General features: G+C 46.4%; 2 protein-coding genes and 1 long non-coding RNA gene across 3 annotated transcripts; 2 read left to right on the top strand and 1 right to left on the bottom strand.

Moving 5' to 3' along the window:
* The first annotated feature begins 29,519 nt into the window (after positions 1-29,519).
* LOC135385571 (guanosine-3',5'-bis(diphosphate) 3'-pyrophosphohydrolase MESH1-like) lies at positions 29,520-35,034 on the top strand. The gene is made up of 3 exons (XM_064614964.1): positions 29,520-29,788; positions 30,598-30,653; positions 32,200-35,034. Exons 1-3 carry the CDS (start codon positions 29,674-29,676, stop codon positions 32,584-32,586), a joined length of 558 nt encoding a protein of 185 aa, XP_064471034.1. The 5' UTR covers positions 29,520-29,673; the 3' UTR covers positions 32,587-35,034.
* Positions 34,748-54,209, bottom strand: LOC135385570 (phosphoserine aminotransferase-like). Its single transcript, XM_064614963.1, has 10 exons — positions 53,969-54,209; positions 53,781-53,841; positions 52,776-52,845; positions 51,085-51,290; positions 50,903-50,980; positions 50,730-50,824; positions 49,763-49,932; positions 44,181-44,309; positions 43,499-43,636; positions 34,748-35,132 (listed from the first exon to the last, which is right to left on the bottom strand). The coding sequence occupies exons 1-10, from the start codon at positions 54,023-54,025 to the stop codon at positions 35,027-35,029; spliced, it is 1,110 nt and encodes a 369-aa protein (XP_064471033.1). The 5' UTR covers positions 54,026-54,209; the 3' UTR covers positions 34,748-35,026.
* A 12,091-nt stretch (positions 54,210-66,300) lies between these two features.
* Positions 66,301-67,294, top strand: LOC135383716 (uncharacterized). The gene is made up of 2 exons (XR_010420025.1): positions 66,301-66,805; positions 67,227-67,294. It is a non-coding gene; the product is annotated as an uncharacterized LOC135383716 (long non-coding RNA).
* Positions 67,295-72,089: the final 4,795 nt, after the last annotated feature.

The raw sequence follows: 72,089 nt of genomic DNA, 5'->3' as shown, positions 1-72,089 counted from the left end.
AAGTGTAGTCACCGTCGTAGGCCTGAAAGGAAGAACAAGAAACGGACAATAACGGACAATGATGATTACGTAAGAGGTTCTATAACTAAGAACATAACACACCATGAAGTTTTGCCATAGAACAGTGTTATACAGTACAACATCAATGGCGAGGTGACCAGTACTTACAGGCGGCCTGGAAGACACATTTGCATTGGCCTACGAGTACCTTCAAGCATGCCACATGAAAAAAAAAATGGTTCTCGTTCTGCGAAGCTCAGCTGTCTGATAAATATTTACAAAATACAAGAAGCAGATCTGGAGCTTTCAGCGTCTATCAACGGCGCCATATATGCTCAAAGGAAAAACCCGTGTGACACATATATCCGTGACACGGTTTCCATCATATACTAATTGACGCAGTCGTTGAATGCACAAAAGCGTAACGCAAAGAGAAGAAGAAAATAAAACAGAGTAACACATTGGAGTTGCTAGAGGCAGCAGAGGTAGTCTGTTCACTCAAACCCACTTCAACAAATTCCGTCAAGGAAACGACATGTTCGGCACTCTTGAATAAAAAAGTGCAAGCTGTTACTCACCATCAAATGCTTGCGCATTAATTCCTCTTCTGGTATACTTAGTGCCACAGCTGCAGGACCAATTGCGTTTTCGACGGTAGCGATGCTGTCGCCGGATACTACCGCCTTCCGTCCGCCGTAACATACCAACAACTTCATTGCAAGCTCCGTGGCATACACGACTGCACGAAATCAACGTTCGTCTAGACCGAAACGGCTTACTCCCTGCTTCACAGGCACTCTTTCAAACACAAGACTGATCGACCACCAGTTGCACGTGTGCTGATAAAAGGGCAAGGACGCAGGCGAGCGGGTGTGTGGGTCTGCCTGGTTGAGCATCCAATAAACGTTATATCATGTCCTGAGAGAGTCATCACTGGCATTCTTATGCCCCCATTTATTGCCCCCATATTATATTTCCATCGCGTTACCTGAAGTCTTATTTTTTCTTATTTCTTTTTACCTTGAGTTCAGGCAAAGAAAAAGCAGTCCATTTTTGTGACTTATCTTTGCCTCTAGTTATTTTTGTAGGATATGGTATGCTTCCAGCAGAATGCGCTGTCAAAGCTTTTCCGTATACTGCAGGTCGGATTTCAACATTGAAAATGCGAGTAACTGGGAGACTGGGTCTTTCAACGCTGCAATGAGATGAGCAGTTAACGCGTGTTCGGCGAAGCTTTCTGTTCTCGTTCGAGATCACATTGTGGTTCACAGTGCAGAAATTTGTTAGGGTCCACACAGAACAAATGCGTCATTTCGAAAGTGGGTCATGCTGCAAAATTTACAGCACTGTTTACGCTCAAGTGTTGAACGACAGCTGAGTATGCTGCATCGTCACAAGACACACAATACCAATAAAGGTAGAAAAATTGAAAAATATTCATAATAATATACCTTAATAATATGCCTTCAATACCTGCATTTTTGCGTCATGGTGAATCGCGCATATCAACTGGCTACTACATGCACATGCATCATGGTCGCTGCGTAATATTAATTTGTGAGCTCCTTTTATAGTCCGGCTCTCCAGGGTAAACAGCGCGTGCACAAGACGCGTCTGATGCTCGGAAGACTGGTGAACATGGTGTAGAATATTTCCGGCGTAAGCAACTAACAAAATACGTGATTTGCCCTCTATTTTCAGGAGCATACGAAGGCGGAAAAATGGTAAAGTCCCGTTACCGGCAAATGGCTGTGGGCTCATCCAGCACTGGTTGTGGATGGAAAGAAACGATTTGCCGTCAATTTTCGCCTTCGTGTACGCCTGAAAATCGACGAAAAATCGTTTCTTTTTTTTTTTTTTTTTTTTTCATCCACAGCCAGTGGTGGATGAGCCCTCGTGCATTCGCCGGTAACGGGACTTTACCATATTTCCGCCTTCGTATACTCCTGAAAATCCACGGTAAATCGTTTGTTTCCATCCACAGCGACTGCTGGATGAGCCCTCGGCCATTCGCCGGTAACGGGACTTTGCCCATTCGTTTTCTCGCGCCCAGAGGCAGCGCTAGGTGCACGCCGCTCCACCTCCTCAGTGCCTGACGGCAAATCGTTTTTCTGCATCCATCTAGTGTGCTGTCAATCAGCATGAGCTACGCTGGTACGGCGGGCTCTGCCGGCTCGAGAGGCCCCCTTATACAGGAAAATAAGGTGATTAGAGCTGCATAAGCACTCGAGCCGCTCGATTAGGAGATATTTTTGGCGAGTCGAGCGTCATCGTACGGGATTTTACCGTAAAATCGCTCTTGTACCCAGAACTCGCTCTCGATGAGCCCTCGGCTATTCGTCGGTAACGGGTCTTTGCCATTTTTCCGCCTTCGTATACTCCTGAAAATCGACGGCAAATCGTTTCGTTCCATCCACAGCCAGTGCTGGATGAGCCCTCGGCCATTCGCCGATAACATGACTTTGCAATTTTTCCGCATTCCGCTTTTTTTCCGCATTTTTCCGCTCCTGAAAATCAACAGCAAATCGTTTCTTTTCATCCACAGCTAGTGCCACTCTAGGATGAGCCCTCGGGCCAGCGCTAGATGCTCCGCTACTCCGCCTCCTCAGGGCCAGACGGCAACTCGTTTTTCTGCATCCAGCCAAGGTGCTGTCAGTCAACATGAGCTACGCTGGTACGGCGGGCTCTGCGGTGTCGAGAGGTCCCCTTATATATAGTAAAATAGGATGATTAGAGCTGTATAAGCAGTCGAGCGTCATCGTACGGGATTTTACCGTAGAATCGCTCTTGTACCCAGAACTCACGCTGGATGAGCTCTCAGCCATTTGACGGTAACGAGTCTTTGCCATTATTTTCTGCCTCCGTATACTCCTGAAAATCTAAGGCTCATCGTTTCTTCCCATCCACAGTCAGTGCTGGATGAGCTGTCGGCCAATCACCGTAACGGGACTTTGCCAATTAGTTTTCCCCTACCCAAAATGAGAGCTGGATGTCCTGCATTCTCAGGGGGGGGCGATGTAGGGGGAAGCCAGAGCGAGCGCTAGATGCTCCGCTACTCCGCCTCATCAGGGCCCGACGGCAAATTGTTTTTCTGCATCCAGCGAGGATGCTGTCAGTCAGCATGAACAACACTCTCAGAAACAAACTTCACCGCATAGCCAGCTCCAAGCCAACCATCATCTCGAATGGTATCGCTATCTGCCCTGATTTGTTGAAAACGGGAGTCGTACGCCTTTTTTGTGACACTTATGCTGGTCATAATTGTCACAAAAAAGGCGTACGCCCCCCGTTCTTGGTTGGGAAACGGGGATCCAGGACAATTGCTCACCGGACAGTTGCTCACTGGACAATTGCTCTCCGGACAGTTGCTCACCACAGAACCGCCGAAGCCGGACGATTGCACACCCTCTCTTTCACCGCACTTATATGTAATTTGATTTGGCGTTTTTATGTGATTTTTATTTTATTTTTCACTTATGTTGCTCATGTACTCGAGTTTATATTAGCTGAACTTGGGTGTACCTCGAAATAAAGTAATCGAACAACAACAACAACATATATATTGTGATGATGAAGTGGGGAGGTTTTCCACTCTAGGAGTGGAACGCTACCCCATAGCTCGGGGTCTAATATGAGTGGTGACAATGATCAGTGATGACGATGAGAGATGACGGGAATGATCGAAGTGGCGATGACGATGCTTGACGTGATCGTGGTGGTGGGAGTGTCCGAGGGCGCTGCTGGGGTCATAGTGAGTCCTTTAGGCCTGTCGCCTCAAAGAAGTCAACCACGTGACGTAAGGCCGTCCTGGAGTCGGCCGCGGTGTCCCAAGGGCCGAGGATGGTCGACAAGTTGAAGGGGCGGCAGCCAAGGGTGGCAAGCTGCGACTGCAGTGCACGCCTCTCGTTGAGATAGGTCCGGCAGCTGAGGAGTATGTGCTCAACGTTGGCAAGTACGCCACACTCGTTGCACATAGGGCTATCCTCACAGCCTAGCTGGTATCGATAGGACGGAGTGAAGGCCACATTCAGACGTAGCCTGTGGATGAGTGACTTCAGAGGACGAGGAAGCTTTGCAGGCAGTCGGTATGACAGCGTTGGGTCTACATTCCCCAAAGAGGACATAGTTGGAATGTCGTGTTGCCACTGTAGGGTAGACCAGGAATCAGACAAATGCCTGAGGAGGGATCTTCTGTCTCCTCTCGAGAGTATAATGGGCATAGAAGGTCGTTGTTGGTGTGCAGCGGCAGCGGCAGCGTCGGCCTCGTGGTTCCCAGTTATTCCGCAATGCCCTGGAACCCACTGAAAGGCAACGTAGTGGGAGCGATCTTGTAGGGACTTCAGGGCGCACAGGATGTCTATCACCACTGAGGCAAGGGAACCGCGGATGCCCATGTTCTTAATGCACAGGAGAGCTGCTTTGGAGTCTGTGTAAATTACCCAGTGCCGCGGTTCACAGTCTTCCGCATATGTCAAAAATAACAAGATAGCATAAAGTTCAGCGGATGTCGATGAGGTACGGTGAGATAGACGACACCCACGTGTAACAGAGTGTGATGGAATGGCAAAGGCTGAAGATGAAGTGTCCCTGGTCGACGATCCATCCGTGTATACAGCGGTACTGTTGCGGTATTGAGCCTCGACGAAGTCAAGGGTAAGTTGCCTAAGAATAAAATCAGGATAGTTCTTTTTGTTGTTCTTGAGACCGGGGATGGAGACAGTGACAGACGGCGGTGGCAACGTCCATGGAGGCACTTTGGGTGCCGTCTGGTCGACTATGAATTTGGGGATATGAGGTCTGAATGATGTCACAGCAGCATGAACCGTCGCGTTCCGTCTAGCGTGAAGCTTGCGAACCAGAGTGTGACGGTTATGATGGGCACGTAGACGCAGATAGTGGCGTGCAGTTTCCCGAGTACGGAGAACCTCAATGGGGATGTCCCTGGCCTCAGCCACTACTAGACGGGTTTCAGCGCCTCGTGGGACCCCAAGACATACCCGAAGGCTGCGCGCTAGCATGGCTCGAATCCTTTGAATCAATGTCTGAGGAAGTCCGTGTAGGACGGGAAGGCTGTACATCACTGAGCCACGAACCAGGGCATTGTGCAGCATGAGGAGATCCTTCTCGTCTCGCCCCCATCTCATACCTGCGAAGTGACGAATCACGTTAACCCAGCGTTGGACTTTCTGTTCAATGACGTCTATGTGGCGCTTCCACGACAAATTCCATGATAGAGTCACGCCTAGGAACTTGTGATGTGTCACCTGCTCCAGTGGGCTTCCACCAATATATAGGCGATATCTATGCATGTCTTTGCGCGTGAAGGCTAGAACTGCGCTTTTCTCTACGGATATCTCCATTCCTGCCTGGAGTAAGTAGAGGCGAATGGCATCTAACGTGCGCTGAAGACGCTGACGGAGTGCTGGACGGGAAGTGCCTGTAGTCCAAACACAGATGTCATCGGCATACAGGGACAGGTTGACTTTCCGCTGAATGCAGGTTCCAATGCCCGCCATAACAGCATTAAAGAGGAGCGGACTTAGGACGCTTCCTTGTGGTACCCCCTGAGAGATGGGGAATTGCTCTGTGTCGCCTTGTCTTGTCCGGACGAAAATACCTCGTTGACTGAGGAAATCGGCTATCCAAAGCAACGTTGTACGTGAGAGCGCAGCGCTGTATAGAGCATGTAAGATTGATGGATGGCTAACGGTGTCGTATGCTCTCTTAACATCAAGAAATACCGCCGCCGAGACCTTCCTGCCTCGTCGTGCCTCTTCCACCGACGTGACCAAGTCGAGGACAGAGTCTATCGAACTGCGGTGCCGTCGAAACCCAGCTTGCTCTTGAGGGAAGAAGGAACGGCTTTCGAGCCACCACTCAATTCTACGCAAGACCATTCTTTCCATAACTTTCCCCAAGCAGCTGGTCAGAGTTACCGGGCGAAATGATGCCAATTGGGATGGGTGTTTTCCTGGTTTTAGCAACGGTACCACTTGGCCGACTTTCCACTGCCTAGGAACCTGTCCATGCCTCCACGAGTGATTGCAGATGTTCAGCAGGGCCTGAAGGGAAGCAGGGTCAAGGTTTCGGATCACTGTGTATGTAATGGCGTCCGGGCCTGGAGAAGACTTCTTGCATGCAGCTGAAATGGCTGACGAAAGTTCTGCCACGGAGAAGTCCATATCCAAGGCAGGGACAGCTGGTGGGTTGGCATGCTCGAGAATAGATGTCACATGGGCTCTATGGGTTAGGTACTCCTCGGTGCTGGTTACATTGAAAGTAATCGAAATCCCCGTTGCAAGTACTGTAAATAAATGACTCATTTAGTCTCACAGGGGAGCGAGGGAGTCCAATTCTGTTTAACGTGGCCATGGCGGGTCTTCTGGGCTGCATTAGAAAGAATCTGTCAATTTCGATCTACGCGGTGGTGGCGGTGGTGGTGCTGGTCAAACGGCTCGCCGTTGTCGGCCTCACAGAGGTGGGCAACGTCACGACTGACGCCCTGGGGTAATGTGCGTCCTGGGCCAACTTCTAAGGGAATTGTGCCGACATATGTCTGACATGTGCATTTGGACCAGCGGCAAATCCTGTCCGGCCATCCAGCGGCGTCTGCAACACGCTTTGAACACTATTGAGCACTACCTCGCAGCGGCCGGCATGGATATCTCGACTGAAAAGTCAGTGGTATACTCCCGTTTACGAGAAGGAACATGCATCCCTTTCCTCTTTCAGTTGCTGGTGTACAGCTGAGGAGTGCATCTTTTCATCGTTTCCTCGGTGTCACGGTAGACGCCAGGCTGTCTTGGGTGAAGCACATAGCGAGCTCTGAAGCCAAGGTCCACCGGTGGATTGCGGTGATCAGGCACCTGGCAGGCATGAAGTGGGGCAGTGCCACGGCGTTGCTTTTGGCCTTCCACCGAGCTTGGGTTCGCGGGTCACTTGCATACTGCTTGCCTGTGTTTAATGGTCTCCCACCTTCTTCAGTCCATAAGCTTCAGTGCCTCCTGGCGCGCAGTCTCCGGGTGTGCTTGGGAGTCCCTCGGGCGGCAGAGACCCATATGGTCATTGCTGAGGCTAAAGAAGCCCCGCTTGAAGTTCTTCGCTACGGGGAGGCGTGTCGGCAGTAGAGCACTGCACGGGCCCGGGCTTACCCGAAAGCCCGGTCCGTGGGCCGGGCCGGGCATGGCGTTTTTTAGGCGGGCCTGGGCCGGACTCGGGTTTCAGCTACCGGGCCCGGGCCGGGTACGGGCTTGACAACGCCAGCCATGGTCGGGCATGTACGCTAACATATTTCACGAGACTGGACAGCTGAATTTTCACGTTACTTTTTTTCACCATTGGGTATGGGATATCAGGTGTTCTCATCTGAGAACTATCACTTTTTTACATGTGATCATGCACCGGCACGAGGGTCAGTGAGGTTAAGTGTTCTGACATATTTCGTTTTTATGAGAGTCCGGCAAGAGGGTCGGTTAGGTTAGGTGTTCTGACATATATTTCGTTCGCGTGAGAGTTCGAGAAAGGAGAACTAACACCGGAGCTTGTGCAATAAGCGGCCCGGGCCGGGTGCGGGCCGTAGCAGCCGGGCCTGGGCTCAGCCTTCTAGCTCACCATCGCGGCGGCACCCGCTACTTATGAAGCTCCAGAGATCTCTCACATAAAACATCGTTAACATGCGCTGAGCCTTATGCCATTCTTTGCGCCCTGCGGAAAATTACTCACAGCCCCGTTCGCTCCTGGGTCGTTTCTACGGTTTCCAGATCTGCGCTGCAGTGTGTTGCAACAATGGGACTTCGCGGCTTCCTCAGTCCTGTGGTCATTGAAATTCTGCGAGTATACAAGAAAGCAAGCGCACAGGGCCACTCCATCGTCTTCCAGTGGATCCCGGGTCATGTGGGCATCAGCGGAAACGAGGACGCAGCTCGAACAGCCGCAGGCGCGCATCATTATACCCGGCGTGTCCCCATCATCTTTTCTCGGGGGGATCGCCGTTACCTTGTCTCAAGCCTCACTGGCCCCAAGATTCACTCTCAATGGCAACGTGACATCACCACCCACTCTCTGCTTTACTCCGTTGACCCCACATTGTCCCTTCCTCTCTCCCGCCGAATGCCACGTTTCTTTACCGCAGTCTTCCACCGCATGAAACTTAATGTGGCTTTTACACAGGCTTTCAAACACCTCCTCGGTGTCTGCGCGTCCAGCCTCTGTTCCACGTGTGGTGTGCGCGGTGACCTCCATCGCATCCTCCTGGTCTGCGGACAGTACGATCGCGACCGCGCCCTCATGGGAACTGCTCTGCGACGCGTCGATCAACGCCAGTTCGCCTTAGCCAAAATTCTGGGACCATGGTCGGACCCCTCACATCTGATGCAAGGCCTACGAGTTGTTGCTGAGCTCCTCTCCAGCACTGGACTAAAGGACTAACTTAATAGGACACTTTTCCATCATCATCACTTTCTCATCCCTTCCACAAGCGCAACGGGGCTGTGTACCGCCATAACGGCAGAGAATGACCGACCACATCATCATGCCATTTATGTGTGTGTTGTGTGTAAATAAATGTTATCTGACTATATAAAATGCACCGTCGCGCGCCACCCACCGTGCTGCCATCACCGAACTAAGACAAACCTGGACATAGAAACGCAAACACTGAACTTGGACTAACCTAATAATAAACCAATCAATGTGCTGTTCAGTCGTGTCCAGTGATTTCCCCAGAAATTCATTGCTGGGGGGGTGCCGAGCTTTCAAGGGGGGGAGGAGGGGGTATACTTGGTGAAGGTTCCACTTACGGAATATTTCTTAGACACGGAAAGAATCGTGGCACAACTGTGATATATCTGCACAGCTTTCCCGTTTTATTTGTACATGTTATTACGTTAGAACACAGTACATTAGCATATAGATTCATTATGAACGGCATTTTAACATTAAGGTCCATAATCGTACGACTGACAAAGAAAAAAGACTAGCATCTTGTCTCACGAAGCTCAATGAATACCTAGCAACCAAAGGTGAAAACCTTGGACGAAAAAAGCAAATACCTTGCTTGATTGAGTTGGGCGCAAATGGTTCTTGATGATCCACATTGAGTTTGTGTGCCTGCACGCATTTTTGCTAGTATATGTGCGCAATATATGCATTGAACAGTCACTTTCAAACGATATATTAAAATTAATGATATATTCAAATGATTTTGGACAAATGCATGGTACGATCATCTGCATTACTGTGGTCCTACAGCATAAGTTTGACAGTACAGGATGTAATTCGCTGCGCCGGACTCACTACCAGAACGTGTTGGTGGCCGAGCTAGGTGGAGTCACTTGAGAAATTTCAGGGGGGTGTTGCAAAAATGCAGGGAGGGTGTACACCTCCCCTGGGGGGGGGGGGGGGGGGTAGGGAAATCCCTGGTCGTGTCCGCCCTGCTTAGCCTAACGGGCGCTAAAATGTGGCTTTCGTTCCCTAAACAGACTTGGACAGACATCGAAAATTCGTGAATTTTAGTTGCTAAATCATGATGTGTTTTTAAATCTCCCCCGGCTTATGTCTTGGAAGATCCTGGTGACGCAGGCATGGGCGTATTAAGAGAGGCGCAAGGTCACTTGTGAAAATTGTGCACTCTTTATTCGTAGGTCATGATTTTTTCCTCAAATGTCACAAGAGCAGCATTCAGGGACACCCCCTCTGAAACCCGGCTTGACCTGATAGCAGAGGACTACGCAAGGAAGCTAAGTTTGCAGGGTGGTGCGTGAGTACGTGAGGAGGAACAGATCTGGGCAGGGAGAGGAGGACATATCTGAGGCGAACAATTCCCTTTTCGCGCCCCGACCTGATAACAATACCGATAACACGCCCGGGAGCATTCGCGTAAGATCAAGAATAAGACGTGATGTATAACGGTGGGAACGAGCATGGGACTTTCCAGATATCGGGAGATTGCCGGATGAAATTGGCAGGTTGGCGCCTGTGATAGCCTTCTGGACGACAAATTCACTAAATGCGAATTCTAAGAGTGCAGCAAGGACAGCAGCTACGGCCCGCAGACGATACAAGGACTACGTAATTTTATGATGATACCGTCAGTATCAAATTGGTATCAAGAGTTATTACGAGCTAAAATAGAGGAAACTGACAAATTGGTGCCAGTGAGTGCCGCTTGGGCGACGATTTGGCAAAATGTCTGAAGTATATAGATTGGGCTGGTTGGTGTAAATCCACAAGCGACCAAAGAACAAACACGAAACAACGACAGAGCGACTTCTGTCTGATCTTGTCTCCCGTTTGTTCTTTGGTCGCTTGAAAATGAATGATTTGACCAAACGCTGCTTCCCAGGCTCTGGCAAGGGTACCAGGTATGGGCCGCGGACTCATAGCTATTAAGCGTGGATATACAGACTATGTAATTAAGTGATGACATCTTCGATATCACGTTTATATCCAGAGTTATTACTAAATGAAATGGAAGATATGGACGCGTCTGCGAGTGCTGTGGCGATGCGAGTGGCAATAATTTGATCAAACGCGACTTCTTTGGACCAGATATTTTGGAGCAGAACTAAATACCAGATTTGGAGATAACGCTAAACAAGTGCTGCGCGCCCTCGAGTACATTATTTATTTCTCGCTTAAGATGAAGCAATGCTCAGATCAGGGCAATCAGGGCTCTCACACACGCGGGCTGCATGTGCATGGCTTGCAGTCAGCTATTCTGTGTCCCGAGGGCTCTTGACCACTAAGTAGAATAAAGCTGCCCCCCCCCCCCATACACGCGCACACCAATAATGAAGAATTCGGAATGAAACCAGGTTTTCAGGCATTGTTTTTACCCTTGCTCGATGTAGTGCTGCTCCTGTCGACGTTAGGAAGGACATTCACATTCGAGCAGTTCTTATGACTCATGAACCTCAACAAGTAGTTACAGCGATTAGCGATCTGGTCTGAACATGCATTTTGATAAACTACACTGAAAGTAATATGATAATTGAGAAGTAATAGTGCGACAAGTGCAGAGAATGACATCATCTTAATTATTACACTAAGTTTATGGGCTTACAGCATAGCAGCAGCCTCTCCGGATATCATGCGCGAAAAACTGTATACTGAGCACAGAGAGGCACAGAGAAAAAAAAAGAAAAAAAAAGATTGAGTAGTTATGTTCGAGGGTCATTGTGTGAATATTTTTAATTATTTCTCTTTCTCCGATTTTCTTTTTCTTGTTCACGTTGAAAATGCAAGCAAAATCTGCAATACAGTGTGTAAACCGACAATTTCAGTGCTCCTGAACGTTGTGATAATCGTTCGTGAAGAACTATGTACGAAGAACTTGCAACGCCTTTCAAATTTTCAATGTCTCATTTGGAAAAGAAGCTCATTTGTTTCTGTTGGTGTGTCAAGTGAAGTTTTTCATTGACGAATTGTATATGCGATTGTCTAATAACTATACCGCCCAGCTGTTTACGCTAAGGTACTTTGCTATAATTGCGGTCCTTTCCAGGCTCATTACCCCCACCCCCCAGGGAGGTGTACACTCCCCCTGAATTTTTCCAACCACTCCCCTGTAACTCATGAGATTTCCCGATACACCTTGGCCACCAATGCATATACGCATAGATATGTATCCATATAGATATACCACCCTATGGTTCTCTCCACTCGAAATCACGCAGACATCTTATCACGCCGGGTACCGCATCTTGGCTTCTATGCGCATTGGTGATAGTGCCAGCCGCAACAACAATGACACAGAAGAAATTGTCGTTCCTCTTCGCTGCTGATACGAGTTGCGCAACGGACCAAGCTGATACCTTCCGTTTGAATTCAGCATAACAGAGCCGCGACGATATGGCAAGGAAAAAAACTTGCCAAGATACGGGGCACAAAAGTGAACTTGCACAGCAAATCGCCGGCAGTCCGAACATTTACACGCGGCAACAGACACCTACGAGCACTGGTGCTAAAGTCTGAGGAAAAGACATCATAGATGACAATACGTATCGGTTACAACAACAACAACAAATAAATCATAACTATGGCCTGGGGTGGTTCACCGCTTGAGAGCATATCCGTTACGAAGCCGTTTGAATTTCACTGTTCATGGTAATCAACACATTTTTCTCGAAGTGCAGCACGCACAAAGAAGTCCATGATTCGCTTACACGTCGACCTGCAAGAAATGACCCAAAGTATCCTTGTGATACATTGCATCACTTGCCAACTTTTTTGAGAAAAGTAAAGAGTAACCTTTCTGCAACCCCGATGATGGCAGGGGCAACCAAGGAATACACCACAAAGAGTCACTGGTGTATTCTGCATAGCGAAGCCATTATCAACTACTTATACTAGGCCCTGGGATTTTGTACAGGATGTTAACAGTGGTGACCGCAAAATTTGGAAAAGGCGCCGGCAGAGCCCTGTAAAACGGGCAAAACCTTTTGTATCATGGTGCCAAAGGAATATTCGAGACGGCTTATGCTATTGCCCTTCCCACTGGGATTGTAACGGAGGCGACCGCAAAACCCGTAAAAGACCGCAGCAGAGCCCTTTAGAACGGGCGAAACCTCTTTAATCATGGTCCGAATAGATATTATCAACGGCTTATGATGCTCTTCTACAGGGATCGCAACAGAAGCGACCACAAAATTCGGAAATGGCAGCAGCAGAGTCCTTTAAAACGTACGAAATCCCTTGTATCATGGTACCAAAGGCATATTAATGACGGCTTATGCTATGCCTTTATACCGGGATTGCGCAAGAGGAGACCGCATAATTTGGATACGGCGGCAGCAAGGCCTTTTAAAACGGGCGAAACTCCCTGTATCATGGAGCGAAAGAAAGAAAGTTATCAATGACTTGTGCAATGCTATTCTGCTGGAGCTTATAACACAGGCGATCGCCAAATTCGGAAAACGTGGCAGCAGAGCCCTCTTAAACGAGAAAAAACCCCTTGTGTGATGCTGTCAAAGACATATTATCAACAACTTATACTATGTCATTCTACCGAGATCACAACACAGCAAGCTAGGCGACCGCAAACATCGGAAAAGGATGCAGCATAGCCCTTCAGAACGGGCGAGACCCCTTTATCAAGCTGCCGGTGACATGTCATCAATGACTTGTGCAATGCCCTTCTACTGGGATTGTAATAGAGACTACCGGAAAATACGGAAAATGCGGCAGCAGAACCCTTTAAAACGGTCGATACCCCTTATATCATAGTTCAAAAGTCATATAAGTATACGCAACGGACTATGCTATTGCCATTCTACTGGAATTATAACGGATGCGGCCGCAAACTCCATAAAAGGGGGGGGGGGGGGTATATGTTTATTCACACAGGGGAGATGTCAGCCAGGCAAGTGCCGGCTTGCTACTCCTTAAAAAAAAGGAAAGAGAAAGAGGAAAAAACAGGTGCGGGAGAAGCCGCGATGGGAACGATGTGCTGCGGGCGGTGAGGCTTGCCGCCTGTGCTTCAGAGGGCGGTCATCATTTCTGTGGCCTTGAGGTACTCGAAGAGTGCCTTGGTAACATCCCGTTGCCCAGGGCGCGGGACAGGCCCGAGGAGTGTAGCGAGCGAGAGGGGGTGGTGGCCCAAGGCTTGGAGGCGTCGGGCGAGGGCGGCACGGGGCGCCGAGAACGTCGGGCACGTTAGCAGGAGGTGGGCTACGTCAGCGATGGCGCCGCAGGCATCGCAGTTTGCGTTGCCGCGTCTGCCCATCTTGTGCAGGAGTGACGGAGTGTAGGCGACGTTAAGGCGGAGGCGATGAAGGAGGGTTTCCTCGGCCCTGGTAAGGTGTTGGGAGGGGTAAAGTTGCATCGCGGGGTCGATGGCTCGGAGAAATGTGTTGCATCGAATAGCGTCTGCAATGAAGTGGCGGGTTTCAGAGGCAGACCATCGACGGATTTTAAGGTGACAAGCTGATGCCGTGAGCGGTAGGTTTGCGATGGGGCTGTCACAGCTATGTGCGCGCCTTGCAGCAGCGTCGGCACGGGTATTCCCAGGGAGGCCTATGTGGCTGGGAACCCACTGGAGCCAGACGGTATGACCGGAGGCGAGAACGGAGTTGTATGACGAGATAGTCATTGCGTGGAGGTCGTTGATCGTCTGGGATCCGTGTGAGCTGATGACCTCCAACGCTGCCTTACTATCTGTAAAGATGGACCAGTTTCCCTGTGGCGAGATGGAAATGTGCTCAAGCGCCGCGTACACGGCAAAGAGTTCAGCCTCCGTGGATGACGTCTCGTTTGCAAGTTTAAAGGTGCGCTCGATGTCCTCGTGGGGCACATAAAATGCTGCGCTCGCTCTGTCAGGTACGACCGACCCGTCGGTGTAAACTGCTAGCCGCTGGTCATGTAGCGTGGAGAGGTGCTCCAGGGCAAGCTGACGTGCGACAACGGAAGGAGTGTCATTCTTTCGCCCAAGGCCGGGGATAGTGGAGCACACGAAGGGCCGGTCGAGGGCCCACAGAGGAGGGGCAAAGGACACGGTAGAAGAGGGCTGGGGTACAACCACCCGCAGGCGGTCGACAGCGCCACCAAAGGCAGAGTCGGGGCAGTCACTTCCTATGAGTCGGAGATAGTGGAAGGGGTGCTGCATTAGGATCCGCGTGTAGACTCGAAGGGTCTCCCTGTCACGCAGGATGTTTGCAGGTGGTTCACGTGCCTCCGCGAGGACTGAGTATGTTTCGGTCGTCTTAGGCAAGCCCAGACACACTCGAAGGCTGCGGGCCTGGATATTTAGGAGCTCATGCTCGCCAGTCCTACTCAGGCCGTGCAACACCGGGAGGCTGTAGCGCAGCAGGCCTAACACCAGGGAGTGGTGTACTCGGCGCAGGTCGTCACAAGACGGACCCCACGACAGTCCAGAGACCCGTCGCAGGACGTTCGCAAAGTTGGACGTCTTGGCCGAGAGTGCCTTGATGTGGTGGGACCATGACAGGCGTTTGTCAATGATTACGCCGAGATATTTGCAGTGCGGCACGAATTGGAGAGGGGTTCCAGAGACATGAAGAGGGTAGCGGGCGAATGACCGCCCGGTAAACGCCATACCGACTGTCTTGCTCGGGGAGACACGTAGTCCCCTATCGGCAAGGTATAGCACGATGGTGTTGAGGGCGTCTTGTAGGCGATGTTGAATGGCGTCACGTCGCATGGCAGAGGTCCATATGCAAATGTCGTCAGCGTAAATTGTAATGTTGGTACGCTCAGACAAGTGCATCGGGAGTGAAGCCATGATGAGGTTGAATAGGAGCGGACTTAACACACTGCCTTGCGGTACGCCGCGATGGACAGGGAACGGGGCTGTGTCACCGTGCGTGGTGCGCACAAATAGAGACCGATCTGACAGGAAGTCGCGGATCCACGCCGTCATGCGGGCCCCGACACCCGACTCTTGCAGCGTTGCGACAACTGCGCTGTGGAGGACGCTGTCATAGGCTTTCATGACGTCCAGGAAAACAGCGGCTGTGAGTTGGCCTTCAGACTGTGCTTGTTGAACGCTAGACACAACATCAACCACGCTGTCGATGGACGATCTTCCCTGCCGAAAGCCCGCCATGGCTTCGGGGAAGTACCTCGTGGTTTCAAAGTGCCAGCTCAGCCGTGCGTGAATCATGCGCTCCATGGTCTTCGCCACACAGCTAGTGAGGGCTATCGGCCGAAAGGAGTCTACCCCAAGAACACACGCGGTCCTCAGGATGTCCTCAAAGTGTCATCACGTCCTCGTCCGTGATGGGATGGACGGAGGAGGTCCCCAGGCTGTCATCATAGGAGCTTCCAGTGACTGTCATTTGCGTACATCCTGCGGTCGTCAACCGGAGGACGAGCACAGGAGAAGGGAATTACTTTAATACTGCGTTGTGCATTTTAATACCTGCTAGCAGTTATCAAGTTCCCGATTTATTTCTCATTACCCAATAAAATATCAAAGAAGGAGTGCTCATGCATAAATTTAAAAAATACAAACAAAATATAAAATAAAGACAGATATAGGGGTGCAAATACTGAGCGTCGGATTTTAAAGGAATCCGTCCATGTGCTGCGTTTGACGTGCAGTAAAATACAGTTTGCCAGACCTTTCACAGCGGCCTTGTTGCGTGAGTGTCCGCAAAGGGTCCCTGGCAGGAGGTTGCACGGAGCATTTTATTTCCGAAGAGACAAAAAATAATAGCGTTTCACCGCCCAAGATTCACTTACGATGCATACCTCAAACCAAAGCAGTAAGAAACACGGACACTACCTTGATAGCGATTTAATACTCCAACGAATTTCTCACTTCATTGTTGGTTATGTGCAAAATCAAGTTAAACTTAGATACCTCACCCTTTGTTGTGACTGAGATGCGAAGAGGACTCGCGAATCTGCTGAAGTTCGCAAGACAAGCAATAAGTTGTATCTGTTTTGTCTTGGAAAGGAAATGCTGCTGCACCATATGCCTTTCTAAGTGATTTCGGTTGTCTTGTGGCCTACGGGCCTTTTATATATCTCTCTTTTTTTCTTTTTTAGATGGTGACACTCATTGTTTGTGATGAGGAATATGCTGAACAAATACAGATGAGAAACCTCAAATGGTAGCTACTGACCGAGGTTGAAAATATATAAAAAAACACACACACGCTGACTGGGTGCAGCAAATGTGTCCTCACTTCCCAAAATAAATAATTCACTGAGGTACCTGCTTGCTCCCAGAATTGTACTAGCCGTGTCCTTTGGTAGCTCCCATAGGAGGTCCTGAGGATATGACGAGGAGTCTCACTTTGTCACATTTCTAACAAATTGAGGACCTGGTAGGGAAGTCCTGGGGATGTTATCCCTGTCCGCTGATGACTTTCCTCGGACGTACAGAGGAGGTCATTGTGTTCTTGGGGTATGTCGTGAGGTGATTTTCCGGGTTTCAGGATGGGAACAACAACCGCCACCTTCCACTCCTGGGGCACAGCGCCGGCGCACCAAGACTCGTTGAGTATCTGCAAAAGCAGCTGTCGTCCACGCAGCGGGAGGTTGTGGAGAGCCTTGTAGGTGACGAGATCTGCCCCGGGGGATGTGTGCATTGGTGAGCGACGCAAAGCCGATTCCAGTTCCATTAGCGAGAACGGTTGATCCAGAGAGGGCTCAGTTGGTGGTTCCGGGACAACCGGGATGTCACGGGCTGACGCTGAGCCGTCGGGGGGTTGGGACGTAAGTCTGCCGCAGTACTCCTCTGCCAGCTGTAATTCGGAGCGTCCTGTGGCCACGGAGAGTGATCGGAACGGGTCTCTCTGGGTAACAGGTTCGGCTAGTCCTCTGAGTACCATCCATAGTCGGGACAGAGGTGTTCGCGGAGATAGGGAGGAAGCAAAGTTCCTCCAGTGATTTCTGGCCAATTTACAGATGTGTCTATGAACGGCTTTTTGTATCCGTCGCGCTTCCAGCATATGGGCCAAGAGATGCGTGCGACGGGCCCGCCTCTCTGCTCTCCGCCGGATCGCACGTAATCTGGCGTACTCCGCGTCGACCGCTAAGAACTTGGTGGGAAGGTGAAAGACTCTCGTGGCACAGTGTGTGGCGCCGACCACCAAGCGGCAGAAGTCGCCGTGGCTGGCGTTCCCAAGTACGGGGTCTGGGAAAGTGGAATCAACGGCAGCCCTGTAGCGTTGCCAGTCGGTCCTCTTGACTGCGCGCTTGAGCTGTGTCCCAGGTGCTCCGCGAATGTTGATTAATACCGGGGCATGATCACTGCCAAGCATATCAGCGCCAACAGTCCAGGTGAAGTGCCGCGCAACCGAAGCAGACACAACCGTCAGGTCCAGGCACGACGATCGGTGTGGTGACTGTACAAAGGTCGGGGAACCGTCGTTAAGGATGTGGAGGTTCCTCTCTTCGAACAGCGCAGCAAGCCGCTGTCCTCGCGGGTCGGACCGCACGCTGCCCCAGATGGTATGATGGGCGTTAAAGTCTCCACATAAGACATATGGCGTAGGAACACTGTCCAGGATGTTCTCCAGGTCGCTCACATCATATGGGACAGCGGGTGGTATGTAGAGGGAGACAACTGTGAGGTCCCGGGAGCCCACTCGAATCGAGCAGCAGACGTATTCCCCTGCGCCCGTTGCCACAATGTTCCTCTGCACAGCTGGTATGTCCGAGCGGATGAAGATGGCTGCCCGACTTTTTGTTCCGCTTGGTTGTGAGACATATGTGATATAATTCGACAGACGGAAATCCGCTCGGAGCCCGCATTCCGAGATGCACATGAGGGGGAACTTGTGCCGCCACGCAAACTGGCGAAAGTCTGATATTTTTGATTGGAGGCCTCTTGAATTCCACTGGAAGATTGTTGTCGTCTGATACTGCACTATTGTTGGCACCGCCATTTCGCCGTCCAGGGAGCGATGCCGTCACACAGCCGGGGCTTAGCGCCCAACCGGCTCGGTTGGCAGTAAGGGGGCGATTGCGTTTTCAAGTTGAAGGATCGATTGGACTTCAGTGAGCGCCTTACACTCGGGGCACGCAGAGACTATGGCCTTTAGTGCCACGAAAAGCAGCCTGATTATCACTGATTGCATGTCAGCTGGGGTGCAAGACGATGAAGCGGGAGTTGCGCGGCGGGCTACCTGGGAGTGGGTCGCTTCCGTGCAGCTCTTGGATGCAGAGTTCGGTGGTGCTTGCGCACTGTCGTGGGGGGGTAGTGGTGGGAAGTGACTGTCCTTCCAGGCAAGTTGCTTCTCGGCGGCAGGCGTAGGGGCTGGTGGCCGCGACACAGATCTTCGGCGTCTTCGTCTGCGGTTCCTTCGGTGATCCTTCTTTAGGACTTGTTCCTTGGCCGCTCTATAGCTGCTGCTAGAACGCGAGCGCTCTCTGGCGATGCGTCTTTGCAGCTTGAATTTGGGACATTCGCTTGATGTCGCTGGGTGTTTCCCATGACAGTTGACACACAGGGGGTCATTCTGCGGGCAGACAGCACAGTCATGGGACGCTCCGCAGGTTGCGCAAACCTTTCTCCGGCTGCAGCACGCAGCTACGTGGCCGTGCCTCAAACAATTGCGGCATTGTGGGGCGCGCGGTAAGTAGTCCTTGACTCGCATTGTCAGGAGATGGAAGCTGATGTCCTTCGGTCTGTGTGACCCGAGAAAAGTGAGTCTCACAGCTCCTGCGTCTTTCCGTATTCGCCTTGCCGCAAGAACCGGAGGCTCAGACCTGATAGCCTCCTTTATCTGATCGTCAGAGAGCGAGGCATCGATATCCGTGATAACACCGTAGCACGAGTTGAGGGGGCGCGGTTCGTAGGCGCGGACAGGAACACTACAGATCCTATCGAACCTCAAGAGGGGCGCTTTTGCCGGTAGGGAAATGACTTCCACAGCAAGGATGTTCTTTGCATAGTTGGGTCGAATTTCCTTAATCCTTCCTGGCAGCTCAGAGGCAAGAAATTCGGAGAGCTTGAGATGATTCAGGTTTGCGAGTTTGGACGCCGGGTCCAGTGGCGCGAACAGCACTGTGGTTCCCTCAAGTTTGGGAGGCCGTCCATGGCTGGGGTGGGCAGTCTTTCGTGCCCTTTTGGCAACATCTTGGAAGGGGCGTTCATCATCGTCAGCGTCAGAGGAGATAAGCGCGGGACTATCGCTCATCCGCTTCCGAAGGAGGATCGTACTGCCGCTAAGGGACGAATCAGTGTCGCCGGCACTGACCTCCTCCGTTGACGACCCATGATCTTCGTTCACGACCACTTCCATGAGCACGCAGCCCCTTCTGCGTCGCGCAGCAGGGCAAGACCTGCTTATGTCCACCCTCGGAGGGGGAAATTCAGCAGTAGTAGAGGCAGAAACAGGGATTCTGGTAAGAATGACTACGGAGCAGAAAAATCCTACGTCTGCACAGTTTCGTCGTCGTCGTCGTCACTGGTCATAAAAGGCTATACACCAGAGCCCTTTAAAACGGACAAAAACCCCTTTAATCATGGTGGCAGACATTTTACACACATATAAAGACGCGACGGCTTAAGTTATGCCCCTCTCCTGTGATTGCATCGGAAACCACCGCAAAATTTGGAAAAGGCGGCAGCAGGGCCCTTTACAATGACTCAAATGATATGTATCATGGTGCCAAAAATATACTATGAACGGTTTGTACTGAGATTGTAACAGAGGCTACCGCAACGTTCGGCAGCAGATCGAGCCCTTTAAAGCGTGCGAAGCCCCTTTAATCCTGGTGCCAGGCCGTACTTGGAGAGGTCCCGTTTGAAGAAACTGCTTCCGAAATGACACTCCCTAAGCAGAAAGCGTCCTAAGCTGATTTTGTAGTATGTATATGTGAAAGTAAGATCACGGGATTTGAACCCCGAATCTTGCTACCCCTGTTGCACCCTGACAGGGCGCGTTTTAAAAATCGCATCCAAAATGGCATTCGAAATGGCCAAATGGCCTATTTCATCAACTTCGGGACTTAATATCATTTGATATAACAATAATATTAAAGATGTCCTGAGCTAATTTTGTAATATGTAAATGTGAAAGTAAGATCACGGGGTTTGAACCACGTGTCTTGTTCCCCTGTTGCACCCTGAGGGGTCGCGTTTGACAAAATGGCTTCCAAACCGGCACTCCAAATGGCCAAATGGCCAATTTCGTCAACTTCGGGGCTTAATACCATTTGATATAAAAATAATATTAAAGATGTCCCAAGCTAATTTCTTAATATGTATATGTGAAAGTAAGATCACGGGGTTTGAACCCCGTGTCTTGTTCCCCTGTTGCGCCCTGAGAGGTCGGGTTTGACAAAATCGCTTTCAAAAAGGCCAAATGGGGAATTTCATCGAGTTCGGGGCTTAATATCATTGGATATAACGATGATAATAAAGATATCTTAAGCTGATTATGTAATGTAATGTATATGTGTATGTATATGTGAAAGTAAGATCACGGGGTTTGAACCCCATACCTTGTTCTCCTGTTGCACCCTGAAAGGTCGCGTTTCACAAGATCACTTCCAAAACGGCACTCGAAATGGACAGTTTTATCAAGTTGTATATTTTAATATAAAAGCGATATAAAATACAAAACGGTATCATTTGTATATTACTCACTCAAAATAAAGTGTCTGTTCTGTCAGCCACTTCGAGTTCTGGAAAAAATGACCGTTCTCGTTTCGAACTCCTGCAGACGGGCCGTACAGTCTCAGCGCATGCGTATTACGGTAATACTGGGACTTAGTCCGTCGAGCGCCTAGGAGGGGAACCCTGTCTGAGTCGCAACTTTGAAGGCCCTGGGTGCATCAGGATTAACACTCACACATCGTGCCGTGGTTGGTATGTGGCCTGGAGGACGTACTGAACGAAAATAGGCGATGACATTTCCAGAATTTGACTGCCTTTGTCAAAAAATTGTAGTCTAAACATGGGCGATGTGCAAAAATCGACGGAATCCCCATAGGCGCAATGCATTCAAATTCATTTGGCCAGGGTGCACTAGGCTTATATTCTGCTGCCGCCTTTCATGTCTCCAGGGGTTCTTTACATGGTGTTCTTCTCTATTAGACGATGACATCTTAAAAAATTTTATTCGGTTTTGCTGTTAATTGGCATAAACGCTGTCTCCCATTGAATTCACATCCTGTAAGGCCACTTCCCGCATAGCGGCTGAGTATAGTGACGGAGTGCGACGGCGGGGGGGTGACCGCGAATTTTGGGAATGTAATAATATGAACGTGTGAACACCCGCACAGTTCGCAGCGTCCGTCCCCAGGGAAGGAGATGAGAAGGTTGCACGCTTTGCCTCCCTGAAAGCACTTTGCTCTCCCCCCTTGAAAAAAAAAAGAACCTATAGGAGGAACGCACCATGGATGCAGGTCCTGACAAAGACGCTTCCGGCGTGCTTGCAAGTGGACGACCTCTCGCCTCACCCCCTTCGCTGGTTGATTTTCCTAGATGTATTTGAAGCAACTTAGGCAGCTAACAAAGAAGATCAAGTAACATAAATAAGTCAAGCGCCATAAACGCGAAATAAAATCACAATACAAGTGTGGTGAAAGAAGCGGTGAGTAAGTGTCCGGCTTCAACGGTCCTGTGGTGACCAATTGTCCAGCCTCAGCAGATTTTTGGTGAGCAATTGTCCGGTGAACAATTGTCCGCGCCCCGGGAAACGTTTGGGGTTGGGGAAAGGTTGGGGAAAGGGTTGGGATTAGGGATGAAAGACATGTATGGCATGTTTAGTCACTATGTGGAATGGAAAACCTACCAAGTTGCTGAACGGGCTAGGGCGAACAACCCGGCCGTTGGACCCCTTTCTGGATGAGAAAAAGTGGGTTAGCATAAGGAATGTGTTTACGAGGATTACACACAGATAAATGTTCCTTGTAGATAACGGCATTTGCAACTGCAGCTTTCTTTGTTGTTCTGTTTCTTTATTTATTTCTTCCTTTTTTTCATCATCGCTCCAGGTGAACTAATAAGAACAATTGATCAAACGACCGTTGCCATTTCGATCAAACGGCTTTGGATCAAATGGCTTTCGACCAAATGTCCCGCGTTTGATCTAACGGCTCGTGCCATAGTCAAGATTTATTTGTTGTTGGAGAGTTCCTTCCTAGTCTTGCCGCGTTGTCTGTACTCATCAAAATAAAATAGAGGGAGGGAGGAACAGAAAGAACAGATGCAATCCGCACAAGGCAAGCGGTGCAGCGAATGTAACCGCTTTTATGTTCCTCGTAATGGCTTGCAGCTTTTATTGCTCATTAAAATCACTGTTGATTAAAAAGAGCCTGTGTCCCAATTTCAACAAATAATGAGGACGAATCATAGCACTTGATCGTCTATGATCTGTTTCCTCAGTTGTTCACAATGATGCTCCTATATTATTCGGCGCACGGAACCCCGCGGGACCAGGGGTGACCAGTAATACTCATATTTTGTATTATATATATAATACTAATACATAATACTCCCTAGAAATCGGTATTATAATACTAATATATAATACTTTGATTCTGGGGTATTATAACACATAATACTAATACTTGTGTGTATTACACGAATAATACTAGTAATACATTGAAAGATAACTTGGGCAGAAAGAAAGGAAAAGAAAACCGGAAGTATATACAATTTGTGCATTACTTATCGAACAACAACAACAACAACTACATGAATGACGATAGGATGAGGTGATTCACCGCAACAAATGCGGTACCCTGGCTAATCGCTCTGCGTGGCTTGTGGCCACTGTGCTTAGTGGTGGAAGAAGAAATGCGGTGCCATACCTCACTGCATGTGGGTTAGTATATGAGCGGGACGACGATGAAAAAGCTTAGGCATACACAATAATGGTAATGGTACTGTGATGTTACACGTAAGGTTTGTCTGCGCAGTGTGGCGACATGTTGCACGTGCCGCAGGGTAGGACTGCGGATAATTTAGACCACCTGGGGTTCTTTTGACGTGCGCCGGAGCTCAAGATCGCGGTTTCGATCCCGGCCGAGGGCGGTAGCAATGTGGGGGAGGTAAACGTTGCTTCCAGCACCGTGTGTCAGAGGCATACACACTTACACACACACACATGACACACGCAAATGAGATGTCACACACGCGGGTGCGTCGTAACTGATGGGGATAGTAGTTCATCCGGTCGGCCACCGGAGATATGAAATCCTGTGAAGATCACGTCTCCGCATGCATTGCAACAGCACACATTACTTATCGAGATAGTCATTCTTCACTCACGTTTTAATTCGGGAGCTTACATTTTTAGCATGTTCTCAAAGGGGTAGTCCTACATAGTGCACGGCCTCTCCGAATTTGATGAGACAGCGCTGATCAATTCGATCACAGCCAACAGCTTGCTCTCAGTGTGGCAGAGTCTTGTTTTCGTTCAGTCTGGACGATAAAATGTGGGCCGTCCAAAAGTGTGTGACTGTCCATAGTGCAACCGCATACAGAGCCGCACGCCACGTACAGAGCCGCACCGCACCTCTTAAAAGGGGCTAATACTTTCGATATCCCTGCATAGAAGCTATACCAGTCCAGCGCTTGTACCAACGTCAGTCATGAGTTGAAGGCAAGGGGTGGAGGTGGTGGGTGAACGCCTGCGATGCCTGTCACACAGTGAAGGCATATGATGGTGAGGGCTTCGTTGAAGGCAAGTGAGAGTGAAGGGCTGCGAGGCCTTCTGTGAATTGAAGGCAAGTGATGGTGAAGGGCAATGAGTTGAAGGCACATGAGGGTGAACGCACGTGACGGTGAAGGCACGTGAGGTGAAGGGCCGTGAGTTGAAGGAATATGATGGTGAACGGCTGCAAGGCCTGCCATGAGCTGATGTCGTGAGGGTGAGGTGCCATGAGGGCTTCAGTGGTTTTGAGGTCATGAGTTGAAGGGTGGTGAGTGCGACCGCTAGAGAGGGGCAGAGTGGTGAGAGTGATTGAAAACCTGCGTATATGAGTTCGGGTGAGGTGAGTTTGAATGAAGTCGACAAAGTTAATATTTTGTGAGGTGAAGGTGAGTGAAGTCGCAACCAAATGCCCCACCTATGCTTACATAACCGTTCATTTGGAACACAGAACAAGCATCCGAATAAATGATTATTTTCGCGTTGCGACGGTACCAAATATGAATATGTAAGACAAAAACCTATGCGTACCCATCCGAGCCTTTGCCGTCCGAGCATCTGAGCCCATCCGAGCCGTTACCTTTGCCTTTGCCTGTGGTCTTGATTCGCAATAGAAGACACCTTTTCATTGGAAGTACTGGCCACAGAACTACAAATTAATCTCGTTGCAAGCTGACAGGTAACACCAATACTTTCTCAAAATCCTGGGAAGATTCCTTGTGGTTACTGAACTTGAAAAAAGTCGCAGAAAGTATAACACCAACACACGTCTCTGAAAGAATCACGCAAACATATCGCATGCAAAACCCGCCAAAACCATCCCTTTTCCCCCTCCACCTCTCTAACGCGCTGCTAGCTCTCGTCAAACCCTGACTCGTGCGGTCAAGGACAATCCAGTTTTGGCGCGCTTTTGCATAGTTTATCCGCCGCCGGGGCTGTTTCCAGAGGAGTCACAGTAAGCGAGTTTCGCCGCCGCGATAATAGTGTCGCCGGCGTCGCCGCTGAAATTTCCCGCCAAATTCCGGCTATTTACTTTCCATTGGCTCCGGTCCCCCACGTGACCTTTCTCGATCATGATTGGCTGAGGCTCATTTAACCGGTGGATTCGCCCGCGTTCGTTTCTCCGAGGCGCCGACCCGTCTGACCGTTGTGTAGCTCGCGTCTACGTATGTGAGCAGGCGGTGATTTCGTTTCGTGGATTTCGAAGATCTTCGAGCCATGGACGGACGCCTGAATGAAAGGTAAGCAGACAAACGTATGATGCATGTCAGTGATCAGACGTTTAATACTGTCACCTAACTGTGTGCATGGAGGTACGCCTTGCCCCGTATTACATCACTTTCTGCCGGTTATCAGTCATGATCTGGTTGATGATTCTGCGTGGCGTTACTTGTTGCGTTTTGTTCCGCTATTTGAATGTGTCTGATGTTTAATACACTGGTGTGCATGAAAAGGAAAACAGCGTGCATCGCGTACGCAGGGCTCCTCCAATTTTGGCATTAGGCGCGTAACGCTGGCATGTCTTACAGAGCGTATTCAGCCAATTAACGTTGCCTGTGCTCGGGTTTACCATATTATTAACAGGTTCCCTTGTCTTTTTTTTTTGTTTTCATTCAGACACCGACAGCTGTTCGTGGCCCTGCGATCCGCGAGCATGTGGCCCCTGTCACCAGAAAATTCGACAGTTGTGCTGGGATGAAGCGGATGGCTTCTGCGACTCATCACGTGCTATATATGTATAAGATCTACTTTCTCCAAACCGAATAGGTTCCCTTAAGGATTGTATAATATGATAGTCACGCTTTCTGTTGCTCGGCACTATTTATTCTCTATTTATTCTGCAGTATTCTGTAATAATCGTGTAGATTTACTTGCATTCAAATGTTGCTTCTTGTGTATATGTTTACCGTGTCAATAAATTTGTACATGTGAATTCCTTCGTCTTCTGGATTTTCATTTTCTGCTTCCGGATAATATTAGCAGATGGCCTGGCGAAGCGCTCGGAACAGGGGGGGGGGGGACAGAGAAGATGAGTGAGAGGGTGTGGAGAGGGCACGCAGCGCACATGCGCAGTTCGATCAGCCAGCGCGCGCTTTTTGGCGCCGTTTTCCGGCTATTTTGTCGTGATTCGTTACGGATGATCACGTGGTCAAGGGGGGCGGTGGTTTTCGTGGCGAAACTGTGGAAGCTACAGCTGCACTCCACTGCTGTTTCTTCCAGTTCGTAACTTTTTTTTTGGGGGGGGGGAGGGGTTCTTGCCCACAGGTGTCTACGACAGGGGTGCCGAAGTGGCTTCCAGCTTGAGGTTGTCACGCGGCCCGCGTGGCCCCCGAGCAAAAAAAAAAAGAATAAATATATTCGGCCCAAGCTTCATGAACTTGGCGTTATCATTGTGCTCTCGTGCAGTTTACCTTGCGTTAATTAGCGATAGAAAATTGTTGTCATTGACCGCAGCCGATGACTCTCAACTATAAAGCGGTAACCGCATACGACGATTTCTCGACGAAAAAACGGCCAACTTCCCCACCGGCATGACAACTCGACGGAAAAACGGCGGGATGAACCGCATGCACAGATTTCCACTGCGGCGGACGGTGGCTTTCCTAGCGGGCGTTTCGTTAGTCCGTGTTAAATTTTGACTTCAAATTAACTGATAAATATTTTGCTACACATAGAAAAGTTATAGTGACACACAGAATAGTTGCGGTCAATGCATATTCTCGAAGCAAGCGCTACAAAAGCGCCCTCAGACAGCAGCGAGCGGACGACAGCATCCCTCCCACCTTCCCACTTCCCTAGGTTAGCCATACGGGCATCCGAAATGCCCGCCACTGGTCCGGCACATCCGCTCGTGGAACGACCGCGCGCGGAGCGGTCCTATTGGCTGCCGTCGAGCGGCCGCTTCCGCTCTTCGCCGAATTTTTCTGTCCACCGCTGTCGTCGAGAAATCGGTGAAGTTCCCATTGCTCGTGTCGGCTCACCGGAAAAACGGTGACGGTGGCCGTTTTTCCGTCGAGAATTCGTTGTATGCGGACGAGCGGGCCTGGTTGGCACATGACAACAGCGAAGACGACAAAAGCAACACAAAGACAACCAGAAACAAGAGATTGCAAAACGAAAGAGAGGAAAGGTTATGTCAGGCACTGGCCGACAAACAGGGAACGTCTAACTTTCAACCTTTGACATATGATTAAAGGTTGATTATGACGAAAGGCTGGAAGCTTGACATTCCCTGTCTGTTGACCAGTGCATGACATAACCTTTCCACTCTTTTTTTTTTTTTTTTTTTCAATAAACATACCCCCCCCCCCCATTTGTCTCTGTGTTGCCTTCGTCGTCTTCGCTGATGAGTCTCTAAGCCTCTCCGTGCATATGATCTTTACTTAATTTTACTAGTTTCGCGGCGCTAACGCGGAATAAAAAAATAAAAATTCTTCTAGTACATTCCTGAGCAAAATTTCTTACCAAACCCTACATGGCCGATTTATAATATACGGACGTTCGGCTAGAGTTTGGCACGGCGACACTGGCGCCGGCTTCCTTCCCTGGTGGCGGGCGGAGGAAAAGTTTTCTAGTATATTCTACAAACGTAAATGACGATGTTGGCGATTTCACACGTCATCACGTGAATTCTGTCTTGTGTTCGACCTACTTCAGTGAATCTGTACCATCCCTGATGAAATACCTGCAGGAAACTGCGAAATAACTGAAATAAATGCTGGAAATAACTTATCCGCGCCACCACAGGTGGCACTGATGGCAGTGAGCGAAGGTGCCCCCTGGCCAGTCGAACCAACCCATTGGAGCCTTCAATGCCACCGGAAACGGACCGGTTCAGCTGCACGCTTGGTGATCTCTGGAATTAACTCCAGCCTAGATTTTTCGATTTCACGAGACTTCAAACGGAGCTCGCCGTTTTCCGCAGTTGTTGACAGCGTTCCTGATGATTAAATGGAACTGATTGCCCTGATGTGCGTCGCAGCGAAAAGACAAGCTCGCTGAAGTTGTTGCGAATTCGTTTTATTCTGGCGTTGGACGAAATTATCTGAAGATACGTATGTTCCCAAGCAGCACAATGTACTGAAAGTCGAGTGCAATAGGGGTGGGCGGTATGTGTCTTATTATCAATGTTCTTTAGATTCACGAGTCTGTTCAAGGCCTTCCAGTTACCCGTCCACCCCTATTGCACTCGACTTTCAGTACATTGTGCTGCTTGGGTTGTCGCGGACAAATCTGTCCATGTTCCGTACAACATACGTCTAATAATAGTAATTCGTGGCTGTACGTCGCGAGACAGCTGTGTCCATACGTCTGCGAGCAGGCGTTTTCTGTGAGGAACCTTAATAGGCCAAAAGTTACGCTCACAACTAATAAACGAACACCTCAACGTAGTCCTTAAAATTGCAAATGCGCACTCACTTTCACACGATGTTTACGCAATAGTTAAAAACAAGAGGTGCCAAGTTTCCTCATGACACAGCAAATTATACGGATTGCTGATCCTGGATGTGACTGAGCAACACCAAGTAACCCAAATGTATACGTTTTATGTCGTTTTAGGTTCTGTTTTGTGTCATCCATATCAGAAACAGTCTACTCCAAAGTCCCTTGCGGGCTGCCTAATACCTCCGACTCAATGCGGCCCGTGGACACAAATGAGTTCGGCACCCCTGGTCTACAATGTACATTCCTGCAATAAGTACCTAGTGACAGAGAACATTTTCCTGCTTCCAAGACAGGTTCCTCAACCACGTACAACAAGGTCTATTTTATGCAGTTACTATACTTATGGCGGAAAATACCTCACTCTTGCTAAACAATTACCTATAGCTGAACGGAGCACGTTCACCAAACAGCATTTCCAAACAGGAGAATCTTTCGCATTTTCAATGGCAGCGGTCTTTGAACTGTAGGGAACCTAGCAGACTTGATAGTGAAATAGGTATTGGAATTCAACAACTTTTTCGGGGGGAGGGGACACATGATCCACTGCGTACGATTCCTATCGTTTTATTATTACTGTTGTTTTAGTGTTTCTCCATTATCCCGAGAATCCTGGCAGAAGTGGTGTCGGACGCTAAAGTTGCTCGTCCGTGAGTTGGACAACGACCCAATCCGACCCGTGGGACGGGGTTTTGTCATGTTATTGAACCGTTTCTTTCTCTATTTTTACGTAACAGTTTTATTGTCATGGGAATTTCCGTGGAAACATATTTTACCTGGCCAAGGTACCGCCCGATTTCTACCCCGATTTCTCGTTTTTTACAGGGATTTTGCAAAAAACACTGGAGGATGGGTTAGTAGGAATGCTCAAGATATGCGCAACCATGGGTATTTTCAGTGCAAGCACTACGATTTTGGAGTGTAAACGAATCGGCACAGCGAAACCGAAACTGTCCGCCACCCTCAGGCAGACACTCTTGCTGGATAGTCTTGTCTGGTCTGCTTCTTGTCGCGGTCTGCGAACAAGCAACAAGCCACGTCGGCACGTCGGTGTCCAGTGCGTGACCAAATTCGATTTCGAATGTTTTTGCGTGCGCTGGCATTTTCCGAGCGGGTTCGTTTTGCTTGTTCGAGCTGCAAAATTTAGCAAGGTATGGAAACGAGTAACTGCGCGGTGCTGCTGGAAGCAGTAAATTTTGCTGCTATAAAGCACAGGAATCAACGTAGAAAGGATAAAGAAGGGACGCCGTACATAAACCATCCCATTGGTGAGTACATGCCGGTACCATGTAGAGAATTCCTCAGCAGCCCCACGCACCCACTAATGGCCCCAAAATCTCCCCACCCCAACACCCCAAGATAGCGGCCAGAAGGGCCACAAGCGCGATAAAACCAGCAGGTATGGGCGTCACCCGCTCCCTCCCCCCCAAAAGGTTAAAATCCTGGGAATATCCCTGATACCATGTAATCGAAAACTTGCATGAAAACTACCTTTGGTAATGCATTTAGGAAAGGGAAAAGGCGTGTGAAAACCTCTCCCCCATGTGAAGAGTCCCCGTAAACCACTCAAGAAATGTTTTTCTGGCTACGCTACTGCCCGTGTTCACCACTGTACCTACCATGTACTGATTTATCCAGACATCCCCCAAAATTTTTCGCATCATATCCCACTGCCCTTCCCTCCCGTGTGCTCCACCCTACGGGGGGCTTTGGTGGAGCACATGAACCAAACTTTTGTCGAGGTTTGAAACAATGTATGTGGTGGTTGTATAGACATCTAGTAACATGCTCTTTGGATGCTTGATAGATGCTTTTGAGCATGTTTGGTTTTGTGCGGAGGGTACGTATGATCTATTGGCCATCCTTGAAAAGCAATTTTCTGTGCTTACTAGGATCATGAAAATGCCCCGCAAGTAAATATCTCAACTCACTAAGGTGTAACACGAGCAAATTAAGTGACTCCATATGTCAATAGGGTATGAACACAGTGTATTGCTTATTGAATTGTTGTATGTAGGTCTGTAAAAATGTTTATTGATTTCATAATTACTTTGTTGCACAATTTTTTCACCTACAGGTGTCGCACGAATACTGACACATGAAGGGAAGATTTTTGATATCACAACGTTGCAGGTGAGTTCATCTTGACCCTGTTCTCATTTCAAGCATGCCTCATATATTGTGTGTATCTTGCTCGATAGTGTTGCAGCGTGGTCAGAGAATTACAGCAATGCACTGTGGATAAAAAGGGCTCACAGTGCAGAACTCTTTGTAGATTCTGTGTGACATGAAGCATGTTTCTGCGGGAAATTTTAAAGTTGGGTGCACTAAGCGTAACACCTATAAGGTCAAAGCACATTTTCAAACCAAAATGCAACTTGAAGCAAGTTATCATCAGCCTTGGTTGTACGGCGGAAATAAGTTCAGAGTTCCAAAAACAGTTTGTAGAAGGAACAACCAATATTTTGGACAGCAACTGTTCTTGCAGAGTAGGAGAACAGTCTTCTGTGCCAAGTGTCAAAGCTTTGATATTGATTGGTTTGATTTGAGATTGATAAGTATCATCACTTTAGTTTTGTTGGAGTTCAATACTAGGCTATTGGAGAGATAAAATACCAGACACTATAGAAATAGCGAGGAATAATTTCAAATCGTTAGCGAACTTAAGACGATTACCACATTTGATGACTCCATCAATATATCGTTAATCAACATAACAACAGTGACTCCTTCACTGTGTTGTGCCTCCCATCTAAATAGCTTGAGAACCACATACTAGAATACATATCCTAAAGATGTGGAACCCTAGTTGTATACAGCTTCATAAAGGTGTCGTCTCAATCACTGTGTATTGCTGTGGACAGTGCACAAAATGTTTGTATTTTTGTATAGTATGTACTGTGTGGTGCTGCATTTTATAGCATGTGCCGTCAAAGTGTAAGACAGCAAAGGACACTTATGCATCTCAGGAAGGCACAAATGTCTGCTGCCAGTTGCTACCTCAATCAAAGGCATGAAAGAACGGTTCAAAAAGTTTTACAAAGGAAGGTTAACATGCCAGTTGAAACTTTTATTTCATGTAGACATGTCAACACAATTAGGAATGCTGCAGTATAAATAGAGCCTGAAGTTTTAGGGTTTAACCCGAATTTTCTTGCCCAAATTTGCACCCCGAATTGAAGGTTGCCCCTTTAGGGTGAAACCTGATTCTTACCCGGCAAATTGTCCTCACTGAGACGTCTGCAGGAATGCACACTAACTCGTTTGGCAGCAAATGCAGTCAATTACCATTTGTACCGAACCGGTACAATTAGTTTGAGCAATTGAGCCAGCTTTCTTCCCGAATTTAGCATTCTGGAAGATTTTTCATCCGAATTTGCATGAATTTAGAGCACATGTTTATCTGCACGATTTTTACCCCCCAAATTTGGAAAAAAATATTTCCCCAAAACTTCAGGGTCTAAGTATAAATTTCCTGTAGTGTACTTCTAAAATACAATATTATTCTGTGCAGATTTCATGTAGCTCAGTTTCTGTTTGTAAAAATTGAAATGGCACCACATTTTTCACTTCCCACGTCATTAGGGCTCATAAATGCGTAAAAACAGTGACATTCCTCGCTGTGCATCAGCACTCATCAGTCACCTTATTACATAGATGTTTTTGCTATTCAACACAGGCCGCAGTTCTCCATGACGTAGTTGAAGACACGGACACTACTTTTGAAGAGCTTGAAAAGTTGTTTGGCAAGAAGGTTAGAGACATTGTTGCTGAAGTCACCGATGACAAGACGCAACCAAAGGAGGTGCGAAAGCAGCTGCAGATAGAGAACGCCTCAAAATGCAGCAATGAAGCACGCCTTATAAAATTAGCAGACAAATTGTACAACCTCCGCGACCTGCACGCCTCAACCCCAGAAGGATGGTCAGAACGCAGGGTGCAAGAATATTTCGATTGGGCCAGGAAAGTTGTGGAAGGACTCAGAGGAACAAATAAGGACTTGGAGACAGAGCTTGACAAATTGTTCAAAGAGCATAACAGTCCAATAGAATCTGTGGCTTTATAGCTTTTTGAGCTCCAGACACGGCAGTATGTGATGACATTCATTTGTGTATTAATAAGCAGCGGCTTATAAGGAAGTATCTAGTATTTTTGGATATGATGCTCGAATATATGAGTCACGTCAGTCAGGACTTACACCAAGAGAAGTTTACTTTTGTTGTTCCGGATAGGGGGAAAGTTTAAGAGCAAGAGAGGGGTTTTCGTGAAAATGTGTGCTGTGTCCATAACGCATTAGATTACCGTAATTTCACGCGTATTAGCCGCAGCTTATGCGCAATTTTTTTTTCTCACGGCCGCTCTGCGGCTTATCTGATGACTATTTTTTTCCTGGTATTTTCCCCATACGCCGGTTTTAACAAAAGGGCCGACAGTGTCTCTGGAACAGCACTGCCCTGCTGATGCACGAACAGTGCGTAACAGGGACGGGTCCACATTCGAGTAGGTTGATGTTCCTGGTGCATTCCCCCAAGCAGCTTGACAGTGATTCACATCTTCTGGAAGACCACTGACCCATCAATCCATGAAAAACGCCCAACAAGGGCACAGTCCGATCTTGGTAGAACTCTATAGAGCTGACCTCCTTTGTTGTACACTATGCCAACCCTGGAGTATGAACCACAGGGTTTATGGCCTTCTCTACGGTCTTCTTTGTCGCACAAATCAGACGTCTCGTATTGCCCGCAGCTTATCTGCTATAAAATTTTCAAAACGTTCCTAAAAACGCGTCCTGCCGCTTATCTGTGGTGCGGCTTATACGCGTGAAATTACGGGAATTGTTCCCAGTGATACGCAGTTAATGTGACAGTGCTCTGTACTACAATTTATATAGAGGTATTATGCCATTTTGTCTTAGAGAATAAACATAAACGTGTCAAAATTAGCTGAGTTCACTCGGCATATTACTGCTCTACCTCCTTTACATGGCTCCAGGTGGCATCATATCATGTGCATATTAGGTTCATCTTAGAAAGTGTTATATATAGAAAATATATATATATAGAAAATTATATATACATTTTTATCCTCATTTTTCAAACAAAATTGTGGAAACTCAGTATGGCTTCATGAAGGGCAGATCGACCCTCAGTAACTTGGCATCCTTCATGTCATTTGTTCCCCCCCCCACTCCCCTGTCAATTCGCATGGTCAAGTTGATGTTATATACTTTTATGTACTTTTATGCAAGTTAGCATCATATGGTGTATGCAACTGCTTGGTGCGCTTTTTTTATATTCGTATTTGAGTCATTCCCATTCTGTCTGCATCGATGGCGAGTATTTAAATGTGTACTTGGTCCACCTCTGAGGTTCCTCAGGGATCAAATCTTGGACCGTTACTGTTCAATATGTTTGTAAATGATAATGTATCACGTATTGAGCATTCCACGATATTGCAGTATGCCGATGATCTTAAAGTAATGGAAGTTATATCTTCTCACTCTGTCTGTGTACTGCTACAAAAGGATGTGTCTTGGCCAGGCGCGGATCTAGGGAGGGGGGTCCAGGGGTCCGGACCCCCCTCAATTCCAGTCTTGAACATAGGCTTCAATGGACCAATCCCAGCATGCACCAGGCACTTGTCCATAGTGCCCCCCCCCCCCTTCGGAAAAACCCTAGATCCGCCCCTGATCTTGGCATACAGCAAAAACTAAGGTTGCTTTGTTCACTCGTAAAAAGAACGTTACTATCTTTCCATACCCTTGCATTGATGAGATACATCGTGCGGACACTGTTCGTGATCTTAGTAACTTCCGACTCCAAACTGCATTTCCGCGAACGTGTCACGGCGGTTAGATCCTCAGCACTGCGGGTCTGGACTGGGTCTTTTAACCTATAAATGCAAAATGTTTTGATCTCCCAAGTACCTTTGTTTCACTTTATAAATCCTGTGTTCTTCCTATACTCGAGTATGCATCAGTTGTGTGGAACTCTCTCTGCGTGACGATGTCAATCACCTTGAAGCTATTCAGAAGAGAGCTCTTCACATCATTTCTTTCTATGGCACATTCCGGCCTTTAAGTTGTATGATTATAATGGTTTGTTAAAGCATTTCAAGTTGACCTCCCTGAATGCACGACGTAATATTGCTGATGCATTATTATTTGCTTTTGTCCTCCTTGAGCTGAGTCTTGTAATCCACCATTTTATGGAGATAGATTCTGTCCATTAACATAAAAATTTTATTATTTTAGTATTATTAAAGTTCACTGGCTCTCATTATTTTCTGTAGAGGTAACTGTGAAAACACTTTCTCCACTAAAAACTTTATTCTATAAATGTTAAATTCAACAGGTTTATATAAGGCACTTTTGTATAACCCTGACTATGTAGGCAAGGGCTCTCAAGCATTAGGTACAATATGTGACCCATTGCATATGCTAGAATGCATCTTCTGCCATCTTGTAGAAAGGCTGTGTACCCTTATTTATACAAATACACAGGTTTTCACTTCTGGTGTGTCTTCATAAATTCCTTTGCAAATTCGATGAATGTCAGTGCTTCCTCAACGCTCATCGCGTTGAACATCGATGCACGGATTCCTCCAACAGACCTGTAAAAACAGTCAAGTCACCCTAATGAAACACCTTATGAATTATCACGTATCAATTTCTGGTTTTGTGTTGCATGATAGCTTTCACCGCACAATGCCACAGTTGATTGTGTCCACTGGAGGACCACCAGACCTTACTTCTTTTTCAGGCCAAATTTTTAGGCCACCTTGCAATGACGAATATACTGAGGTCACTAGACAGACGTGTTCACTGCCAAGCCACGGAGGTGTTGACCTGAGCAATTCAAGCACAGTTTTTTCGTGGTATTGGTACAACGGCATGGTACAACAGGGCTTTACGTGGGGAGAGAAGGGTTCTAGAGCAAAATGGTCATAGAGCAAGGATGTCAGACTAAAGTGCCAGAGTGTCAAATAAATGAGGTAGGGGCTGTATAGGCATAAGAACCATGTCGGAAATAGTGGCCACATGGAATGAAGATGGCTTTGATGCCAAAGTACACGGAAGTAGACACATCATGGGTAACATCAGATTGTCTTCAGCACGCTGATAGAACGTTCTAAAGACTGAACTGTTTTTGTGAGCATGCTAGAAGAGCGCTTCATGTATTCATGATGCACAGCTTGAAGACCAGCTTTACTTCTAGTGCCACTACAGTAGAACCCAGTTACTGTAACTGCTTTTATTCAAAACACGGATCTTTTAAATGCATTGCTACACCCTCTGTGGTATACAGGGTGCGTCACGTAAGACTGACCAGAATTTTTTTTAAATGAGCAATTTGTTTTTCTTACGGAAAAGTCGTTGAATATATCTATTCCCGATGGGACCTAGTCAAATGTAGTGGTGTATCAGTCAATTGACTTTCATAATAAATCTTCATAATTAGCGAAAGTAGCTTGATCGCACACAATCCTGTGGCGTCTAGTCTGCTAGAATGGAAAGTGCAGCGCTTTTCTGCGCCCTAGTAAAAAATATGCAAACATGCACTATTTTCGAGCGTTGCAAGAGTTCTGCAGACACTTTTTCCTGTCGCTCACTTTGCTGTCACCCTTTCCAAAATCACATCAGGCTGTTCCATAGATTGTATCCATTATGGCCGAAGTCTCGTTACGGCCAATAATCCTTTAATCCCCAAGTGTCTTATAACGGCCAAAGTCATGAGCCGATTGTCGCATTCCCTTGAAAGCAGCAACATTAGAAGCATCAACCCATTCGCTATCGAATGGTGTAGTCATTTGCATAGCTTGTGTGGTACAGTGAGCAGACGACTGTAAATAGAAGCAACTTGCCGATTTCGCTCATATTGGACGCCATCTCTACTAACCACTGCAATATGTATTAATTTTGTTCATTTTTACTGCAAAAGATAGTCCCACATGTCACCTATCAGGTGCAACAAAAACATCTTGCATATTCTTTTTTTTTTTTTTTTTGTAAGGACGCCACAGTTTTTTTTTTCGCAACCCATGTTGCGCTGTCGTTGCGGTAGGCGCCGTCGCTTCTTCCCGCATATTGCGGCAAATCTCGGATGTTCCATTCCCCTTGCGATGATCCGAATGTAAAGGTCATAATCCCTGGACGGCAGCCTTGTCACCTGTTTTGTTCCTCAGTGCCAGTATAGTGACCTTCTGTGTGCTATAATCTATGAGGGTTCTCAGATGGGTGTGCAAAACTCATGGGAACGGCCCTGGAGGCTATGCAGCTAGTCCAAATATTTACTCACTTGAAGTAAGTGAAGCGCATTGCTAATTGTGGGTCAGATCTCAGTAACACAAGTCTTCAGCGAGTGGTGTACTTGGTCCCTGCTTAGAGTCACTCCGATGCAAAGCTGTGCTCTGGCGACAGAAGGTGAATGCGAGGCTCCTAACTTCAGTACCTGTGGTAGTGACAGCAATGTCGTCCCCATCGAGAATAGTTTGTGCGGATTTCCGTAACAGACACAAAAGTGTGATCTACTACCAACAGAATTTTCGTAGGGGAAGAATGCGTGCGATGGCGTAGGAGGTCTTGTAAAGCATGTAGAAACGATGCACCACCTGCGAGTCTCTCCGTTGATGTCATCCAGTTGTCTAAGACCTTCGCTGAAGGCCTGTAGACTAAGATGCCCAACATCATGTGCCTTCATCTTTCTCAGGACCACATAACAAGCTTCAGAGAGAAGAAAGAGAAAGTGTGGATACGTCCAAGGATACGTAGCTGCCTCATTTGTGCAAAAGAAAAGGAAACTCTGTCAAAGTGGTGTTCCAGAGGTGCGCTTCATTCCAATGAAGAGGTTCTGAATGTGTCCGTGTGTGTGTGCACTATGGCATAAGCAGTGCTTACAGTTGAAGGATTGTACATGAATGTTATCACTATAAATCTTTTTATGAAAACTACGTCTGTGTACTGCAGTTTTATATAAGAGTAGAAATGGTTCCAGAATCGTGCTAATTTCCTGTTTCCATATACTATACTTTATGTCGGGATGGAACATCCGAGAGCCGAGCCACACCAAGTTGGAAGAAGCGACGGCGCCTGCCACCGCGATACCGCAACATGGGTTCAGGAAAAAAATTGTGGTGTCCTTACCAAAAAATATACTTCAACATGTTTTAGTTGCACCTGATAGGTGACATGTGGGACTATCTTTTTCAATAAAAATGAACGAAATAACTATTGCAGCGGCTGGCAGAGGCGGCGTCCAATATGAGCAAAATTGGCGAGTTGCTTGTATTTACAGCCGTGTGTTCGCTCTACCACATAGGTAAGCTACGCAAATGACATCTATACCATTTGATAGTGAATTGGTTGACGCTTCCAAGGTTACTGCTTTCAAGGGAATGCGAGCACCGGTACATGAGCAATAAAAGTTCGAAATCCTGCATTTTTTGCTGAAAGTGCCATGTTCAGGAATGTTTTGTAGTGCCCTTTTAAGCTAGGGGAGACAGGATTTTTTCTGCATATTGTCTTCCACCCATAGCTTCTATCAGCCAAATTTGAAGGACGTGATGAAACCAGTAGCGCAGTAAAGGCGGCTAAAGTTGGGGACAAAAATTTGCCGCCGCAGCTTTCCACGTCCCCATATCGGAAACGGTTTATTGGATAAAGCTCATAATTATTGCATTTCTAATAATTCAAGACGCTATTCAACATATATTTTTTGCTGGAATTAAAAACTGTCAATTTCCCACCCTTGTCGATTAAAATGGAATTACCCAATGGACCTTTTTCACATACGCGTCGTATCCTAGCGGCTCTCCAATGAACCATGCTCGGCGCGCGTCAAAACAAATGCACGTGGGTAGCACAAAGGACCAAAACTGGTCCGGAGTGGGGCAGACAAGCTTGCGACATTCGTGCGGTCTCCCCACTAGTCCCCACTTCTGTCGTCCCCATAGTGCGCCATCTAGTGAAGACAGAGATAATCCTCTCCGGCACCTCAAGGTCATACGCATCCTCCCTTACATAAGGGAGACCTCAAGGTCATACTCCCCTTACATAATCATGGCCTATGTAACACATTGCGCAGTGTGTAATTAGATCCACAAATCCCTTGACGGGCACAAGTTTCTTCACAAGCCCTCCAGACTCCAAAACCACCACCCCTAAATTGATCAACTTCATCCGAAAGTTGTACACTGTCGGCAACAAGGGCTTCCTTGCCAGGACATGCTGGACAGTCACTGAGGAAGCAACAGCTGTGAGGCACTGGGCAGAGGCACAGTCTCATGAGGTAGTCCATCGTTATCACAGCATCGGAAATGTGGTTTATGGCCACCATGCATAGATCAAAGTTAGCACAATACGTACAACAAACACACTCCCCTCTGCATGAGCTAGTGCTAACCCATTTTAGGCACAAATAATAGAATTTTGTTCGCATAGATTGATGTCCGGATGGGCTGTTTGAAAGAGTTGGTAGGCCTTACGGATGGAACGAGACATGCAGCGTTTTGTTTTACTTTCATTCTCCTTCTTGCACTTGCACTACGTCCCTGGATCGGGCCCGGGACTCTGAACGGAGCAATTGAGCTCATCGTTTGTAAAGAACTCAGCAGCCGCGCTCAAGTGATCCTCGCTGAGTGGGTGCCCTTGGCACCCACTCAGGTCAGGTCAGGTAACGCCTTGGTACAGGTCAGGCGAAGCTTCCTGGACTTGCGCACCATGTACTGTGTTGCTTCTAGAATGACACCCAGGATTTCCTTCTCAGACCAGAATGTTGGCAGCAGCGTCAAAATTCGACAACGCTCCTGAAAGGATGCACTTTCATGATAGTTACTCCTCATGATAGTTACTCAGTTACTCCTGGATGTTCCTGGCAAGGCAACACTGAAAGCGGCCTGCAGTTTACGTCGTGCATACCTGCCAACTCTCCCGATTCATCCGGGAGACTCCCGGATTCGGACCTGTTTGTACGATTGTACGACATAGAAGCAAATCTCCCGGAAAATGCAATTTCCCCCGCTATATCTCAAACGCCTGCTTTTTCTCTGGACACATAGAAGAAAGCGTCAATACAATACCAGCCCAATTGCCATCAGCATCGCTGCCGCTTCCCGGAGCCTCTATGTTACGGAGTTCGGGGGTTCTGGTCATGGTTCTAGTTCTAGTACTTCTAGTTTCCGGGTATTTCCTCCATGTTTTCGGGCGACAAAGGTGCCTTTGCACTCTTTCTGCCTTGCGTATTGCACGTCCCGGCTCAGTGTAAGCGCAACAAGTATCTACACGTGTTTCTGAAGCAATACACGGATGAATTGGGACACGTGATCGCATCCAGGAAGGGCACCATGTGTTCTGCACAGTTTACGGTTGCGACACCAGCATTCCACGTGAAAGGTGGACTGACCGACGCTGCAAAGCGTACCGCTTTGCAGCGTCGGGAGTCGGAAACACACAGTAGTGTTGAACGTGAGGGCAGTTCAGCATCGCAAAGAGAGCAGAGACATAGTTTTGTGTCTTCACGTTCTGTTCAGAAAGTGTCATAGCCTGGTCACAGCTTGACACTCAGATCCTTGCAGAGGACAAATCCCGTTGCTGTAAAACTTGTGCCCAATGAGCCTGCTGGGGTGAAGTGTGCTCCTGTTACATATGCAAATAAAAGCGTCCCAACATCGGCTTTGTCCTTTGTCACATCACCGTTTGTACCAAACCAGCACAGTTAGTTTGAGTATCTGAGCCCGATTTCTCCCCGAATTTAGCATACTGCAAGATTTTCCCCCCGAATTCACATGGATTTAGAGCACATGCATATTTACCCGGTTTTTACCCACCGAAGTTAGAAAAAAAATTCCCAAAAACTTCAGGCTCTACGTGTACAGTAAATATGCTTCTATATGATCACTGTGAACAAATATCAATCTTAAAAACATGCAAAAGCATTCTGTTCTTCACGGGCTCCCAGCACTTGCAATGCATGTGTGACATGCAGTGAAAAATACAAGCACCATCTGGTTGCTCCTCAATCTATATTCAGCGATTATGACACTGTTATGAATGCAAACCCTCAGAATAGCTTCAAATGATAGCAATTAGTTTTCATGTGAAGACAGAAGTTGAAAGTCTGTTTGGAAAATTCGATTTTGCCACACGTGGGACACGGTGCCACTTCTTGATTGCGCTCCGCTTATAGGGCCGGCAAAAAATTAACAGTGCGCCAACTGATAAAGTCCGAATTCTGATTCTTCTTTTGTGTGTTGTCTAAGGCTGTACCTACAATATATCAAATTTTTAGGCAAGTTTCTGGTGGGGATTTTAGGATAAAGGCTTCAGAAATTAAGTCATTTTTCTGAGGTATGGTGCTACTTGAAGAGGTATCGCTTACGTCTCTGATAGAGTACAGCAACAAATTATACCGTATTTACTCGCATAATTTGCGCAATTTTTTTTACCAAAAAATGATGCAAATGTTGGGGGTGTACAAATTACACGAGACAACAAGACGACTTGAAAAACGTGTGCAAAATCTGTTAAAAGATGGGCATTCAGGTGAATAATACAGTACAGTGGAACCTCGTTAGCGCGTACCCGCATAAGCCGTAGTTCCGGTTTAGAAGTAGTCATTCGGGTTCCCCGACCGAACACCCATTGAAGTCAATGCATTTCATGACCGCTTTACACGTAGCATTTCTTGACGCCTGTGTCGCTTATCGCGTACCATTTTCGTTGGTCTGTTCTTACGAAACCGGTCCTTGCGAACGCGGGGGGGACAAAAAGCCTGTCGGCTTCTAGAACACGCGGCGATTGTTTCCGTAATCTTCCCCATATCTCCCCTTTCTTATCTGTAATCTCCTTCTTTCTGGGAGAAAGAATGGGGCTCATGACCTGGCAAGGTCATGCAGGACCACATGTCAGCTTGGGATCTTTCTTTCTTGGGACGCTGCCAGTAAGCGTACGCGTTGTGCGCAGAGCTCGGCGTTTCGGGCCTTCGAAGCTCACTATCACAATTATCTGATAAGGCGTGAGATCGGGGCCTGCTACGAACTCACGTGAAGGTCGACTTGTCGTATCGGTGAGTAGCGGGGCCCGATCTCACGCCTTATCAGATGATTGTGATAGTGAGCTTCGAAGGCACGAAACGGCGAGCTATGGTTGTGCGTCGCTTGTTCGTTCCTGCTGCAATATCGTACAATGGCCAAGCCACGCGTTTTGAGCGTAAGGCACGTAAAGGAGAAGGTCGCGACATCAGCCGAATTGACGGACTACGACATTATCGCCGCTGTTGCTCCCGAAACGGCGTCCAACTGGTGACGAGGACGACGTCCCGTGCCGTGCCGTGCCGAGGCCGGCGCATATCGCTCAACAAAAATCACGGATTTCTGCGTTTGAGCGTGAAGTAAAGATCGTGAATTGGTGGCTTCTATAACGGCATGCGTTTTTCGGGTTTCTCGTGACGATAAGTGACATAATTAGTAATTTTCGGTTATGACGTAGTACCGCTTTGCACGTACTTTTCCCGCGTCCCCGCCAGGTACGCGCTAACGAGGTTCCACTGTATAATCTCGATGATACGAACCTCACGGGGTAGTGGAAAACATTCGTATGATCCGAAATTGCAAAGGATTACACCAAAATACAAATTTAGGTAATAAAATAGACAGTGACTGTTCATTTTCCATTACTGTCTCAATGTCTCAAGCCCGCATGCCCCCATACCCCATGCCCCCTTACTCAAGGCCCCATGCGATGACATTATCTTCTGAGAGGCGGTTTTTCTCCTCCTTTCCTATTTCCCAAACTGTGTAGCGCAGGCATTTCCGAAAGCATTTATTTCTCCTAACTCAGAAATGGCTCCGACATATAATTTTTCCCCGTTCATTCCCGCGATATCAAATGTACCGGCTTGTTCGATTTGAGATGGAACTAGCCAAGTGCCAACCTGTGGTCACTAGTAATATTTCAGGTTTGTTGTTTCCATTAGAAGCTGTCTGCTTTCTTCAAGCTGTACACACAAGAAAAAAAAATACTTTCAATCATTTCAAGCAATCATTTATTTCATTCATTCATACAATGCATACAGTTATCATAGTTTATTTATAATTTATATATTATTTATATATGTATATATTTAAATATTATAATATATATATATATTTATAATTATCATAGTCATAACTTTAGTTTGTTTATGTGGCTTTCAAAGGGCTTTTTTGTCTGGATTAGACTAAAAACATTCTGTGCGGTTACTTACAAAATGTGTCCACCCAGCGAACCCTAGGGACAATAACCCCCTGTCAAATAGGATATGTGAACACAGAAGCTAATGCTGGTACGATATCGCAACAGGCCCTCTCCACCAGCAAGGCTACTAGCTTGCATGGGCGGTGGCTTTGATCTGCTACCTCCAAAGTTTCAAAACATAGAGACTAGGAGCAGAAGGTGCATGTTACAGCATGTGATCTCTAAAATGTTTGGGGACAGGGGAGTACTTCACTCTCTCCTGATTTAGATTGACTACCCCCGGACCAGAAGTGTTAGTGAAAGTGGACTAAAAAAAAAATAGGAAAGCAAGCTTGGAACAGTGGCAGTCAGACGCACTCAATAATTCATCTAAGCAACTTGTACCCTATCACCAAGTTGCTGGCGTCCTCCGCTGGGATCGAACCTGCAACATTGGGATCGGTAGGCTGACACGCTACCAACTGATCCACATGGGCCAGTCAGGCTCACTTCTATCCCCCTTCCACGAACATCTCTAAACAACATGGTAGCACGCCAAACAGTACACGAGGAACAGGAACGACAAGAAGGGGACAAGCGCATTTCTTGTCGTTCCTGTTCCTCGTGTACTGTTTGGCGTGCTACCATGTTGTTTAGTACATACCAACTAGCCCAACTTACTGCTCTCGATGAACATCTCTCTCACATAAGCACCAGATATGCCCTCATCATTTCCTCATGACTCATGCAGCACATGTGAGTAACATACCTGTGGCCCTTCAGCTGTATCATATCTCGGCTTTCAGCTTCCTTGAGAAACAGTTTTTCAAGGGCATCGTCTCCATCAGGTCCCCCTACACGGAACGGGATGGTCATTCTGCTACGTGCGGCAGGATTGACGTGCGAGCTGCAATTGTTAACATTTTGGGCAGTTACAACAGGTTTCTGCAACTCTTGTATCATTCAACTTGATGTTGATGATTTTAGTTTCGTTGGTGCAAAAAGGTGCTCAGGCTATAGTGCACCAAACTACACAGTAATGTGATGAAACTAGTTGAAGCCTAAAATGATCATGTTGAAAGAACTTCTGTCTACAGTGGCTTAAAGGGGCAATAAACTGCAAAAACAAGTTCACTTCAAATTACATTACACGCTATGTTCATTTCGACCTTCTTATCATAATTCAAAACTCTGATTCCATTACGGAGCTACAATCGAAATTATACCGGACTCTTTCATGCTTCGGAGCTAAGCAGTGAACGTCATTTCAGATTGTGCATCGGTGTTTTTAGTCTATGCAGCGCATGCCACGTCATGGAGCACTAACACCCCCCTGTCCCTCACTCCTTCCTGCTGTCCTCTCTCCATCTGTCGACATCTGTATGCCGCTCATAGCCACAGTTGCTTTGTGGCACTAACACGGAATCAAAAAAGGAAAATTGTTCACTTACAAATAAAAGTTGTTTGATCTGCCAATCAGGTCATACAGGGCGCCACTCTTTGCAGCCGATCTCTTGGCCATGCCTTCCGCGCCACCTTGAGATTTGATCCATTGGAGAACAAGACCCAAGATGTAGATACTGAAAAAAAAGTTCGAGAACATTCGCAGCAGTGATCTGCAATGTCTACGTTTATCATGCCAGCTGCCTGGTTGCAACACTAATTTAAGCACGAACAGTTCACAACATTAAAGCAGCACAGAGGACCATCCAAAACATCTTCAGTTTAAGCCATCAGATGAAAGTGTGCGCGTCAATTTGCCGAACAGCACGAAAGGATTTGATACACACGATTTGATACGCACAAAAATGGCGTTGCACATTCACCCTTGACTCGCCCCTCTGGGTGAAACGAGGAGAAGCATGATGCGCACATGACCGGAATAGTGCCAGCACATTCTGATTCGCTGGCCAATCGGGGTCAGCGCCTGTTCTTTTCAGTTCTCTCTGGAGAATTGAGGATTGAAGGGGTGACCACGGAGAGCGTGCCAATGGAGGATCTCGTGGTCCTGCCAGAGTATCAACACCTCATACTGCTTTCCCCTTGTGAAATGCACACACTGCAGGGTTTTAGTGCACAAAATAGTCGGCCGTACGGTGACACACTTGTGATGCTGCTGCTAGTGCATAGTGACAACTGCAAGAATCCGCCCTTTTCGTCTGGCGGTGGTGGTTACTTTTCTGTTTACACAGACAGGAACACACAGAGGCATTGTGCAGGATTGCAACGGATTGTGTCATGCAAAGCACTGATTGCCGTGTGCAACTTCAGCCATGCTGGACTTGCGTGAAACTGGCTGAAACCCGCTGATTGGGGACGGGTGACAGTAAGTATCAGGGTTAGCTATGCGGTGATCCGTCATACTGTAAAATCTCTTTAGAAGTACGTTTCTTTTGGTTACTAGAAGCATAAACTCATGTTCAAAAATAGACAGAAACAAAATAAAATATGCATCTATTGATCTATTCCAATCTCTGTTTTCATCCCTGTTTCAAAGTGACACCTACGACAATAACAAAACAGTTGCTTGCTGCGGCCTGTATTACAGCAACTGTTGCACTGCCTTGCACTGTTGAACTCCGTAGCGCAAGTGACGGCGACAAACATTACTTCGTACAACATGGCATGAATAGCAGACATTGCTCTGCATCAGCCAGCGAGCGGCGGCAGTTTGACGCCAGCGCAAGGTCGATGGTTGGTACTGCTCTCCACCACTGTCGCGCATGGTCGCTTTTTGTGGCTCATTTTTAATCAATTTCTGTGATAAATACGACTCTGTGGGGTAAATTACTTCACATGGTGCATTTTACTAGCCTGCTTAACCATTTTACAGAGGGAAAACAGGGTGTTGAAAATGACTTCTGTGCTGCTTTAAAGGAGCATGGAAGGCACCTCGAACATATTTCTTTGCCACATGATATGCATATACTACCTTAAAGAAATGTAACAATTTTTTTTTTCTTTTTGAACCATGGATTTCCTGAGAAAATCACTAGTTTGCAAGAGTGCACACCAGTGGCTATCCCCCTAGCTCCTCTTGGTGTGCTACGATGTGAGATTAGCCAAGTGCTTACATTGGCTGCCGAGAATCATCTGCTACGGTCGACTGCTCTGCTTTAGACACGGGATGGGCAGTATAAAATACAACCACGAAAGAAAATGGAAGGCGCAAACCTCACTATTGGGAGAAAATATGATATCTCAGACTGGTAGCTGAGGGAAGGAGCTTTTCTGACCCGCAAGATGAAAGCTCTCTTGTGCACCACTTGCACGCTTTGTGTGAACGTGTGTCCCAGGGCTTGTAATCGTAATTTGTACCCCTCCTGACATTTTTTTTAGGCCCTTCATGCTTCTGTAACAACTCTGGCTTCTGCTATCACTTAAACACATGGTCAGCTTATTGTTTTACAAATATAAACTACTGTTACAGCACTACACATATACAGGGTGCGTCACGTAAGACTGACCAGAATTTTTATAAAAAAAGCAATGGGAGCAGCATAGATGTTGTTTTTGCAGTTGAGTTCTACGGCCAGGCGGACATCCTCTGGAAGAGAGCATGTAACTATCAGATGACTAATTACCTGAAATTCATTAATTAGTTTTTTAATTAAGGAATTTCGGGCAAAAGCGAGATAGCAGATTGAGAGACTATCCTCGTTGAACACCATTCCACGTTTAAAAAATCCTGAAACACGCACGTGCGCTAAAATATTCATCCCCGAGTTCTTGTATGCAAATGAGCCGAAACAAAAAAAGCGCGCCTGAGAAGCGCATCATCTGGGTCATCACGTGGTCCTCTGACGTGAAATGAGTGCTGTACTCCCCGCATTGCCGGACGCCGCGGTTTCGCTTTCGGCTCATTTGCATATCAAAATTCGGGGATGGATATTTTAATGCACATGCGGGTTTCAGGATTTGTTAAACGTGAAGTGGCTTGCAACCAGGATAGTCCCTTAATCTGCCATCTCGCTTTTGCCCGAAATCCCATAATTAAAAAGTTAATTCATGAATTTTAGTTAATTAGTCATCTCGTAGTTGCACACTTTCTTCAAGAGGATGTCTGCCTGGCCGTAGAAATCAACTGCAAAAACACCATCTATGTTGCTCTCATAGGTTTTTTATAAAAATTCTGGTCAGTCTTACATGAAGCACCCTGTAAATGTGTTAACTAAAATTAATTTATTAAAACCACTTATGGTTTTGCTACAATATAATTGATACTGTCAGTCAGATTTTCCCAGCACCCCATCCCCCAGAAGCACCCCCATAATGGCCCTCCAAAGATCTTGCATCATTCCCCCAAACTGGCTGCGAGAAACAAAAAAAAGCCAGAAAAGCAGCAGATATGGAACACCAACGGCCAATCCGTGCAAGACTCCCTGTGGTCAAATGCACTGCATGTGGTCAAACTGCATGCAGTTATCACCATCTACAGGTACAATTTATTATAGAGTGCACATGTACTGCGGTGTCACGTGATGGATGTATGTCCCGCCCCACCACAAATTCTGTACAACTTCGTATCTGCTACTGTAAGCTTTGCAGATTGCAACTTCCAAAATAATATGCAAGGACTAATTTTGGCCTCGAGCTGGCCCAGCCCGTGTCAATCTCTAGCGTCACCATTGTTGAGCCATCACGGTCTGGTTTGTGAAAATTTGCTTTTTTCCACAGTCCACAAAGCCACACAGTTCCACAGTTCCACAAAGCCCTGTCAGGGTGTCTACCAAATTGCAGCTTTTAAATTTCCCACCTCTTCCAAGTTTTCACTGACTATTTCTAGCAAATTTCCTGACCAAAACAAAAGGGAACTTGGTGTGTGCTGCTATGTTTTGATACCACAGATTTCCCATATAACAGATCATATATTGAGTATTAATGCGGCTGCCCTACTTTTCTGCCTCCGAGCTTGTCCTATTGGTGAACTGCTAGAATCGCGGCAACGTTGCTGCAACGTGGCCGCTCAACCACTGATCGGCGCTCGCGATTCGCTGTGCATCGCCACAGCACTTGTCTGCGATTTCCCCCGACTTCAGCTGCTTTCTAGCGAATTCCCTGACAATCCCCTGACTTTTCCACTTGCATCAAAATTCTCTGACAATTACAAGCTCTCCAGGCTGGCCCTGCCTGTGCACACAGTGTTAAATTGAAAAGCGGGACAAGTCACACTCCTGAGTTTGGTTACTTTTCACAGGTCACATGCACTAAAACGATCCTAATTGGACATGCATATAGAGTGTACAGGATGCTTCACGAAAATTAGCCAGCTAAATAACTATGATAGCAGATGACAATACGGAACAACTTTGTTTGTCCTTGAGACATCTGTGAAGAGCTGACCACTGAGTGGCTCATTTGCATATGATCATTAACTAAAGGTCAGTCCCAACTTTTACTTGAAAAAAACTACTTGAAACATTACAAAGTTTTACTTAAGGCACTTTCAGCACCTGCACCATAGAGACTGGGACCTTCAGCAAAATATATTCCAGAAAAGTACAGCAATTAATTAATTGGTTTCAGCTTTAATATTCCTTGCGCGGACTAGAGCAGTAACGTGCCCTTTCCCTTAGCTATAAGAGCTATCCCCGGGGTGATGAAAGATAAAGAACAGAGGCTAGAGACAATTAGGTATTCTTTCTCCTTTCTAACTATCTAGAACACAACACTCACCACTAGCCAACATGATGTGTTTTTATTAGAGCTGTGCGAATAGCAAAATTTCCATTGCGAATAGTTTACAAATATTTCTCATACACTGCAAATCGAATCCGAATAATTTCTTCAGATGGCGAATCGAATTCCAATAATCAGAAAAAGCCCAATTTGAATAATTTCGAATATCTCATGGTGAAAAATTTCTTGGTGTTGTGCTCATTAGATGATGTTCTGCTCCAAACATGTGAGCCATTTCAACCGGCATAACATACCATGAGAGAAGGCTCCCTCTGTGTTGTGTATGGTAAACTGCATTAGTGGGATTAGCTGTATTGGGTGTTAGTCAACATGTTCCATGCAGCCTGCTTTGTGTACGTCTCCTCATTTCTATGTTTACATTGTGAATTTCCTGTACTTTTTTTAGAAACTGTACGTATCTGTTACTGAGCATGACTCTCAAAGTTGGGAGTACATTTACTGGAACAAGCAATGCCCAGAGTATAGTGTTGACCATGAACTCACAAAATTTGTAGACTTTAGTGACAGAATATTGTAAACAGTGTAAAGCGGGCTGCTTCACCTAAGCTCCAGGGTAATGAGGTGAAGCCGACTTGCAGTATGGAGCTGCACACTAAAAGAACAATGTTAGTAATGTGAAGTGGGCTTCACCTAACTCTTAGATGTAATGAGGCGAAGCCCACCTGCAGAATAGCGATAACACCTCACTTCAGTACTATTCGAAATATAATCGAAAATTTTCTAATCCTGACAAAAGGTTGCGAATAGCATTAGAATAGCATCAGATATTCATTTCATATTCAAAATTTCAAATATTCACACAGCTCCAGTTTCTATCATAATGATGAGTAATGCGCCGCAAGCACTGCGTATGAGTCAGGTAGAGAGGAAATACTGCATCTCCCCCTGTGTGAACCAGGTGGATGAACACGCAATTGAACATGCACTTTGCTACACTGCTCCGTATAAGGAATAAGTAAAGTGAAACGAGTACTCAAATTACTCAAAATTACTGAGTTAATTACTCAAAAAGGACCACTAAGTATTGCCATACATTTCTATCTTTTTTTTTTCTTCAGTATTTTTTGCTGAAAGTCCCAGCCACTAGGGCATGTGTGCTGAAAGCATCAGCTGTATAATTGAAAAGTTCAGGATTTTTATTTAATTAATGAGTGTACGCAAATGAACCACTCACTGGTCAGCCCTTTGCCGATGTCGGCAGGATGTTTACGAAAAATAGAGCCCTTCGATTCCATTCTCAAATTATTCAGCTGAGTGATTTTTGTGAAGCACCCAGTATACATAAATAACGAGTACTGAACATGTAATCTAAAAGCACAATGCAAAAGCTTACGCGTATGTTGGTGGCGTGTTATTCAGGGACTTAGCCTCAGCATTGATCTTGTAGTTTAGCACCGTTGGACAGAGAGATGAGGCTCTGTCAAGGAGATCATCGCGGACGATGATAACAGTAATGCCAGCCATTCCTAAGTTCTTCTGGGCACCCGCAAAAATAAGGGCAAACTACAAGCAGGATAGGTAACAGTTAGACATGCAGGAACTTATGTCAATAGGACTCCCAGATGGATCGTGCTAGTTAATAAACCTGCAAGACACTACATATTTAGGTCCTTGTGTTTTCAGGTTTTATGTACAGCAAACATCGGCTGTAAGAATCGGGTTTTATTTCAGGAGCTGTAAAACGAGGTGAAATCGGCGTCAGTATCCGCGTATTCACATGAGCGACATTCCCCGCAGAAGCGGAAGATGTGAATAACGTCATCGCTTTCTGAGCGCGAGCGCCCAATGCCCAGTGTTCAAGTACACTGCTAACCGTGGGGAATATCCTGCGACACAGCCACAGTAGCAGACGACAGGAAAGACGCTAATGGTGTCGTCTGCTAAGTGCGCAGTACGCCACACCCGACATTCCGAACCGTGTGAATGCTCAACGTAATACGGGACGGAACTACTTCTCTGTGAGCAGTGTTTTCACTTTTTCTCCCACTAGAATCTTCCGTAAGCACGTCACTCGTGTGAATACACAGTATGTATTAGGTGGAGAAGCAAATTTTCGGGTGAAAACTAAATAAAGTGTGCGTCTTGCATCTCAGACAAACGCCGAGATGCCAAGCAGCTGTGCTGAATGCGCCTGTATATTGGCACTTTTGCTAGTTCATTTTCGAAGATTTTCGGGTTTTACCTGAAGTAACAATGATGCAAAACAGTTTTAGGAGGTTTAACCCTAAAAACAAGGCCCCAAACATATTGCTTTAGAATATATGGTTAGGTTGCAGAACAAATGGTATTGGTGCTCAAACCTTTGACACATCAACTGGCCGTGTGAGAATGTTGGAAGACATGTCGCAAACTAGTGGAACATTCCCAGCTTCGGGCACAAAGCCAAATTCAACACCTGAAAGGGAAACATGATGGCTTTAACGTAAATCACCTGATGCGCAATATACAGTCGCCGCATCTGAACTCCACTCACCATGGATTGTCTCATTATCACAGTAGTACACATATTCAGCATCTGGACTGAGTTTCCATTCCGTCTGAGGTGGAATTGCTATGGGAAAAAATTATACAGCAAAATAAAGGGATGGCCTCGTGTCAATAACCCTATCTCATTTTCATGTTTTTTTTTTCCTCCTTAAACCAAATAGTGAATACCTGTGTATTTGTCAGTCCTGGGTAACACTCTGTTGACCTGGATGAACTTTTCTGCTTCTTTAGCTGCCTTCGCTGACCATGTTCCCGTGACCACATAATCAGCTTTCTGTTCTTTGAGGCGTGGACACAGGTTGAGAGGCACAGCGCTGAACTGTCCTGTACCCCCTCCTTGCAAGAACAGCACCTTGTAGTTGTCCGGAATCCCCCTAAAGATGTGAAAAAGAGAGAATGGAAGAATTAAGCTCAGTATTATCCCTCCAAACACCACCACAATGTATAGGTAACAGTTGTTCTGAAGAAAAGCCAAAATCATTTTTCCGCACTCCTGGCATAAAAATTTGGCAAGAAATGTGTGCGACGATAGCGGGTTAAAATTGGTTTTACTTTCTTTGTGCATTCAACCACTTGAACAGAACATGCACCATGGGGCTGCAATATACTGTGAACCCTCATGCCCTCACACAATATGTGCAGTGTTTCGTAGTTAGACACCCACTTCACACAAGCTCTGAGCTGCAATTTTTACTCTTTATTAAAAGATTACTTTACTAAACATGAGTCTTTACTATCTTTACTAAACCTCGGTCTTGGCTGCCATGGCTTCTAGGTCGGTAGCAATGTTACTCTCCTCAGTTCCGCTACAGTTAAACTTTTGCCACTGCCAGAACTAACGTAAGCATATGCAATCTATGTGTACGTATTTGAGGAACTGTATTTATTCTTTCACAGTGCCCATGAACAATTCTGTGTCTAAGTAGTGGCACATGCAGCACGATCAAATAAATGCAAACAAGTTGGTAATACTAACAAAATGGGAGGGTCTGAGGATGCTCCCAACCAAAATAAAGCGGAAATCATAATATTAAAAACACCGAAACTAGCGAAGTATGAAACAGACACATGTGTGTGTGAGTTTCGTACTTCCCTAGTCTCATGATTTTTAATATTACGAGTTCTAATCACCAGCCCTCTTGGTTTTTTGGCCATTCTCTACAGTGGAAATGTCAGTGTTATAAACACCACAGTGCTTCTAGGACCTGTCCAAATGTAGTATGCTCAATGTGCAACTGGAATGGATGTGAAATGCTGGGCATGTCTGCTTATAACTGTGGGTACACAACATAGGAAAGATAATCGTCAATTTTGCTGTGGTGCAGTGTGAGAAAGACCATGCTGCCATACAATTCTCTACAACGTGCTGAGAGACATCCTCTCGAAGAGAGTGTGTAACTACCAGATGACTAATTACCTAAAATTCACTAACCAACAAACTCTTTAATTAAAGGCTTTCGGGCAAAAGTGAGAAAGCAGAATGGGAGACAATCCTCATTAAAAGCCATTCTACCTTTTTAAGGCCCGAAAAGGGCATACACGTCGAATTATCCTTACTAAAGTAAAGCTTACTGGACTGGAAGATTACTTTTTTCATTTTGCTATAAATTACCTTCGTCCACCTTATTTGCTCACATTCGTTTGGACACCACAATCCACCTTTTGATAGCCACACTGAGATTTCCGAATTACAGAGAGGGAACGCAATCTCATTTACAACACGCCTGATAACGCAGTATACTCGTCTGTCAAGATGACTGCCATGCTTATCATGTGTGATAAGGACCACACATACCAGCCCAGTCAAGGGCAATTTGTCTACAACGTTTCATGTCATTCTTAATACTTTTGTGCCTTACATGAGGTCCCGCAAGTCCTTCTCAGCCCCAGAGATGATCTTCTCAAAGGTAGCTGACCTGTGGCTTAGCTCTAGATTTGGAAATGGTGCAAAAGGTTATACATATCGGCAATTTCATGTTCTGTTGAAATTCAAGTCATCCTCTAGAACGCCACACTGACTGTTTAGAAGCTGTGCTACCTACTACAATGTCAGGCTATCTTAATTTCATTTCATTTATTTTAACCTGAAGTGCCCTGAACTGGGCATTACATAAGGTGGGGGCTACATAGCAGTATACGGCAGAAAAACAACCGATAATTCAGTGATTTCAGAAAATATCAATGACAAGGGCGATAGTAAGGAACACTAACTAACACTAACCACTAAACAGTTATTACGGTTCGGAAGGTGTTTGAAATAGGTAGTGCACTGCTGAACAAAAACGTTTGTCTCCCCGATACACGTAATTTCACATTAGAGTACGTGAAACATTTAACTTCAGGTGAGGCAAGACAGAGGTGACGGCACCTAATAGTCCTTAATAGTCATGTTTGGGGAAATTGAATGGTTTAATTAAGAGTTGGACTGATTGCTTAGGTCCTCACACGCAACGTACTTACACATTCTACACTACTCGATCAATGTGGTCACACCTTGTGCCCCTATGACCACTGCTGTAGCCAGGAGGGGAGGGGGGAGGGGGGGGGGGCAAGAAAATTTTACCTTCTCGAGATGAACAACGTCTGCAATTCCAAATGGTTTATGAAACAATTTCCATTTTAAACTGTTTGCGTACAAAGTGGTTCGAAGCGGTTTCAAGTAGAAATTGTTTCATACACCATACTCGTAACTGTAAACATTTTTCACCTGGCTATGGCAGTTCATTTGAAAAAGGGGGCCCGGGGGGGGGGGGGGGGGGATCCTCCCCAATGTAAGGTCCCCATAGAACCCTTCCCAAAATATATTTCTGGCTACGCCGCTGCCTACGACTAACGGTTAAATAGCTGAATTGAATTATTCGTACCCATGACACTCGCACCAGCACCCTGGTAGTCCAGCATTTCATCCTTTGCTATTTGCAGCACCTATGAACAATCGTGACGACGAAGAAGTCATAAAACTTTATATATCAAACATTCATTACAGCATTACACAAGAAAACCGAAATATCGTGTATCGTAAGCTATATTCGCATGCAATCAATGTACTCACGTCGAGTGGGAGACGTGAAGGCCCCGCTGCGAAATTAAGTTTACGAGAGCATGCCATTTCGTTGCGATAAAAGTCGAATTAAAATATTAGTGCTGAATGATCGAGCAAGGACGCGACGGTACATTCACAGCCTGCGCCGCTACAGTAGTTACACCAGTTACACCGACCTCTGACCTTGCAGACCACGGTACGCGAAGTGTTTGAGAGGAGATAACAAACGGCGTGGGGCAAGTGACGTACAAATAGGGGATGAGTTTTAGCTCTCTCGAAACATTGCAGATGTCATAAAAATCTCAAGGAGATAGGTATAGGTAGATGCAGTGGCGGTTTTGTATTTACTAGTGATGCGTGATGCTACCACGGATGTTGCAGAAAACTAGTTTCGGTTTCAAACTTGTTGCATATCGTTTTGAAGCAATGCTTTGAAGGAGTCACTGGATCGATGTGCCTGTAACGTGTACTCCCAACGTGGCGTGTGCATAGGTGCATAGCCATAGCTGTCCTCTGATTGGTCTTCTCAGGCAACGTGAGTTTAGAGCAGCTAAAACTCACACCCAAGTCATACGTCACTTGTTGCTACTTCCCTTTATTTTCGGTTTCTCATTGAGCATGCTCATTGAGGTACATCCGTACATATTCGCTGTTCTTTCCTCCATGGTTCACAGTGAACGATCCGTTCATCCGTTTGTGATCCACAAACGAGAACGAGGCCTCTTTGATGGTTCTTTCTGGGCAGTATGTGGGCCATGTGGGCAATGTGGGGTTGTCATGGCAGCACAGAAATTCTACATGGCTAGAAATGACTGCGTATGTGGAACGGCTTGTCTCCATGCTTGTCTCCAAGACCTAGCGACCTAGCCATCCGCAAATCCGCAAAGCTCCCAGCACCGGGGTAGTAGTTCTGACAATCGCCGCTTGGCTGTGGGATTTGGCATTTGGCGCAAAGTGGATCGCGGATGGGGAGCGCGAGCGTGAGGAAACCGGCCGCCATCTTACTGTACGCTTCGTGCAAATGTGCAAAGCGTCCGCCGCGCCACGGAGAATCCTGGCGGCAGCCATAAGAACTTGTTGTGTGAGTCCGCTCGGTTCTCGAGGGCTATTCGTACGCTTCCAATATTCACCTTGCTTCGGTGACGCCGCGCCCGAGTTGATAGCTGCTAAAAGTAATGCCGTAGCGCACGAACTGTTGCGTCGTTGGGTGCACAAATACGTACGAGAACGCCGGGCGTAGCAAAAAGATGGTTCCTGGTTGTGTGGGCAGAAAAATGGTCCCACATGTACCTGCGCGCCCAAAAATACAGGGGCGTGGTTGCGGATAACTGATGAAACAAATCACAGCCGACCGAGTGTTACCACTCGCTCTCCCCATTCGTTGAAAAACGAGGCATAGGCCTTTTTCATCTGTTAATAGATAATAAAATCTGCAGGTCATTCAATGAGTAACATAAAAGCGACATCATTCGCAGCACTAGTTCGCTAGCGATATCGTTCCCTGGATGCTAGTATTTTTCTACTGTTGGTCAGACACGAGTTTTGAGTTTATAAGTTTGAGCTTCATTATAAAAGAAGAAAAGAAAAGGAGACACGAGTTTTACAATTGTCCCCTGCGCCTTTTCCGTGTTGATGTTTATGGACAATAAAAGCTGTTGCCCTCTCATTCAGTGATTCATTGGCTTTTCAACTCCGTTTCTGCTGAATATACGGTTCGCCGACATAGAAAGTATGACAGAACAACTGTAAAACCTTTCTGACCAACAATAGGAAAACACTGGCTTGAATTGGGAATCGTAACACTAGGTTGAATTGGGAACTACATCCAACGACCCCCCCGTACAACAATTGCGAAGTGGGAGCCAGGCTAGTGAGCTCAGTGCAAGCGTCTATCTGTGTTTTATTTTATTGGTACGAATATACAGAAGGTAATGTACCTCTTTGCTTACTCCTCTGTAATCCCTCCTGTTATAAAAGAATGCGGGTACCATTTTTCGCACATATCTGTAAGAAATCTCATTATCTGTACCCCACAAAAAAAAAAAAAGAACGAGAGAGAGAGGAACAGAAGCAACAGTCGGCAATGCGCTCAATACAGCCGGTGCAGCGAATGTAATCGCTTTCCCGCCAAATCCACACGAAGTGAACAGGAGTAGAAGATGGGTGTGGGCCGTGAAACGTACGTGTCACAAAATAAGCTACTCCACGAATTCCGTCTTTTTTGGGCCAGTGATCCTAATTGATTGCCGTAATCAGACCGTATATCGTTCGTGATGTATGTTTTCAATTCACACATGAACTTCCAACTAGTTTGGACCTTGTCGCTTTGTCCCGCTCAGGTACTTCTACATCCTTTTGGTGTGGGTGCAACCTTTGCAAAATTACTGTAAAAGGTATAAAAGAAAACACACGCAAGTGCGGTGCGTTGGAAGAAAAGCTAAAAAAATGTAATAACGCTGACAAACCTGCTTCTGCATATGGTCTTATGCCTTATTGGCCGCTGAGGACAGAAATTAGTCGTTCGCAGTTTAAAGCGATTGGAACCAGCAAAATTACACAACCGATTCACACATTTTTGATCTGCATGACGCCCGCCACATACACTTTTGACTGGTTCCGATATCGGACGACTCACACAAAAAGTTCGCATTCCCACCGCTACATGGCCACGCAAAGCGCCACCTTTAGTCTGTGCACGAGGCGTGTACCCACAAGACCCACAACAGTCGCCGCAGCGATCATGGCAACTTCTTGCAATTACGGTCGTACCAACCGTACTGGCAAGGATACAGGGCCTAAATTTCTACAGGTGAGTAATTCTTTATCAAGGAATAAATAGGCGTCCATTCTGTATATTTAGTTGACCATTATGAAGTGTTTTTTTGCTCAAAACGAGCACTGGATGCAGGTTGCTTGAAGAAATTTATTGATGATGCATTTCTCTGGTACTGATGTTGTTTACATCTACCGTTGATCACATTAAATTTAAAATTCAGCATATATGAGAAAATATCAGGAGGGAAGTTGCTATTCTTTGCTCATTCCAACCTAAAATAGTGTGCTACAAATTTAGAGAGTGTACCTGTCCATTGTCATCCCTAAAATATATATTGTCATTGTAGGAAGGTCACAAAACAATAAATGTAGTCTTTTGCGACCTCCCTGCACGTTCATTGGGTTACATCCCATTTCGCTTATTCCCATTTTGCCTAACCCGGATTATCGGATTAAAGAGGCGGGAGGGGTAACAGCCGTTAGGCGAAATGGGACTGCCGTGCAATCTCATTAGGCAAAACCGGACTGTCGGCAAGTGGGCGTTACTTACACGCTCTGACCCGATGATGACGTGTGCAAGAAATGAATGTGCTCGTCGGACAACTACCTTACGTCGTCCGAAACAAAGACCCCTTACATTTGCAAATATAAGGTGTAAATATAATGTACAAATGCAACAAAAACATTTTACAAACATTTTACATAGTGACTCCTGATGGACAGCATGACGAATGAAACAAGGCTTCGAGCCATGTTCAGTGTCACCTGAGCGATGTTAAATATGGAAACTGGTGTCACTATAGTCGTGTTTAATTTAACTCTTTTTTTTTCTTTCGTGTTAGCGCCGCGAAGCTATGAGCGACGGCGAGGTGGCTATGAGCGAGATGTGGCTATGTGGAGATGAGAGGTGGCTATGAGCGACGTACAGATGAGAACAGATGGAGAGAGGACAGCAGGAAGGAGTGGGGGGATAGGGGGTTAATATGCGTCTTGGGCAGACTTCAGGGGGAACTGTGCCGGTATTCGTCTCGAAAGTCTTCGGAAAACCCAGGGAAAACCTCAGACAGCACAACCGGTGGTAGGATTCGAACCCACCGCCTCCCAGCTAGCACGACACCACCGAGCGAGACGCCTTAACCCACGTTCAACCTAACTACCGTATTTTCCGGTGTATAACGCGCGCGTTTTTCGGTAAAAAGGTGCTCTGAAGAGGGCCTGCCCATTATCTAACGGTGGGAGTTATACACGGAAATATTTCCGACAGGAATTCCTTTTCTAGTCGGTGTCGTACAAATTCTAGTCTCCTCCAGGGTGTGCTGTGAATTTCTCCCAAATCACTTAGGGTCAGTTGAAAAAGCCGGCGTAGGGCGTTGGAATTAAGAAAAAGTTGTGATGCTACTTAAGAATGTCATTGAGCAGTCAATAATTCAAAATGGCGAACGGGACATGATGCCGTACCTCGATGCCGTGGGACATCTAATGCATATTGAGTAGAGCTGCAAATTTGGAAGAATTTTGAAGCGCAGAAAACAAAGCTGCCCTTTTAATTTAAAAAAAATGTAATTAAAAACTATGTTTTCACTTTTGCACAGTCTATATTTGTGAACCAACAGATGAGGGAAGAAACCCTAGTGTAATATGAATTATAAATACAGACCTCATGCTTCAGTGAAACCAACAAGGTTGCATGTAAAGTTATATGAAGATCCGAAATTGACTTTTGGCAGCATGCCAGAGGACTGCCTTCTTTCTTACGTAACACGGATTAGTAGGCGAAGTGGGACTGTCTGCAGCATACATTAGGCCAAATGGGACCCCCTGCAGTTCGAGGTCAGTGAATCTGCTAAGGGATGCCGAGATAATCCGCTAAGAAGCATTAGGCAAAATGGGAATAGGCGAAATGGGAAGACACGGTTCATTGTATCCTGAAATGCATAAGTGCAGGAAATAAATGTTGAACTTGAAAAACGTATACTCTCTTACTCATCGTCAGTGATCTTCCTTACAAAAGCATATCGTGTTAGACTTTTTTGTTTACGCTTCACAGACAGGATACACAAGGTCCAAAATGACAAAAGCACAACTGTTTCAAGCTCCAAATCGTTCTGTTGCAATTTGCAGACCATACGTGTGTAGTGCAAGAGTGCCCTTGCACATCAAAGGGTAAGATGGGAGTCACAGTTAATGAGAGTGGTTCCTATGGGAGACTTCGATGCTGAAGAAAATTGTGCAAACTGCGGAAAGTGCCTTAGAAGATCTCCAGAAAGCGTGTTTGGTCTCACAACGGTGCCCCTTTTAGATGACGATGATACTGATTGGTGTTTCAGATGTGGAGCGGCATGTTTTGTAACGTGCTCCACATAACAAGCATGACAAAGCCAGTGCTGGATGGACATTCAGTTTGGCACAACCGAGCCTGCAATTACGCAGAACAAATGAAGGAAGCAACAAACAAACATAGAAGGGCTGTACTTCAAAAAGGGATAAGTCCTGTGTCTCAAGGAGGTGTTACCACTTTCTAAGTAACTTAATTGATTAAGCTTACATCACTACCTGATTAACTGTTCTAACGAGCGCGAACGAATTGCGTGAAGTAATTATTTGAGCTGCCTCGGTGTGTCCATATTTGCGAGGCATGGCACCCATGTCGTTCACTAAAAGACTCTTTCTGCGGCTTTGCTTGATATAAATCATACTAAATGCATACACGGCTAAAACAACGGCTGAGAGTCTACAGAACGATATCTTTCTGTCATGCGAGTATATCTTTTCCCGGACCGTTCGTGACGGAACAATTTTTGTCCAGAACGCAGCACAGGATATTATATACGTGGTTGTTGTTAACCTCACATCGTTTCTTATTGAAATATTGGCTGGGAAACGTGCTGTAGTACAATTCCCAGCGCTGCACTGCAGTGACGGTCTAGTTTCGGAATGCAAAACAACGTAATTAAGAATCGAACGGCAGGACACCTGTGAAACACTGTTAGGATACATCAGTATACTGGCACCTTACAAAATCGCGTGACGACAAACAATGATCAACGCCTGTAGTGCAATAAATACTCACAATCTCTGTTGCCTCCCATTGTTTCCAATGGGCACACACAGCGTTTTAGGCAGACTTGTACAAAATACTGCGCAAAAGTATTTAAAATAAGATACTAAATACTCTACGGAAAAAGTATTTAAAATAGAGTACAAAATACTCAAAACTGAAAGTAATTTGAGTAGAGTACTAAATACTCTAAGAAGTATTTAAGATACTCTTTAAAGTACTTTAGTATTAGCAGTAAGTGAAACGCGTATTCTGAACGTGGCCTTACAAATGAAAGGAATAAACTTCATCAGCCATGCATATCTTTCATTTGCAACGTCTTGGAGTCAAGTAATGCTTGGTGAACTTTGGTGAACCCAAGTAAACTTTGTTGATATGTTCCGACCCAAAACTTCGTAATCCCTCCTGTTTGTCGGTTCGGGTCTTTCAACCTCTGGCACGTGTTTATTGCTTTGATGACCAAGGAAATAAATGCCGGGATTATCTTGTACCTAATCCCCTGGTGATTCACCTGGCAATATGAATAGGAACGGTTTTCGGACGAAGTTGGCTATTGACAAGCAAGGCCAGGCTTGCGACCAGCCTATTGTACAAGAGGATAAATGACAGATTCGCGAATTCCCGAAAAAAAGAAAAAGAAGAAAAAGGGGGTTAAATTCCATTGAGCTGAAAATCTCGGCACGGCGGAAAGCGTGCTGGATATGGCTTGACGAGGAAGGAAAGTATTCTGAGTACTGAGTAGCAAATACCGAAAAAAGTATTTTAAATACATTAAAAATACTTGTCGCAAAAAGTATTGAGTAGAGTACCAAAATACCGGAAAAAGTATTTAAAATAGTGTATTTTGAGTACGTACCCAAGATACGTACAAGTCTGGTTTTAGGGCCCACCAGCATGGTGGCCCGAATGCGTGCCTCTCTCCCACGAGCCCCTCTCCCATACGCGATCCTGCCTTTATACATAGAGATCAGTGTTCGGCGCTAGCTCGCACTATTCGTTACCACGTGACTTGTCGAAACCGCGGCAATGCATGGTGCGCTGTGTTGACGACGACGATAGCGCGCGTGCTTAGCAACAGCCTGTGTAGCACGAAAGACGGTGGCAAGAGTGATAGTGTCATTCCCTCTCCCCAATAAGAGAGCCGTATATTAAAAGGGAGTCTGGCCATTGGGAGGAGTCACAAAAAGAGGCTTGACTTGTCAATCACAGTTTCGCTCCACTGATTGGTTTGCTCTTTATCAAGGGGGTCGCCATGACACCTCACTGCCACCCAAAATGGCGACGAAAACAAACACAGTGAAGCGGGGATTTCGTGACAAAAAATTTTCACAGACTACTCTGATTTTACGCTGCAAATGTACATCCTCATATACGTTTCTCGGAAATCAGTTTCAACTGATGCTCATCCATCGATATCTAACCGAAAATAATACGTTTTGTCGCCGGTGTTAGGCCTAGTGAACACGGCAATCACAACGAAAACATAACAAAAACGGCGCTGTGCTGTACAATCTTATATTTAATTGCTGGATTTCATGGATATAAATATTCTTGCCTCTTATATTCCAACTATTCATGTAGATTTGATTAAAAATCCTACCGACAACAGAGTGTGTCCCTGAGGTGTAACAGAGGTGGTTCTGCCGGCAACGGTACAACGACGGAAGCAGACGACAATTCCCGACGTGCCTTACGCTCCCTAGGTGGCGCTCATCAAAACTGGCACCAAAAATCCACCAATTTTGCAGATTGCGAGAGCTATCCATTTCAATCCCATCCAATCCACTTGCCACCCAAAATGGCGCTGCCCATGTTGGATAAGGGGACAAATAGTGAGGATAGGCTGATTGATAGCGCCCCATATTTCAAGACTTCATTGGTCGGAAAGCTGAAAAAGTGGGCGGAGCTTCGGGTACAGGCATGACCCATTAATGGCCAGACTCCCTTTTAATATATGCCTCACGTGCAGCCATGGAGCATTTGCTCATTTTTTTATTTGTATCTGTACTTACTGGCTTTGCACTGCGGCCTCCAGAGGTGTTGCTAACACCCTGGAACATTGATGTCTTGCAGAGACACAGTGTTTGTGCCGACCCAAGAGCGTGTCACATCCCTACGCTGTGCCGATGAGAGCCAAGAAGCTCGAAACGGCCGTCCACAGCTGGGATTGTGGCACGCTCGATCAGTAAATATATATATATATATATGTATATATATATATATATTCAAACTCAAACAAAGCAGAAGCAGAACAAGAGATTTCGTGGGCTTGTGACAAATAAGGGCCACGAATTCCTCCTCAAGAATGCCACCTTTATAGCAGTCTATGTATACTCCGATATTTCATATTTCAGTACTTAATATTTTATTTTCCACGATCTTTTTAATTTTATTTACTTATTTTTTATGTTGTTTTCCCGAGAGGTAACTATCACTCACCAGCGAAACGCGATCGTCGAACTGCATGCGAAAAACCAGAATTCAGGAGTTTTTTTTTTTTTTCCTTTTGTTTTCCCTATGGAAATATGTTCAACTTTTAATAAGAGAGCTCTATATATGTTCAACTTTTAAATTCCGAGTGACTAAACGATAGATAAGTGATAAACTGATGTTCTGAGGCTGGAACAACATAGAAGGGACAGATACAAACAAAGCCTCAAATTGCCTAAGAAATCAACGATGAAAGATGAAAGTCACTGAAAAGGTTAGCCAGCTGTAGGGATCCAACCCACATCTTCTGGATTGCTGGTCCAGGGCTCTACCAATTGAGCTAAGCTAACACGCCTCTCCAGTGACTTTCGGGGTGCGTCATCTGAAGGGACGACAAACCAGCCACTCACTCTCACTCACCCCCTCCTTCCACTCTTACATTTTTGCTCACTCATACACACATTCATACGACGGAAATCGACGCAAGCGGCACCTGTTGAACAAGAGATAAACTGATGTTCTGAGGCTGGAACAACATAGAAGGGACAGATACAAACAAAGCCTCAAATTGCCTAAGAAATCAACGATGAAAGATGAAAGTCACTGAAAAGGTTAGCCAGCTGTAGGGATCGAACCCACATCTTCTGGATTGCCGGTCCAGGGATCTACCAATTGAGCTAAGCTAACACGCCTCTCCAGTGACTTTCGGGGTGCGTCATCTGAAGGGACGACAAACCAGCCACTCACTCTCACTCACCCTCCTTTCACTCTTACATTTTTGCTCACTCATACACAAAAATGTAAGAATGTAGCAAAATGTAGCAAAAATGTAAGAGTGAAAGGAGGGTGAGTGAGAGTGAGTGGCTGGTTTGTCGTCCCTTCAGATGACGCACCCCGAAAGTCACTGGAGAGGCGTGTTAGCTTAGCTCAATTGGTAGAGCCCTGGACCGGCAATCCAGAAGATGTGGGTTCGATCCCTACAGCAGGCTAACCTTTTCAGTGACTTCCATCTTTCATTGTTGATTGCTTAGGCAATTTGAGGCTTTGTTTGTATCTGTCCCTTCTATGTTGTTCCAGCCTCGGAACATCAGTTTATCTCTTGTTCAACAGGTGCCGCTTGCGTCGATTTCCGTCGTATGAGTGTGTGTATGAGTGAGCAAAAATGTAAGAGTGAAAGGAGGGTGAGTGAGAGTGAGTGGCTGGTTTGTCGTCCCTTCAGATGACGCACCCCGAAAGTCACGGGAGAGGCGTGTTAGCTTAGCTCAATTGGTAGAGCCCTGGACCGGCAATCCAGAAGATGTGGGTTCGATCCCTACAGCTGGCTAACCTTTTCAGTGACTCTCATCTTTCATCACTAAACGATAGTTTGCATGACCGAAACGCGAACTTAGGCGGTTTCGTTTTAAAAAGAAACATTAGTACTTTTTTAAACTCGTAGTACTATTGAGAGTTTGCAGGAGTAAAAGCAAAAGTTTTCAAAAGAAACCTGCTCAAAGTTTTAATTTGGGGTGAGCAAATTATTCATGGTTTGCGGGAGCAATACGGAATTCGGAAGGTTTCGTTCTCAAATGCAACATGCTAAAAGTTCATGAAGTCACAGTGAGTGAACTATTGTTTGTTTTCTGGAGCGAAACGCGAATTCGGAAGGTTTCACTTTCAGAAGCAGCATGCTGAATTTATAAATTAGGAGTGAATAAACTATGTATAATTTGCAGCAGCGTAACGCGAATTCAGAAAGTTTCGTCCTCAAAAGAAACCTGCTCAAATTTTAAATTCGGAGTGAAGAAACTATTAATAGTTTGCAGGAGCAGAACGCAAATTCAGAAGGTGCGTTTTCAAAAGAAATGTGCTAAAATTTTAAAATTATATAGAGTATAGACCTCTACCCGAGAAACGTCATAATGACGTTTCTAGACAGGCTGAAACCGACACAAATCGGAGGTAACATCTCATTACGGCCCGAGTCTCATTACGGCCGAAGTCTCATTACGGCCGAAAGTCTCATTACGACCGAAAATCCTTTAATCCCCAAGTGTCTCGTTACGGCCAAAGTCTCAATACGGCCGAAGGTAGTCTCATTACGGCCGAAGATGTCTCATAACGGCCAAAAAGAAAAAAGAAGCATCCACCATAGTAGCTCTGTATATACTGTGTTTTATGCTTCCCAAAATGTGTCCGAGGCGGTGTGCCCCCACGGCTTGTGTCACACACAATGGTTCATGCACACAATATTGCGACAGTGTTTCATGCATCCCTCGTGAAAAATGTTTTTATTGTCATATGTGTCACACGATATTTGTATGTGTTACGCGATTTTCTCTCAGTATTCAAGCAACATCCTACTCGTTGGTTCTGTGAGCAAACTGTGTGTGTGTGTGTTCTGAAAAGTACTCCACAAGGGAGCCCACTGGGAGCTCCAGGAGTCACATGACCTATGACCATGATCTTCTCCCCCACTAGCTGCCTTCTACAATTTACGTCCACCTGAAATTTACAAAAAAGTACATAAGCCACTGAACAAAATGACATATGCTCTTGTTTGATGATAACTATAAGACATATGCTGTCAAGCAGACTTTTTTTTTCATATATTCGAAACATATTCAAGAATTATGGACAACAATGGCAATTACGTCATAATAATGCAGCTGCATAGCCAGGAAACTATTTCAGGAGGTGTTTTATGAGGCTTGACATGGGGTGGAGGAGTCCCCCTCGTCAGTGCTTTATCCAGACCCCCCCTAACTTTTTTGCCTGTGCACCCCCTATAGGGGGTGCCCTTGCGATTTCAGCTTCAGATACGTCTGTAATGATATGTTAAGCTGTAATGACGTAACTATTCCAACAATTTTTTCCAACACCCTTCTCGTGCTTGGGATTCTGGATAAACCACTACCCCTTGTTCATTTTCGTGGGGCACTACATTAGAGCTTATGCCACTGCACTGATGTCACAATGTTAAAAGTGTGTGTCACTCTGGGCATTCGGAATTCCTCTAAGCTACAATATGTAAATTCAGAATATCCGAAGGGTAAACATCAGATGTTACCGGCAGGGTTCATGCTGAAACGCGTGTACGCAAAACACTTCCGCCGTGGTGGGCGACGCCGTTAGTGTAATCATACACGCAAGACAATTGCGGGCACATGGAGTAGTGGCAGCAACCTGAAAACGATACATTTTCTTGTTACATATGAGTAATCAAAAATATACATTCCCACATGTTTCGTTTTGTCGTTTGTAGGAAGCGCTAGTAAGGGAACAGCACTTGGTTGGTCACATGCAAGCCACAATGCGAGAGGTGCCGATATTTCGATTACGCTATCAAAAATTAAAAGTCTAGAACATGCACACTTCCCCATGCAACTACTTCCCCAGCATCGTGAGACATGACACCCATGACATGACACCATGTATTCACGTATAGTGTAATGATATGCAGGAATGAAAAAGATGCCAACATACCTGTAATCCAGTGTCCCATAAGTTTGATTCGATTTTTTGGCAGCTACCATGAAGAGCAAATGCACGATTCACAAGTTTCGTTTCGCCATTTTCATTGTTGATTTCGCAAGCGTCGAGCAATCCCACGTGACCTCCTTTGGATCAGTGAAAAGTGAAAATTACTCGCGTCATGAACATATATGTTCATCTCAGCGCAAATCACGTTTTGCATGCTATAGAAGGAGGGGGGATCAATACTCTTCCTTTCGTGTTTTGATATCTTGTTGTTTTGCTACTCTCACTTCGGAGTTCGGATGGTGTCTAGCAACGTTGGGTACCTCGTTTCTTGTGTGTGTGAGCGAGTGGTTGCTGTTTACGATGTGTTCATATATCGCTTTGTAGTGCTGTAATGTGCAAATTAGCGGACTTTATAGCGGCTCTCTATTTTCCGTCGTTGTCTTTCGAGCAGCGCCTGTTGTTCCGGTAAAAATTGAGTTGAATGAATCGCCACAGCCCCAACGTATATCGCGCAGTGTTGACCAAGACCAAGTCAAGCAGGAATTCTGGTGAGTAATGCTTTCGTAGATTGCCTGTCTTAGTAGTGTGCTGTCCACACCGTCCACACATAGTTGGATTCTCATAAGAGTAATTTAAATTAATCAAAACAGCTGAAGTGCCTGTAATAGATGTAACTCGGTATCCGTTCGTAGGTTTGCGCCGTTTCTAGTTGGTTGCGCGTTTAGGAACAACAAATTTATTCGAAGACGTAAGATACCGATAATGCATCACCGTACAGCAGCATTTACTCGTATCATTGTGAGCCATATTTCATTTGTTAAAATTTGTCGTCGTATTTCTTCAAAAATAAAAGCGCAAGTCGGCGTACTTGAATTGATCTCCAAGAACTGCTTACGTCGAACGTCTGCAAATGTTGTACTTATGTGCCTTCGCGCACCATAGTAGGCACAAAGCATATCTGATTAGAATAAATACTTCAAGAGGAAGTCATTCAAATACATTGTTATTTATAGCTGGTTTTCCATTCCAGGCATGGTATGTGGCTGCACGAAGGATTCCGAAAAAGAAAAACAACAACATGGCTAATAGGATGTTGCTGCCCAGGGAGTCCTGGCGAAGAGGTGAGCTGTTAAGATCATCATAAGGTTCTGTTGTCAAGTGAGAAATTTTGTAGTAGTGCACGAATATTAATTCGTGCACTACTTTTATAAAAAAGAAACCAGAAATGGAAAGTTATGCATGCATCATTTCATGAATTGTAATGTATTACTATTTGATATTCACATGTTTCCATTAAGGGAATGAACTACTGAACCTATATTCATATCATGGTCATGCTCTGTGTTTACCTGGAAGTCACATTTTTAAGGCTTGTCATTCTTTTGTATAAATGGATATTTATGTTAACCTTGCATGAAATAGCAGACACGTATCAACACGTGTGCAGCTTGTGCACATTAAAACGAGCCATGTAGAGACAATGCTTGTTGTTGTTTTTTTTAATATTCTAGCCTATTCATGGTTGCTCATCGCTTCTTGCAGGTTTACTCATTCCAGAAGCAAGAATTGTATCATTGTAAGGCGAATGGAAATAAACTGACATCGACTGAGATAGGTGCTCTGTCATGGCCAATGACTGTAGGATGGCTCCAAAAGCGTCACAACAAAGCCAATATTCATCTAGCTCTCTACAAGTAGCTAACTCCACATAGTAGCCTGCTTCACAGCCTACACTACCTTGAGGGAGTACATTACACAATATGTTGCATTGTGCTGTGGTATGATAACATACCGTTTGTCTCGCAATATGTGTATATAAATATGATAAGGGCCCTAAGGGCACAGTGCATGCCTTATACCCTGCTGAATATATATCCATACCTGGCTGCGACATTGCATATCAATGCAGGTTACAATACACATTTTGACATTTGGCCGTTATGAGACATCTTGGGCCGTAATGAGACTGCCTTCGGCCGTATTGAGACTTTGGCCGTAATGAGACACTTGGGGATTAAAGGATTATCGGCCGTATTGAGACTTTCGGCCGTATTGAGACATCGGCCGTAATGAGATACAATCCAAATCGGAAGGGGAGGGCTGGATTCCACGAACGGGCACTTGTGCGCTGCCCCCTACTGAAAGAAAAGTAGGACCGAAGGTCGCGTCCCTTAGGGACGATCATAATCACCACAAGACCGTGGCTTTCGGGTGCGACCTTGTTCGCCCCTAGTTTCGAGCGTTTCAACTCTACCAAATTGGTGGCGCTGTCGAACACTATGACACCACTTGTTTACAAACAGGGAGAGGTCTATTGCCACAGCAAAGTGCACAGCGAGTCCTGCCAGCAGCTTCTGCGAAAAAAGGTGGGCCAGTGCCACCCGCTTCTGCTCTGACCAGAGAGTTCTGATGTACCCTTCTGGGGCACTGAATGCCCCAGCACTGGAGAACACTCTTACACATTATTTCAGTATGAGGCAAGTGAGGGGTGAGAACCTCATATAGACTTTGTATGCTTTTTCCAAATGGCCAAGCTGACCCACTGTTGGCTGTACCGATCACGCCATGTCTTTGACGATTTTTGGGCGGATTCGGCGTATATGTTTTTCGATGTTTATTGACCCTCGCGAAATCGGAGATTTTCTATGTTTTTCCTTGCGTGTACATGGTTTAACCTATAGTTATCGGCGAATAGCAATTACAATGTAACTTCAGTGCTGTGCGCGTCTAACGCTGCTTGGTAGGAGCACTGCTGAGTACGAGAATATGTTAAGAACATGTCCAAAATTAAGTGCCTCTAAGAAACAGCTCCTGCCTTTCAGAGTTCTATAAGTGCTGCACCTTCTTCTTCCAATGAAAAGATGGCCGTGAGCCACTAAGGGAGATTGGCCAGGTCAAAGGGCGTAATTATGTCTGCGTGGTGGTGATGGCAGTCCTCCTCAGGTAACCGAGGATGCGGCTGTAGAGTATGTACCACTACGCCAATCTACAACGTTGCAAGCTCATTGGCCTAGACTGTGTGCGCGCTCCGATTGGTCGACAATGTTTTGAAATCGCATTTTCTACGCGCGCATGTGCGTGTGCAGCGTCCAGCGGTCGTTTCAATGGTTTCAACACTTCCAGCATAGTTTCGAAATAGCTCGCATCGGCCGGCACGGCGTCCGTCGTCTTGTGTTCCGTGTTTCGGTGATGTCAGTCGGGAGAACAGTTTGTGATTCTACGCTTGTTGTGCTGTTCCTGGGCACGACTATTATCCCACGTACAGTCCATCAACTACGGAACTGGAATGCTTCGTGGGTTGGAGCGGTTGGAGAGTGAAGAACGCGTTCGAGCGCCGTTGGATTTTGAGGGCTGACAACAAAGACAGGATTACCATTACGTGCCACACAAGTGCCTTCCGCTCTGCAAGCAACGAAAGAAGATGCTCATCATAAAATCGGCCGGCACGGCGTCCTCTTGTGTTCCGTGTTTCAGTGATGTCAATCGGCAGAACAGTTTGTGGAAGTGTTCGCTGGTTTATTCATGCGTCGATGTGATTCAACGTGTGTTGTGCTGTTCCTGGACACGACTATTATCCCACGAACAGTCATCAACTCCGGAACTGGAATGCTTCGTGAGTTGGGGCGGTTGGAGAGTGAAGAACACGCTTAGGCCGTGTCGGATTTCGAGGGGTGTGTTCGTTTTGCTTCAAGTTCGAACTTAGTTACAGTGCGTCAACAACGTAGTGGACTTTGTATTCACAGTGCACCCATGTATCAGATCTTTGAATCAGTGCTTTGTGTCAAATAAATGTTTCTTTTAGCCAAAAGAAGCTTCAATTATTTTGAATATCGGGTAACGGCGGTAGGAGTGAAATCCGGTAGAAGTCGATGGTAGCCAGAACCGACCGAAAGCTCAGCCAAAGTTAAGGCTCCTGATTGGCCGACTGGCATTGCATAATATCTACAACGTTGCACTCTCATTGGTCGTGTGCCCAGTGTTGTGTGAATTATCTCAAACTATGGGCTCTATGGGGAGCTGTTGGAGCCGTGATGGGTTGTATATAAGGCCAGGTCAGATGCCCGTACTAATGACATATGTATGACGTATGACGACTATGCATGAACCTACTTGTTCATGCACAGTCGTCATGCATATGTCATTAGTACGGGCACCTGACCTGGCCTTACGTCCCATCACTATGCATGGAGTGGCACTATGAGTGGAGGAAGAAAGTGTCTAGAACCGGTTGGAGAGCACAATGTACGACACGAGACCTGCTACAACAGACCTACTACAGAGCGCAGTATGAGATGCACCGAGAGACAGAACTGACGCTAACGAAAGTGGGGCTCCTAACAAACGCAAAGGGGTCCAGGGGTCTGGCGTAGTTGGCCAAAATGAGAACAGATAAGCAAGAAAAAGTGTTCAGTTGTTTCATCCTGGCCACGATGGGAGCAAACAGGGGACAAAGAGCGTCCAGGCATCGAGCTCGCGTCACCCTGGAGCTGCAGAGGTTAGGGTTCCACGAAAAGGAAAGATGTTGATAGGGCGGTCGTGGAAGGGCAGCTCGAGACAGGCTTGTAAGCCGTCTATACCTGGCGAGAGAAGTACGCCCAAGAACTGGCAGGAGAGGAAGTATCTCCCCAGAGAGAGACATATTAACGAGGTCAGCGGTTTCGTTAAAGTAGCCCACATTAACTGTCACGCGACAATACTTGCGTACGACAGCATCTTCCTTGCCTGCGAGTTCAAAATCTTGATTTTCGTAAACGTAGTCCGAGGCCCTCTTCCTTTTTCTTACCATCTCGGGTGCCGCGGGAAGACGGGACCGCCGTACGTGGAAAGTGGAGGTGTATGTACTGTCGTAACCTCTCCACTAAGCAACTAAAGGCCGGTGACCGTGATTCTGCTTGACGTCACGTCCCTAAAAGGTTCACAAGCGCGTTGGGGCACCTATACAATGGCATAAGAATGAGATTCCAACCGGCGCACCCGATCCGGGACAAAAGGATTGACTCTGGAACACTCAATGTGGTCCCAGGTAATCCAACCATAGCAAATACCAAGAAAAGAAGAGCGCTGCGAGTAATTGCGCAAAAGCACGTGCAATTCGCCGCCATCTTGTCCACGGCCGTGACTACGCTACGCGCTCCCCATGCATTAGATTAGGCGCTCGCGTCTCGTGCTCGTCACACCCAGAGTATGATACCCAGAGCACCAGTCCTTTTAGCCCACCATACCAGAATCATAGACTGGAATACTGGAATAATGGCAGACGTCCATATTAAACAAAAAATACTCATAAAAAGAAAGTTGTGAAAGGTGATCAAACTGCCAGCACACTCTGGGCCTAAATCTGGGTGCGGGCATGGCATGAACTGTTTCTAGTAGTTTCGGTTTCGGTTTCAGTGGTTGATCCATGGAGGAAGGAAACACAGGAGCGGCCCTTCCAACTTTTTGCGATTGGGACGGGCGTGCCAGCTTCGCACTGCATTCTGGGATGCTCCTGTCTACCATGTGACCGCTCACGTGACCCCAAGAGCATGCGCAGGCCAGCTCCCAAAGCAGACGACGGGAGCCGTGATTGTCTTGCAGTTCAGATATCTGCATTGTGACGAACGCCGCGCGTCCATCTTTATTTGTGTGTGTTCGGAGGTTTACTCTTGGTTTACTCTTCTACTACAAGACCGGTCAGTGTCTGCAGGACAACCACGCAGGACTATAAACATCATTCGCGGCAGCGATGTTTGTGTGACGACGTGGCCGCGTTTTGTGTGTTTGTTGCTGAAGTGGTAAAGCATGCCAGTAATCAAATTTGTACAATGATTTAGGAAAACAATTGAATCTGCAGCTGTAGCACAGCGCCAGCTTGCAAACGAACGATTCAAGATGACTCTTTCACAGACAGGGGTACGAAACAACCGGTCAAGTACGTGCTTACGAAGGAAACGCTATTCCCGTGACCGAGCTGCTTTCTGTTGAACGACAGCCGCAACCGCGGTAAGGACACGTTAACAAAACGTTGTTTCCGCAGTAGTGCTCACATTTTAAGAGTAAGTGACCTTGGAAAAGCACGAAAAGCAGCGCAAGCAACAAAGCGTTGCCAAACCGAAACTTTAGAGAGGATCACGTGGTGGACAGGAAGTAATGGCGGTTTTGACAGGAGCGACCGCCAGAGGGGTCCCACGGAAATCTGCTCGAAACGGCCGCTCCTGTGTTTCCTTCCTCCATGGGTTGATCAACCGCACCTTCCCACGAAGATCACGAAAACACAAGAAAGCTTTGCGGCTTTGCACACAAGGCTTTCCAAACATCATCATCCCCCCCTTTTTTTTCTTCGCCAGTTTCTTCCGGATGCCGGCAGGCACCACTTCGATCGTCCGCTGCTGCGCCATCTGTCAGCAGCTTCTGTCAGTTCTTCCT

The sequence above is a fragment of the Ornithodoros turicata genome, chromosome 2, assembly GCF_037126465.1.
Source record: "Ornithodoros turicata isolate Travis chromosome 2, ASM3712646v1, whole genome shotgun sequence".
NCBI lineage: Eukaryota > Metazoa > Arthropoda > Arachnida > Ixodida > Argasidae > Ornithodoros > Ornithodoros turicata.
The sequence above is the reverse complement of the archived record's forward strand: the minus strand, read 5'-3'. Positions and strand labels throughout refer to the sequence as shown.

Coding starts and splice junctions, on each gene's coding strand:
- LOC135385571 (XM_064614964.1), top strand. CDS start 29,674: ATGGAAACGAGTAACTGCGCGGTGCTGCTGGAAGCAGTAAATTTTGCT. Junction 29,789..30,597: donor GTACATAAACCATCCCATTG/GTGAGTACATGC, acceptor TTTCACCTACAG/GTGTCGCACGAATACTGACA. Junction 30,654..32,199: donor TTGATATCACAACGTTGCAG/GTGAGTTCATCT, acceptor TATTCAACACAG/GCCGCAGTTCTCCATGACGT.
- LOC135385570 (XM_064614963.1), bottom strand. CDS start 54,025: ATGGCATGCTCTCGTAAACTTAATTTCGCAGCGGGGCCTTCACGTCTC. Junction 50,825..50,902: donor TGATAATGAGACAATCCATG/GTGAGTGGAGTT, acceptor TTTCCCTTTCAG/GTGTTGAATTTGGCTTTGTG. Junction 43,637..44,180: donor AGATCAAACAACTTTTATTT/GTAAGTGAACAA, acceptor TAACAATTGCAG/CTCGCACGTCAATCCTGCCG.